At 32.6% G+C, this 72089-nt stretch overlaps 1 non-coding gene and 1 pseudogene across 1 annotated transcript; both read left to right on the top strand.

The window, feature by feature from the left end:
* Nucleotides 1-35707: 35707 nt before the first annotated feature.
* LOC141518100 (jupiter microtubule associated homolog 2 pseudogene) lies at nt 35708-36287 on the top strand (annotated as a pseudogene).
* Nucleotides 36288-66985: 30698 nt separating this feature from the next.
* On the top strand, nt 66986-67149 carry LOC141510521 (U1 spliceosomal RNA). The gene has a single exon (XR_012474995.1). It is a non-coding gene; the product is annotated as a U1 spliceosomal RNA (small nuclear RNA).
* Nucleotides 67150-72089: the final 4940 nt, after the last annotated feature.

Genomic DNA, 72089 nt, shown 5'->3' with positions numbered 1-72089 from the left:
GTAACCAGTTTTGCTTCTGATATTTATCTTGGAGATGTAAGTATAACTATTCTTATAAAACTAGTATCATATGTATCCCTAATAATTCAATTATATATTTCCTCATTATAAAAATAATTCAGAGATTCAGTTTTGGATATGAATTTTAAAATAATTATAGAGGAAAAGTGGAGCCTGATAGGGAAGACCATGTTCCTCTAATCTGCACTACTGGTAAGGCTGAAGCTGGCAGATCATTTTAATTTCAGGAGCTCTGAACTATAATAGCCACATATTTACTAAGTCTGGTACTAATATGTTGTGGGCCTAAAACTGAGAGTCATGAGGATTTGACCCTTTGATAGCTTATTGTACTTACATCACTATTGCATAATCATAAAATAAAAAAAATGTGTAGAATGGTATTGGAGAGGTAAGGTAGACAGGGAAAGAGAAAGAGAAGGGAAAAAAATGAAAAGAAAGGAATAAGGAAGGAAGAAAAAAACAGCATTTAAAGTTATGCTTTCCATTCAAATGTAGTAGTAGTAGCTTCTATCTTGAATTAATTAGCATCTTTTCAGCTGTCAATAGAAATAAATCCAAACCTGGTGATGCTGTACTCCATTTTGAAAGAGGGATAGGGAGGGAGCTAAGAAATATGACGAGGGAGAGAACAACAGGGAGAGTGACAGGGAGACAGAGAGAAAGAGACAGAAATAGAAAGACAGACATATATTGACCCACACCCTTCCTTCCTTCCTTCCTTCCTTCCTTCCTTCCTTCCTTCCTTCCTTCTTTTGCTCTTTCTTTCTTTCTTTCTTTCTTTCTTTCTTTCTTTCTTTCTTTCTTTCTTTCTCTCGGATATAGTGTATTTATTTTTTCAACTATGTGCAAAGATAGCTTTCAACAATCATTTTTTAGAAAGGTTTTGTGTTTCACATTATTCTGCCTCCCTTCCATCTCCACTCCCCTGATAGAAAGCAATCTTATATAGATTATACTAGTATAACTATGTTAAGCATAGATCTATATTAATAATGTAAAATTAGAATCAAATCAAAAGGGGAAAAACATGAGGAAAAATCGTAGTACACAAAACAAATTTTAAAACTGAAAATAATAAGTTTTGGTCTACATTCAGACTCCAAAGTTCCTTCTATATATTTGGATGATATTTTCCATCACAAATCTTTTAGAAATGTCTTTGAATATTCTTCTGCTAAGATGATCAAGTCCATCATGGCTGATCATTGAGTAATGTTAGTGTGTACAATGGTCTCCTAGTTCTGTTCACTTTACTCAGCATCAACTTTCTAGGCTTTTCAAATGTTCCATTCCTAATAATTTCTTACAGAAGAATACTATTTCATTATATTCACATACCCCAATTTGTTCAACCATTCCTCAATTTATGGACCTCCCTTTAATTTACAATTCCTTATAAATATGAAAAGACCTGCTAAAAATTTTCATCCATGTTAGTTTTTAATTAGTAGTGATATTGCTGGATCAAAGGGTATTCATGGTTTTATTCTTCTGCAGAAAAGTTGGATCAGTTCACAACTCCAATAATGCTTTAATTTCCCAAATGTCTTCCAACCTTGATCATTTTCCATATTTGTTGTTGATCAATCATATAGGTGTGAGGTAGTACCTCAGAATTATTTTAATTTGCATTTCTCTAATTGATAAGGATTTAGACCATTTTTTTTATATGGCTATAGGTAGTTTCAGTTTCTTCACATATAAAATAATTTTGGTAATTTGATTGGTATGACACTGAATAAGTAATTTAAATTGGATAGAAATGACTTTTTTATTCTAGTTCAGCCAACTAATGAGCAATTATATTTGCTCAATTATTTAAATGTGATTTTATTTGTGTGAAGTGTTTTATAATGTTTTCATATAGTTTCTGAGTTTGTCTTGACAGGTATAATCCAAAGTATTCTATGTTGTCCTTTATTTGCTTCTGGTCTCTGCTGGAAATGTTGAGATTTATATTAATTTTATATCCTGCAACTTTGCTAGATTTTCCAATTGTTTCAAATAGGTTTTTAGCTGATTTTCTAGGATTCTCTAAGTTTACCACATATCATCTTCAAAGGCTTCAGAGTTTTCTTTCTTCATTACCTATTCCATTTCCTTCAATTTCTTTTCCTTCTCTTATTGCTAAAAATAACATTGCTAATACAATATTTAATATTAGTGGTGATAACCAGCACCCATATTTCACCTGGATTATGTTGGTAATGGTTCCAGGTTATGCCCATAATGGTTATTGATGGCTTAAATAGATATTGCTTATCATTTTTTGATTTTATGAAGATTCATACTCTCCAGTGGGAACTGTATTTTGTCAAAAACTTTTTCAGCATTCATTGAAATAATCATATGATTTCTATGAGTTTTGTTATTGTTATGATCAATTACACTACAAGTTTCTATGAAATTGAACCACTCCTGCATTGCTGTTATAAATCCTACCTTGATCAATAGTAACTTGCTGTAATCACTTTGCTAATATTTTATTTAATCATTTTACATCCATATTCATTAGGCAAAAATGTGTATAATTTTCTTTTTTTTTCTGTTTTGACTTTGTTTAGGCATCAGCACCATAGTGGTGTCAAGAAGAAATTGTGCATAACTCCTTCCCCTATTTTTTTCAAAATGTTTGCACTGAATTGGAATTAATTTTTCACCGACGTTTGGTAGAATTCATTTGCAAATCCATCTTGTCCTGGAGATTTTTTCTTAAGGAGTTCAATTTATTTTTTCTGAACATTTTTAAGCATTTGATTTCCTCTTCTGTTATTGTGGATGATCTATATTTTTGTAAATATTTATCCATTTCATTTAGATTGACAAATTTATTGGCTTAAAATTTGGCAAAATAGCTCCAAATTATTATTTTAATTTCCTCCTCATTGGTGATGAATTCTCATTTTTCATTGTTGATACTGGTTATTTGGTTTTCTTCTTTCTTTTATTTTAAATCCAATTAGCCAAAGCTTTCTCTATTTTTTTTATAAAACTCAAACTTAATTTTGTTTATTAGGTTGATAGTTTTCTTAATTTCTATTTTCTAACTCTATTTACATTTTTAGATTTTCTAATTTGCTATTTAATTTGGAATTTTTAATTTGTTCTCTCTCTAGCTTTTTTAGTTGTATGCCTAGTTCAGTGAGCTCCTCTTTCTTAATTTAAGGTTTTAAAGGTTTTAAAGGTATAGGTTTTAAAGTAAGATTTTAAAGATGTAATATTTCCCTATATGATTGCTTTGACCATATCCCAAAAGTTTTAGTATGATGTCTCATCTTTTTTACTATATTGGATGAAAATATTAATTAATTCTATGATTCATTGTTTGATCACTTGTTCTTCAAAATTAGATTTTTTAGTTTCCAATTAATTTTTTGTCTTTCTTTCCATGACCCTTTATTACATGTAATTTTTATTGCATAATGATCTGTAAAAACATTTAATTTTTCTGCCTTTCTTCATTTGCTTGTGATTTTTTTAATGCCTTGATACATGATTGATTTTTGTGTAGGTGTCATGTGCCACTGGGAAAAATGATATATTTCTTTCTATCACCATTCAGTTTTCTCCAGAGCTCTATAATATCTAACTTTTCTAAAATTCTCTTCACCTCATTGACTTTCTTCTTGTTTGTTTTATTCTTAGATTTATCTATTTCTGAGAGAGCAAAGTTGAATTCCTCCATTACTATAATTTTGTTTTCTATGACTATCTGTAACACATATAGTTTCTCATCTTAAAATCTGGATACTATCCCTCTTGGTGCATACATGTTTAGTACTGACATTACTTCAATGTGTATGCTATCTTGTAGGAAGATGTGGTTAACTTCATTATCCCTTTTAATGAGATTTCTTTTTGCATTTTTACTTGAAATAAACATTGCTAGCCCTGAATTTTTCAGATAAAGTATAATATATTATGCTCCAATCTCTTTTCTTTAGTGTTTCTCTTTCTACTTCACATATGTAGGATTCTGTTTTTTTAATTCACTCTGCTATCTGCTTCCATTTTATTTGAGATTTCCTTCCATTCAGATTTACAGTTATAAATATTAAATTGTTTAATTACGCTTTATCCCATCTTCCCTCCATTTGTGCTTTTCTTTCTCCTTTCATTCTGTTCCTCCTCAACAATTTTCTTATGAATGTCACTTTCCTCAATCTAACCATGTTCTGTCAACCCCACTTCCTTTTACTTCCACTTTCATCTTTTGCTTTTTTCCTCCTTCTTTCCTTTCTCTAAGTCCTTCCTCCCAATTCCCTTCTTTCCCCTACTAATGCCTGAAAGGTAAGATCAATTTCGGAATCCAAATGAGTGTATGTGTTCTTTGCTTTGTGATCCAAATCCAATGAGAGAAAGACTCAAACAATTCTCATCCCCTCCCTTCTTTACTCTACTGTAATAGGTTACAATATCCCTTCACATTTTTATTTCACATATTCACATATTCAATGACTGTTTGGCCCTGTGGTTCTATGATGTTAGTGCAGTTCTCCTTGATGATTTCTTTTCTTTTCTTTTCTTTTCTTTTCTTTTCTTTTCTTTTCTTTTCTTTTCTTTTCTTTTCTTTTCTTTTTTTCTTTCTTCTTTCTTTCTTTCTTTCTTTCTTTCTTTCTTTCTTTCTTTCTTTCTTTCTTTCTTTCTTTCTTTCGTTCTTTCTTTCTGCAAGGCAATGGAGTTAAATAATTTTCCCAACATCACATAGCTAGGTAATTCTTAAATGTCTGAGATAAAATTTGAACTTATGTTCTCCTGACCTCAGGGCTGGTGCTCTAGAGATCCACTGTGACTTCTAGCTATCACCCTTTATGATTTCTTAAAGTTGATTTCCAAACTATTTGTTTTTGTTTGTTTGTTTTGTTTTGATTTTTTATCATGACTTTCAGTTTATCAAATGATTTTTAAAGTTATCTCTCCTATACTTATTTTCTAATTCAGTTGCCTTCAATGAGGTATTTTGTATGTTTTCCTTTTTTTTGTATTTTGATTTTCCTTGAATGATTCTTTATATCTTATGGAATCATTATTCCCCACACATTGCTGCCTATTCTTCAAAGATTTATTTTCTTCAGTTACCTTTTTTTTGGTCAAATTTTTAATGGGATTACATTCTTCTGCCATTTTTGTGTTTCCTTTTGCAAAATATTGAAATCCTTTTGCATTTCTTGCTCAATTTTTACACTTGGTTTTTAAATTTCTTTTTTATTCTTCCAAGAAATCTTTTTGGGCTCCAGACTAATGCACATTCTCCTCTGCAGCTTTTCACATAGTGCTTTTATCCTCCCAATCTCTTTGGATATACTGGTTTGACAATTCTTATCTCCAAGGTAACTTTCTACAGACTGTTTTTCTCTGACCTTTCTTACTCACTTTGAAAATTTTTACTGGATACTATCCCAAGGTCCTCTATTCAGAGCGGAGTCCATTCTCAGACCTACAGCTGAGAATCCTAGAGGTCAGTTCACTGGTCTGGGGGTCAACCACATTGGGCATCATTGTCTGCAGTGGGAATGCTAGTAACTTGCTCATAGGAATTTGTATCTTGTGAACTTCAATAGCTTATTACTGAGTTAGGTCTCCCAAGTTGGAAATGCTAGAGTCTTGCTGACTGGACTGAGACTTCCAGTTCAGTCAAACCAGCTGAATATGGCTCTGGTGTACCTTAGATAGAGATCTCTTAACTGACCTGTTGTACTTTTGACCTGTTGATCCTAGATGCCATAGACCTCTTCTGGCAATGTCTCTTGCAGTTGAGAATCTCTGGCTGGTCATTGCCTCCCTGTGTGGAATGGTTTTCCATTCTCTGCCTTGAACATAAACATGGTCTACCTGAGGCAGACCTTGCTAGAAATTCTCCAGGCTTTTCTTTTGTGGATTTTGTCTTCTTTCACCCTAAGAACCATTTAAAGAATTGAATATTATTCCTGAGAGGAACCTGAGAGAGCTTAAGAAAGTTTTGGGGGGCGGCTAGGTGGTGCAGTGGATAGAGCACTGGCCCTGCTGTCAGGAATACCTGAGTTCAAATCTGGCCTCAGACACTTAAAAATTACCTAGCTATCTGGCTTTTGGCAAGCCACCTAACCCCACTGCTTTGCAAAAATAAAAATAAAAATAAGTTTTTGGCTTCTCTTGGCCATCTTGATTCTACACCCAATCCACACACTTTCAATGGTATATGACTGAATCATATATTGAATTATTATAGAACTTCTAGGCACATTTTATAGATACAGACTGTCTTCTTCAAATTTAAATGCAATCTTTGCAATTGCATTCAATTTAACAATTTAAAAACACAGTTAATAGAACTGGCTCTGGAATCAGGAAATCATGAGCTCAAATCCAACTTCAGCAGCAGTGTGATATTAGTCAAGTCATTTAACCATGATTGCATCAAAAAAGTATTTAATACATTTTCTTGATATAAATTTTATAGAGTATGTTTCCTTCCTATGTTCTTTTCTAATCTTCCCTCAAGGATCATACTTTATACAAAAATATTGCTAAAAAGTAAAATAGAAAAAATTCAGGAAATGAGTCAATGCAAAAATAGAACAATTTAAAACAGATAATTAGGAAAACAACATTTTGTTAAAAGGGTCATAGAAAATAAAGCTATATCAAAAATTTTGCAACAAGTTTCTGAGATAAAGACCTCTGTTTTCAAATTTGTAGTGAAATGAAACTAATTTACCTCCATTCCTCAAATGACATATAGTCAAGTGATATAAACATTAGTTTTCAGGGGAAGAAATGACAGCTTATCTATAGTTATATGAAAGAATGATCTAAATTACTAATCATTAAACAAATTTATATGAAAATAACTAAAGAGTAATCTCACATTATCAGAAATTAGAAATTGTTTAGATATTTGAGAACATAGGTCCACTAAAGAAAGGTTAATGGAAATGTAAACTGGTCCAATCAATCTGGAAGATAAGTTGGATTCATATGCAAAGTATACCAAAGCTGTGCATGGTTTCTGACCCAATACCACAACTCTGTCCTTTATCTCAAAGAGAACAAAGAAAAATGTAATGGAACATATGGATAAAACTTATTCATAGAATCTCCTTTTTGTGATGTAAAACATTTGGAAACTGAGAGGATAACTATCAATTAGGAAATAACTGAAAAAGTAGAGGTTTGTGACTGTGATTTAAAAAATGATGAAAAGTATGGTTTCAGATGAAAAAAACTTGGAAAACTGCGTATGAACTGAAGTAAACTGAAATGAGCAGAAAAAGATCAATGTATATAGCAACAAACAAATTTTATCTTTTTAAAATTTTATTTTTAGTTTATGTAATAAATAAGCAATCCATAACATAATGCAGAAAAAATATGATTAAGTATAAAATTGCAAATCTTTTATGCAAAACTCTCAATTCTGTTCCAATAGACAATAAAATTGTCATATTAATTTCTTTTTTTCCTCCCTCAGTTCACCCCGGAGAAGGCTGCCATCAGACCAACTCAAATAGGTGTGTGTGTGTGTGTGTGTGTGTGTGTGTGTGTGTGTGTGTGTGTGTGTTTGGCGGTGGAGGTATAAAACTTTTCTACACATACTTCTATTTATCGCTTCTTTCTATGAATACAGGTAGCAATATTTTAATGATGATGAACTGTGAAATATTTATCTAATCTTAGTAATACAATGATCCTAGATAATTCCAAAGAACTCATGATGAAAAATGTTATTCACCATCTGATGAGCTCTGAGTGGAAATTGAATATAATTTTCTCTATTTTTCTTGCTGTTTTGCTAACAGAACTAAAATAGAACCATATTTAACATAATTATACATGTATAATGGGCATCATAATGTTTGCCTTCTCAGTAGAGGGTAGAGCATAAGGTAAAAGATAAAATTTGCAGTACAAGTTAAAAAAGAAAAAATATTAAATGAATTAATATATCAAAAGCATTTCTGCATAGGGATTCATTGGTATCATCATTGTTTTTAACATTAAGCTTGATAACAATTTACTAAAAGTATTTGATTAATATTCAAATGATGTGAGCTCCTTTATAGAACTTTACACATAGAAGGAATTTAAACTGCTAGGTAAGGCAATTATTGATCACTACCCTTCACTCACCCCATATCTAGAGTCATAACTCCCTAAAATAAATTTATTTTCTTATTTAATTTATATATATTTTGATCTTGTTTGTACATTTATTTTCAGTCCAATAGAAAATAATTTCTTTGAAGTCTGAAACTATTTTCTTTTTTTTTTCTTCTCAGAAAATAACAAGCACATGGTATAGAATTAGGTTAATGATTATTAGAAAAATGAATTGAAAATCTTTTTTATTCAGCCATTTTTGAAGTGTCTGACCCTTCATGGCCTCACTTGAGGTTTTCTTGATTAAGATAATGAAGTTGTTTGCTATTTCCTTCAGTTTCCTCATCTATAAAATGACCTGGAGATAGAAATAGTTTTCAACAGTCAAAAAGTTCATTCTTGAATGAAAATATTCTCTCATAATTGATGTTGGGGAAGAGATATTAAATTTGAAAATAATCTATTTTTCCAGTTAATTTTAAGGGCACATCAACTCCCAACAATTATCTGAAGAGTAATGCCTGAAAAGGAGAGTAATAATAAATTAATGTTGATAAGATCAAGAGTAGAACCAAGAGAATAATGTACACATCAACAACAATTTTATGAGATGAACAACCTTGATGGAAGCAGCTCCTCTCAGCAGACCAGTGAGCTAGCAAAAGTTTATTACAATGGTTATGGACTAATTATCTCCATCCAGAGGAAGAAAAACAAGACAAAACAAAATACATTTATATACACAAAAAACAACCCTTTCAGAATATGATGAACACTTTATAAAAATTATCTCTTATGTATCTCTTTCCCTTAATCCTACTTCCTCATACCAAAAATTACTAATCTGTAAACATATTTATCAAAATATGTATTTACAATGCTAACCTTACTGTTCCCTGCTGAGGGGAGGGGAATGGGAAGGGAGGGTAGAAGGAAATTTTGTAACTCAAAAATATACATGTGCATGTGGGGAGAATGACAGCTTCCTTAAATATTTTGTTATAAAATAAAAAATTTATTTTTTCAAGATAAAAATTGCAGCATTCCTTGTGAAAATTAAAAAGAAGCTCAAAGTATTGTTTTTCAATTCAAAAGGAATAATTTGCTCTAATTGAAGTTAGATTTTTTAAAAAAGGTGATTTTGCTTTTACTTAGAATATAATGAAACTTTATAGAAATGACAAGACTAGTATTAGAACGCAAGTATTTCTAAATTTTCTGTGTATAAAACTGATGGAATATCTTTGAAAATGTGTTATTCATTTCAATTTTTGCTTTTTATATCACTTTTTATTTGATATTCTGAATTTTCTTCTCTTGCATTCCTTTTTTTTCTTTTGTGACACCCTGTCATCAACTGACAGGGTAGGAGAATTTTACTCCTAAAGGAAGTTTTTTCCACTTTACGTTGTCAGAGAAAATATTTAGTAATCTCTCTCTCTCTCTAGAAAATCTAGCCACACACTTCTCTTACATGCTCAGTTTTCCTAATTGAAGACTTAGCCTAAATTGTAATATTTGACAAATTAGTATGTTACTTCCTTAATATTTTAATACAAACTTTAATCAGTATTGATGCTGATCAAGGTATAAAATTATAAATTTGTTCCTTTTGGTCATGCAAAATTATTTAGTTCTGAAAAATATAGAATGAGAAAAAGTGGTAACTCAATATATTGCCTTTTCAAAAACAAATAACAGAATGCTGGATAGCATGTCATAATTGAAATTAGTTGACTTCAAGTTATGATCTATTAAGGCTGCTAATTTCTTATGTAACACATTCTGGTTTTTATTTTGTGATCCTGTGTGTGTGTGTGTGTGTGTGTGTGTGTGTGTGTGTGAGAGAGAGAGAGAGAGAGAGAGAGAGAGAGAGAGAGAGAGAGAGAGAGTTTGTGTGTTTCTTAGATTGACTGACCATATTGTTATTTAGCATCTGACAGAGCATGGAAGAATATTGTGCATGAAACATTAATCAGGAAATTATGCATTGCTTTCACAACTGGACTTTACTTTGTAAAATTGTATTAGCTCTTAACATGCAAATTATTTTAGGTAATTACCTCATTTTTCAGTGGCTTATTGATGGATTGAAGTTTCATGCAGAATGTTCAATGTAATTTAAAATCTTGCAGTGATTTGTTTCCTTACTTGTTCATAAAAATTCCAATTGGAATCATTGTATGTTAGAAATATAGGACCTATAGTGTTGTAAAAATTCTACGTGTAAAGTTCATTTTCATAGTTTCTTTTAAACGTAAATGAAACTGACAAATTGATCAAATGCTATAAAAATGTATTCAGTTTTCACAGCCAAAAATGTTCTGGAGAACCTTATTTTTAGTTTCTGGTAGTCAGGGTACATTAGTTATTTTTTTCCTATGAATTTACCCCTAAAATTTAAGCAGTAGTTGAGATAGCTTCAGGAATAGTCTAAGGCATTCCATGAAAATAGATTCTAATATCTTTCTGAACAAATAAAATCAATTATCTTTTCTTTATGAAAGTTTATAAGTGCCAACTTATAAATATCAAATTTCAAAGTCCAGAGTTTATTCCTCAATAGCAATACAAATATTTCAATTATACTTACCCTAAATATCCTGCTAGTATTTTTATCTATATTGCCTATATTTATGATTATTTTTTCATAATTGTAATTCCAAGATCAAATACAGTTTTGTTGGGCTCTGACCCATCCAAAGAATTTTGATATGTATGTGAATAGGTCCGAATGTTTAGATAATATTTTCCCCATACTTTTTAATCCTAGGTGTCATATAATCATGAATATTTGTTGTGATCTTGTCTATTCAGAATACTTCTGCTATAAAATAGCTTACCCATAAATGTCAAGTTATGTAAAAATTGAATGCCTATGTTTAAATAAATTTTAACAGATAATAAAACTCTTGAGATTAAAATGACTTCATTCAGGGAGACAGACAATTCTTTCAGTAGTGTGCAATTTATATGTCACATTGTATAAAATAGAATTTTAAAAATACTTTACATTTTAAAATATCTTTTCAAATGGAAGAAAAAAGTTTGTTGTATTTTAATCCCATGTCTTGTAGGAAAATGAGAAATAATGAAGGGTTACAAAGCCCTATTTTCAAAACAATGTTCTCATTTCACTTTTTTTCTCATTCATGGGGGGTGAGGGGGAACGGAGGTATTTGTATATGTCTAAGGAATCCAAAAATTGAAGTTATAGAATGAAAACTTTCACCTGTAGATTAATCTTCCTCTATTTAATACAATGAAAAGGAATTAGAATTTTTGATTCTCTTGTACATTGGGTTTTCAATTGCTTTTTCAATAAATTGGGGTGCTGTTTGACCTCTTCACTGAATATCAAGATATATCACAGCATTCAATCACAAAGGATGTATCATGACTTTATTGATAATAGCTACTCACATCTAGTAACATATTGAAATATATATTTATTTATGTGGCATTTATTTCCTCTTATGCAAGTCTTCTAATATGAAATATATGGCTTATCAAAATCAATACAAATGAGTTTATAGTGAACTTGTCAAAAGCCCCACTACCCACTCCTGATTGCCCCAGTTTTGGTTGATCTCCTTTTCTAATGAAAATGTTCTTATAATGTGTAAATCACAATTCAGAGCTTCATTTTCATTCTGTTTTATTATTTTGAGCTTCATGAAGGATTCTTATGTTACTGCAACTGCAGATACTTAACGGCAGGTAAAAATAAAATTATTGCATTTGCATTTCCATTTTCCATAAAACTTGGATCAGGTAACAAGTACACAGATAGTTGATATTTTAAAAATGCTTCATGATATAATGGCTCTGCAATTTCATAGATATAAAAACCCTCTTCAATGGCAGAGATCCAAACCTATTCACCCTTTTCCACCTTGGATGACTTTTCTTTCAGTTTTATATTATCAATTTATTAATTATTTATTCACTTGACTGGAAACATTTCATTAGAATATTTAGTATTTCATGTTTATCAGACAACAGTCATGGTGTTCATTCTTAAACTCTCACTCTTGCTACATATCAGGACCATTTTTCTTCTAGTCCAAGATGGCAAAGATGTTATAGGATCATAAAGTTGGAGCTGGAGATACTACAGAGGCTTTGCATTCCAACACCAAATGATATAGAAAATGTCCAAATAAAAAGATAAAATTGATAGTTAAATACTGATTGAAATGATAATTTTAAAAGGCTAACAAAATCAACAAATCATCAGCTAATTTAATCAAAAAATCAAAACCTTTAAAATAAAAGAGTGATATGTTCTATGGTGCTCAGAAGTCCAGTCATCTAAACTTCTAAAGAAAGTTGAAGAGTCTAATTCTTGAACTGTATCTGAATCATTTTTCTAAAGCAGTCTGTAGGTTTCCCTTCTACCCTTGCTTTTTCCCCACAGAATATTAGATGACAAAGAGTGATGAAAGTGTATACCTAACTACTTCAGGAGGATGCTATCCTAAAAAGTAGTTCTGCTGATCTGCCAAGACCATTAAAAAGGTCAGAAAGTGTTTTGTGGCTAACCTTATTTCAACCTTTTGTACATAGCTGTGACATTGAGGTTGGGAAAGAATATTGTAATAAAAGGAAGATGTCTGGCAATATCACTTGGATTGCTGGATGACTTAGAACATACTGATCTTAGCATAAGAAGTTTTGCAAAAATGACCAACCAGAAATTAAAACTAATGTCTATAGAAACCTTAAAATAGTGTGAGATGACTATCTTTCCTGTATTTCTTAACTTTGAGTCCAAAAATATTCAATAGAGAACAGTCTTTGGGAAGCTTTAATGATAGAAAGAAGCTAGGAAGACCCAGAGTCTTTCCCTGTTCCCTCTGAAACAGCCTAAAAATGAACCCTCTAAACAGATCATAAAGTGACAGAACCCTCAAAAAAGATAGAGTAAAATAAGTCCATTCTACATATCCTGGAAGGTTGTTAGGAAAGGTCTGTCTCATATGACTAAAAAGGAAGTGCATCCCAGAGTAGGCAGGTGAACTAGGAAGCCTGAAGGAGGTTGTTAGCCACAATACAGTTCAATAAACAAAGACCCTGGGATCCCAGCTCAGCAGACCATCAGTAAAACAGGTCATTAGGGAGGGTCCCAACTCCAGCATGGAAGGCTTGTTAAGAACTCTGGAATACTGGCAAGTCACAAGCACCTGAGACCCCAGTACAGAAGACCAGAGACAGACTATTGAGGCCTCATCACAAAAAAAAAGTTGAAACTATAACCCCTCTGCCCTAAGAGCAGACCATGAATTTCATAATGAACAACAACATAAAAAGAGCACCAAGTATAACATGCTACTATGCTGACAGAGAAGAACAAAATGCCATCTCAGAAGAGGAAATGAAAAAATACATACATGTGAAGTCTCAAAGGAGATTGTGACTTAGTTACTAATTTGAAAATTCCACTTGGAAGAAACCAAAAAATATTTTAAAAGTTAAAGAAGAAGAATAAAAATTGAGAAAAGTTTTGAGAGTTGTGCAGGAGAACTATGAAAAATTGAAAAAGATATTACAAAAATTGACTGAAGAAAATAAATCCTTAAAATTAGAATTGGAAAAATAGAAGAGAATGTAAAGTACCTCAGTTAAAATGACTAATCTGAAAAATAGATCAAGAACTGATCATTTATTAATTATTTGCCTACCTGAAAGTCATGATAACAAGTCTAGATATTATATTTCAGAAAATTATCAAAACTATCAGAAGAAAAAGATCAAATAATCCTTGAAAGAATTCACTGATCACCTCCAGAAAGATATTCTCCCCCAAATTTCTGTGGAATATTATAGACAAAATTCTGAGCTTCAACTAAAGGATAAAATACTGCAATTATCCCCAAAAGGTCAATTCAAATATTGTGGAACCACAAACAGGATTGCTCAGATGTTCCCAACATCAAGATTAAAATATTGAGGAACATGGATGAAATTCTAAAGGGCAAAGGAACTTGCAATTACAAGCAAGAATCAATTACTTATCAAAATTGAGCATATTCTTTCAGGGGAAAGAAAAGGTGACATTTAACAAAATTACTTGATAAAAAGACCAGAATTAAACGGAAAATTTGACAAGACTCAAGAGATGCATAAAAAGGTAAATGGAAAGAAAAAATATTCCATGAGAATGAAATGTTTATATCCCTGCATAGAAAGATAAATATTTATAACTCCTTAAAATTATATATTTATTAGGACATTTGAAAAAGCATACTTAGACAGAGGGTGTGTTTATAAATTATGAAGTAACAATATTATAACTCTTGGAAATAGTATTTATGTTAGCACAGTTATAAGAGCATAATTAGATGGTGTGGGTATAAGTTAATTATGATACAATGACACATAATTGGGGAATTATATTTGTATAAGGGCAGTTGAAATGAATATACATAGGCAGAAAGTGTCAGTATAAGACAAAGATAAAACAATTATGACTTGATAAAAGGATTATACTAGGAGAAGAAGATGTCAAAAGAGGGTAAATAATATCACATAACGAGACACGAAAGAAATATTATAATAGAGGGAAAGGAAGGATGGTGTGAGTACTGAATAAATCTTAAAAAAGATTTCACTCAAAAAGGGAATAACATACATTCCCAATTAGTATTAATTTCTTTCCTAGCCTATAAGAAAGTAAGAGGGAAAAGTAAAATAAAAACAGGAAGGAGGTTTTGATATAATGAAAGGAGGAGGGGAGAATAAAAGTAAGAGGGGAAAGGTGGTGGGAAATGAGAACTGACAGAAGATTTGGCAGATTGAGGGATGGGGTAGGCAGAAGTAAAACACTGGTGAGGAGGGAAAAGGTAAAGGAGAGAGAAAAGTAGAAAGAGGGACAAGATGGGATGGAGGGTAATGTAGAGTCAGTATTTTAACTATGAATGCTAGGTAGGGCAGTGGATAGATAACTGTCCTTGGATTCAGGAGAACCTGAGTTCCAATCCAGCTTCAAGCACTGGATAATTACCTACCTGTGTAACCGTGTGCAAATCAGTTAACCCCATTGCTTTGCAAAATATAATAGCTGTGAATGTCAATAGGATGAAGTTCCCATAAAATCAAAGTAGAAAACACAGTGGATTGAAATCAATATCCTACAATATATTTTTTAATTTTTAAAATGAATTTATTTTTGAATTTAAAAATTTTTCCCCAAATCTCGCTTCCCTGCTCCCAATCCCAGAGAAGACAATTGGTTAGTCGTTACATTGTTTCCATATGATACATTGATCTAAACTGAATGTGTTGAGAGAGAAATCATATCCTTAAGAAAAAACATAAAATATAAGAGACAGAAAGATTACATATTAAGGATGACTTTTTTTTTTAAATTAAGAGTAATAAGCTTTGGTCTTTGTTCAAATTTCACAATTCTTTTTCTGGATACAGATAGTATTCTCCATGACAGATACACCAAAATTGTCCCTGATTGTTGCACTTATGAAATGAGCAAGTCCATTAAGGTTGTTCATCACCCCCATGTTACTGTTAGGCTGTACAATGTTCTTTTGGTTCTGCACCTCTTGTTCAGCATCAGTTCATGAAAATCCCTCCAGGCTTCTATGAGTTTCCAACCTTCCTGGTTTCTAATTGAGCAATACTATTCCATAACTTACATATACCACAATCTGTTCAGTCAATCCCCAAATGATGGATATTCACTCAATTTTCATCTTTGCTAACATAAATAGAACTTCTATGAATATTTTTGTACAAGTGGTGCTTTTACCCATTTTCATCATCTCTTCAGAGTATGGACCCAGTAGTGGTATTGCTGGATCGAAGGGTATGCACAATTTTATTGCCTTTTGGGTATAATTTCAAATTTATCTACAGAAAGGTAGGATGAGTTCACAGCTCCACCAACAATGTATTAATCTCCCAGATTTCTCACATCCCTCCCAACATTGTTCATTGTCCTTTTTGGTCATATTGGTCAGTCTGAGAGTGTGAGGTGGTACCTCATAGATACTTTATTTTACATTTCTATAATAAGTAGTGATTTAGATCAATTTTTCATATGACTATGGATCACTTTGATTTATTCATCTATAAATTGCCTCCGCATATCCTTTGAACATTTTTTAAATTTGAGTCATTTCTCTATATTTTTTAGAAAAGAGTACTTTGTCAGAAATGTTAGCTGTAAAAATTGTTTCCCAAATTATTACATTTCTTTTGATCTTGGTTACTGTGGTTTTGTCTGTGCAAAATCTTTTTTAATTTAATGTAATCAAAATTACCTAGTTTGTTTTTAATGATGTTTTCCATCTCTTCATTGGTCATAAACTGCTTTCCTTTCCATAAATCTGACAGGTAAACTATTCCTTGATCCCCTTGTTTGCTTATAATATTGTCTTTTATGTCTAAATCCTGTATCCATTTGTCCTTATCTTGGTATAAGTGGTGAGATGTTGGTCTTATCAGAGTTTCTGCCATACTAACTTCCAATTTTCCCAACAGTTTTTATCAAAGAGAGAGTTTTTATCCCAATAACTGTTCTCTTGCAATTTATCAAATCTCACATTTTTATAATCATTTCCTTCTATTGCATCTAGTCTATTCCACTGATCCACCACTCTATTTCTTAGTCAATACCAGATAGTTTTGATGCCTGATATTTATAATATAATTTCAGATCCGGTAGGGCTAGGCCATCTTCTTTTGCAATTTTTTCTTTAAATCCTTGGAAATTGTTGACTTTTTAGGTATAATTGTCATTTTTATTATATTAGCTTGGCTTATCCATGAACAGTTAACATTGCCCAATTTTTTAAATCTGATTTTATTTGTGAGAGAAGTGTTTTGTAGATTTTATCATAGAGTTTCTAAGTCTGCCTTGGCATGTAGACTCCCAAGTATTTTATATTGTCTGAAATTACTTTAAATAGGCAATTAAGTTTTTTAAGGCATTCTTCTCTTCATTGGTTTTTTTGGAACTTTTTTCCATTCATACATGTATTTATAAGAAACACATATAAAGCAGAGTTACAAAGAAAGTAAAGGCAAAAGCTTCAAAAAGAATACATTAGTTTTCAGAAGAAGTAAAATAAAAAAAAAGCATAGATTTCAAACTCAGAAAATGAAAAACTAAAAGTACATCCAATTTAAAGGACAAGGAAGTATACTGCATTTTCCTAATGAAGTAATAATATGAACACTAAACATACACACACACACACAAACACACAAACACACAAAAGTGATATATCATCCTAATTCTTAGAGCAAAAGCTAAAGCAAGTGCAGGAAGACAAAGCAAAACTATATTAGTGGGACCTCAACTTGCCTCTTTCATAAGAACCCTAATCAAAAAAATAAAAAAAAGGTGGATGATAAACAAGTGAATAGACTTTGAGAAAAATTAGATATGATAAACATTTGGAGGGGGGATGAAGGGAGTGAGAAGTGAATATATCAGTTTTTTCAGGGGTACATGACACCTTGTTTGATTGCTTGGTTGGTTCTTGAACTTAATTATCAAAGCAGGCCAAAATAACCTCACTATGTTTGAGACAAATTACTGTGTATCTGACTGTGGCTGATCAGACCAATACAAGCTCAGAATGCTCTACCATGAGTTGGTTACAAATAATCTATATGAATACCTTGAGTGGGTTCTCTATATATAGAAATGCCATGTTTCCTTTGAACTGCTTTGATTCTACCCCCCTCACAGAGTAGAGCATGCTCACTGATGAGGCCACACCATGCTGAGTGTCCTGTGCCAGTGTCACCCAAATCATATAATCAATTATGTTTTCTATTATATAAATATTTCATTTGTTTTCCAATTATATACAATAATACTTTCTACCTATCATTTCTGGTAAGGTTCTGAATTTTACATGCTCCCTTCCCTTCCCCCACCCCTTCACAGAAGACAGTCTGATAAGCTTTACAATGTGTTTCTACTCTGCATTAATAAAAATTGAATATGTTGAAACAAAAAAACATATCCTTGTTGAAAAAAGAAAATATTAGAAATAGCAAAATGATGTAGAACATAAGATTATTTTAAAAAATTGAGGGTAAAAGTCTTTGGTTTTTGGTTAACTCCTCAGTGTTTTTTTCTGGATATAGATGGTATTCTATGTTGAAGATATACTAAAATTGTCCCTGATTACTGCCTTGATGAAATGAACAAGTTCATTAAGGCTTTATTTTGCTGTTAGGGTGTATACTGTTCTGGTTCTGCTCATCTCCCTTGGCATCAATTCATGCAAGCCTTTTAAGGCTTCTCTGAAATATCATATCAGCTGCTTTCTAATAGAACAATGGTGTTTAGTAATACATATACTATAGTTTATTCAGCCATTTCCCAATTTTTGGTCAATACCTCAATGTCTAATTCTTTGCCACCACAAACAGAGCTGCTTTGAATATTTTTGCACAAGTGATATTTTTACCCTTTTTCATGATCTCTTCATGGTATAAACACAGTAGTGGTATTGCTGGATCAAAGGTTATGCACATTTTTATTGCTGTTTGGTCATAATTTCAAATTGCTCTCAAGAAAGATTAATCAGCTCAGAGCTCCACCAACAATGTATTAGTGTCCCAGATTTCCCATATCCCTTGCAACCTTGATCATTATCCTTTCTGGTCATATTGGCCAATCTGAGAGCGGTGGTATGGTACCTCAGGGATGCTTTAATTTGCATTTCTCTAATAAGTAATTATTTACAGCAATTTTTCATATGAATATGGTTGGCTTTGATTTCCTCATTTGCAAATTGTTTTTACATATCCTTTGAATATTTGTCAATTGCTTATTTTTTTATAAATTTGACTCATTTCTCTCTATATTATAGAAATGAGTCCTTCGTCAGAAATACTAGTTGTAAAAATTGTTTCCCAATTCACTACATTTCTTTTGATCTTTCTTACAGTGGTTTTGTTTTTACCAATGCTTTTTAATTTAGTGTAATCAAAGTTATCCAGTTTTTTTCAACAATTTTCTCTATCTCTTCCTTGGTCAAAACCTGCTTCCGTTTCCATAGATCTGATAGGCATACTATTCTTTATTCTCCTAATTTGTTTATAATATTGTCTTTTATGTCTAAATACTGCATTGATTTTGGTTTTTGTCTTGGTATAGGGTGTGAGATGTTGGTCTAATGCAAGTTTGTACCATACAAACTTCAATTTTCCTAAAAGATTTTTTCCAAAGAGAGTTCTGATCCCATAAGCTGGGCTCTTTGGGTTTCTGAAACAGCAGATTGCTATAATCATTTCCTGCTTTCTCTTTGGCACCTAGTCTACTCCAGTAATACACCAACTCTGCTTATTGGACAATACCAGACAGTTTTGATGACTAATGCTTCGATATTTTTTGATCTGGTAGGGCTAAGCCACCTTCTTTTATACTGTTCTCCATTTAAATCCCTGGATGTACTTGACATTTTGTTCCATCATATGAATTTAATTATAATTTTTTCCAGCTCATTAAAGTAATTTTTGGAACTTAGATTAGTAAGACACTAAATAAGTAGTTTCCTTTAGGTAGAATAGTCATTTTATTATATTAGCTCAGCCTAATCAAGAGCATTTGATATTTGCCCAATTATTTAAATCTTGATTTTATTTGGGTGAAAAGTATATAATAGTTATTTTCATAGAATTTCTGATTATGCTTAGGCAGGTAGACTCCAAAGGATTTTATATTGACTGAAATTATTTTAAATGGGATTTCTCACTTTCAAGCTCTTGTTGCTGTATCTTACTAGTAATATATAGAAATGCTGAGGATTTATGTGGGTTTATTTTATATTCTGCCACTTTGCTAAAGTTGCTAATTGTTTTTGAAGTTTTTAGATGCCTTTTAGAGTTCACTAGGTATACCATCAAGCATCTGCAAAGAGTCAAAGTTTAATTTCTTCCTTCCCAATTCTAATTCCTTCAATTTATTTTTCTTTTCTTTTTGCTGAAGCTAATATTTCTAATACAATATTAAATAGTAATGCTGATAATGGACATCTTTGTTTTATCCCTGATCTTATTGGGAATGCTTCTAGTTTAGCCCCATTACATATAATGCTTATTGATTGTTTCAGATAAATACTGCTTATCATTCTAAGAAATAATCCATTTATTCCTATACACTCTAGTGTTTTTAGTATGAATGAGTGCTGAATTTTGTCAAATAATTTTTCAGAATCTATTTAGATCATTATATAATTTCCATCAAGTTAATGACATAAATAATTATACTGACAACCCTGCATTCCTGGAATAAATCCTGCTGGGCCATAAAGTATTATCCTAGTGATAACTTTCTGTAAGTGCTTTGCTAATATTTTATTTAAGATAGTTACATCCATATTCATTAGGGACATTTTTAGGTAGCAGCACCATAATGGTGTCATAAAAGGAGTAAGACAGAATTCCATCATCATCTATTTTTTCCAGTGACTTTGTATAGAATTAGAGCCTATTGTTCCTTCAGTGTTTGATAGAATTCAATTGTGAATCCATCAGGCACTGGAGATTTTTTTCCCTTACGAAGTTCAATGATGGCGTGTTGAATGTCTTTTTCTGAGATAAAAATAATTAGCTATTTACATTCCTCTTCATTTAACCTGGGAAACTAATATTTTTGTTATTATTCAGCCCTTTCACTTATATTATCAAATTTATTACCATACAACTGGACCAAATAGTTCCAAATTATTACTTTAATTTCCACCTTATTGGTGATGAGTTCATCTTTTTTATTTATTATATTAGTACTTTGGTTTTCTCCTTTTTTAAATCAAATTAAACAAAGATTTATCAATTTTCTTGATTTTTTTCATTAAATCAAAGCTTGGTTTTAATCATTAGCTTCATAGTTTCCTTTCTTTCAACTTTATTAATTTCTTCAAATTTTAGAATTTCTAATTTGGTATTTATTTGGGGGGTTAATTTATTTTTTCTCTAATTTATTTTAGTTTAGTGCTTATTTCATTGATTTCCTCTTTCTTTGTTTTACTCATGTAAGTATTTAAAGATATCCTTAATATCCTAATAACTGCCTTAACTGTATCCCATAAATTTTTGTATGTTGTCTTGTTATTGTCATTGTCTACAGTGAAATCATTAACTTTATTTAGGATTTGTTATTTGATCCACTCATTTTTAATATGATGTAGTTTAGTTTTAGATCTCTCTCATAGCCCATTATTGCTCCTGATTTTTATTGCATTATAGTATGAGAAAAGGTATTCAGTATTTCTACATTTCTGTATTTGATTATGATATCTTTAATGCCCTAGTACATGGTCAGTTTTTGTGTAGCTGCCTGGCACTGTAGAAAAAATAGTATAATCCTTTTTATCCCATTCAATTTTCTCCAAAGGTCTATCATGTTTAGGTTTTCTAAAATTCTGTTTACTTCATTAACTTCCTTCTGGTTTATTTGATGGTTAGATTTATCTAATTCTGAGACCAGGAGCTTGAGATCTCCCAACTGTAGAGTTTTGCTGTTTTTATCTTCCTGTAACTCATTCAGCTTCTCCTCTAACTATCTGGATGCCATACCACTTGGTACATCCATATTTAGTATGGAAATTGCCTCATTGTCTATGGTACCTTTTAATCTAATATAGTTTCGGTCCTTATCACATTGAATGAGATCTATTTTTGCAGCTTCTTTATCTGAGATAAGGATTTCTACCTCTGCCTTTTTCACTTCAGCTGAAGTGTAATATATTCTGCTCCAAAATTTTGCCTTTACTCTCTAGGTATCTCTGCTTCAAAGGAGTTTCTTGTAAGCAGCAAATTGTAGGATTCTGGTTTTTAATCTGCTCTGCTATTCACTTATATTTTATGGGAGAGTTCTTTCTATTCACATTCAAAGTTATAATTACTAACTCTTTATTGCCTTCCATGCTATCTTCCCTCTATTTGTATTTCCCCTTTTTTCACCTTATGCACACTCCCCAGTATTTTGCTTCTGAATACCACCTTCTTCAGTGTGTTGGTCCTCTTATATCCAACCACTCCCCTTTATTTTGCCTTTCCCCTGGCCCCTTTTTCCTTCCATTCCTTCTCTCAGTTCCTCTTTTCCTCCCCCCCCTTTCTCTTTCCCCCTCTTAATACTTGGTATTATGGTAAGATAAATTTCTTAACTTAAATTAATTCTTTAAGCAAAATATGAAGAGAGTAAGATTCAGGTGGTCTCACCCCCTCCCTTCTTCCCCTCTATTCCAATAGGTCCTTTGTACCTCTTCATGCAATGTAATTTACCCCATTCAATCTCCTCCAAACCACCATCACTTTTCTGTCCTTCCTTTTTAAGAGATATTGTTTTTTCAACATTCTATCAGAATCAAGAACAATTCAAGAGTGTCCATTACTTTTGGCTAAGTATATTCTTTCTAATAGAAATACAATTCTCAAGAGTTATGAGAAGCTTTCTCCCAGGAGGGAATATAGTCAGTATCCTCTTTTTGAAAGACTTTTTTTTCTTTTCCCTTCTTTTCCCTTTTCATATATCTTAAGTCTCCTATTTGAAGTAAAATTTTCTCTTTAGCTCTGGTCTTTTCATCCAGAAAAACTGGAAGTCTCCTGTTTTGGTAAATGTCCATCTTTTCTCCTGGAAGAGAAGGCTCAGTTTTGTCAGATAATAAATTCTTGACTGCATTCCAAACTCCCTTGCTCTTTGGAATATCATAGTTCAGGCTCTTTGAACCCTTAATGTTGACGCAGCCAGATCCTGTATAGTCCTTTCTGTGATGCCTTGGTACCTAATTTGTTTCTTTCTGGCTACTTGCAGTATGTCCTTTTTTTCCCCTGGTAATTCTGGAATTTACCACAATATTCCTTGGTGTTTTTTGGGGGGGATCTCTTTTTGGAGGGGATCAATATAGTTTTTCAATAGCCATTTTGCCCCTTGGTTCCATTAAAACAGGGCAATCCTCCTCCACTATATCCTGAAGTATAGAACCCAGGCTATTTTTATCTTCAATTGTTTTCAGGATGTTCAATGATTCTTAAGTTGTCTCTTATGTATCTATTTTCTAGATCAATTATTTTGCAATGAGGTAGTTTACATTTTCTTCATTTTTTGTTTTTTTTTTTAAATTTTGCTTAACAGATTCTTGTCACATGAAGTCATTAGTTTTCACAGATTCTAATATATTTTAGAGAAGAATATACTTCATTTACATTTTGCAATTCCTTTGCCAATTGGTCAATTCTATTTTTGAAGGAGTTTTCCATTTGTCTAATTGTGGTTTTGAGAGAATTATTTTTTTTTCCGCACTTCTCCAATTGTATTTTCATTTTCTTGTTGCAAGTTGATATTTTTCTGTTGCAAAATGTTAATTTTTCTCTTGCAATTCTTTTCTCAATTTTTCCAATTTAAACTCTTTAATGATCTCTTTGAAGAAATCTTTCTTAGTTGGAGACCAATTTATATTTTCCTCAGAAGCTCTAGATCTCTCTGAGTTAGGATTTTGCCTTCAAGGTAGCTTCCATTGGACCACTCTTTCTGCTGACTTTTCTTCATTTTCCTAGGACCTTGTGTTGGGGGAGGGGCTAGTTCACAGATCCTTTGGTATCAAAGTACATAGACACTTTGCTCACTAGTTTTACTAACTCCAAATTGTGTGACCAGTAGAAGATCCTAGACAATTTCCCTGGAGTATCTGTGACCTTAATTTGTAGCCCATCCCCTAGGCCTGGAGGAGGTGGGAGTGGGGGGCAGCAGGAACTGGATTATCCTGGAGCAATTTGGGCTGTGCCCTCAGGGAATATGGTTAATCTCCTTATTCCTCACTCAAAATATTGAGGGTTATCTGCTGCACACATCTGAGTCTGAGGGTGTGGGGGGATGCAGTATGCACTGTGTTTGTTCTGGGAAGAGTCATTTTCTCCTACAGGGCTGGGGCATAAGGGATTCAAATGGAAATACAGAGGCTCCCCTGAAAATACCAGGCTTGTGTGTCTGGGCTTCCAGACCAACTGAGTTGATCATATCAAAGTTTAGCCATACTCCAGAACTCTTGCTCCAATCTCATTGGAATTCTCCTGCCTGCCTCTCACACAGCCAAAGCTTCTCTGTGTCTTCTCAGGTTGGTCGCTGGGACTTACCCTACTACCCCTGTACTGTGTGCCTGCTCTCTCTGCCTCTGGTTCACCCATATTCTCCTGAGACAGACCTTATTGGTAGATGTTCTCCTAGGTTTTTTTTCTGAATTGTCTAGATCAAACATCAATTAAGAGACTTGATTCATGTTAGTGAGGGAAAGCCAGGACAGCTTAGGACAGTGCTTGGTTTCTCTCTGCCATCTTAGCTAGACCTCTTTTATAATCATTTCTTATGTTCTTCAGTGAGACCTTCAGAGTGCCTCAGTATTCCTTCTTGGACCCCCCTCCTTGTAAACTCTAGCCTTGTATGAGTTCTCCATAAAATAGGTTTTCTTTTTTTTGGCAAGGATACATTTAGCATCACAACAACATGTTCAGGTTATCATATTCGCACTCTTTGTGGTAATGTTAGAATTCTAGGCAATTTAACTTGAGATAGAACCTCAGTATCTGGTATCTTCTCTTGATCTTCAGAATCTAAATCTAATTGGCACCTACACTAAATCTGGCCATGCAATAACCTTGTAATCAAATGCAGAAAGGCCAAATTATTAAATATATCTTTTCAAATCATGGTGCAATAAAATTTATGTGTAATAAAGGACCAAGAAAATAGAAATTGAAAATTAATTCAAAATTAAATAATTTAATCTTAATGATAAAATTAATGATTATTTTAATGATAAAATTATAAATAATAAATGATACAAATTAGCAGCAATGTCATCCAACACAATGACAATGATGGTGGTGACAACTAAACTCTTGGTATATAGCTAAAGCAATTATTAGGAGAAATTTTATATCTCTGAATGTTTACATAAATAAAATAGAGAAAGAAAAAGTCAATGAATTGGACAAGTAAATGAAAAGGTAAAAAAAGAACAAACTTAAAATCTGTAATGAAAAGTCAAATTTGAACATATGAAAATTAAGGGAAAAATTAATAAAACTTAAAGTAAGAAAATCATTTAACTAATAAATAAATCTAAGCTGGTTTTATGAAAACTATACATTAACTTTTGCTAATTTGACTAAAAAAAAGAAGAAAAAGAATAACCAACTACCAGTGTCAAACATGATAAGGTTGAATTTACCAACAATGAGGAGGAAATTAAAGAAGAATTTTGAGCTGTTTTTCCAATTTGTATACAAATAAATTTGACAATTAGAGTGAAATGGATTAATATCTCCAAAATAAATGTTTCTCATATAAACCGAGAAGAAATAAAATACATAAATAATTCCATTTCATAAAAAAGGAAATTGAACATACTATCAATGATCTCCATGGGAAAAAATCTCCAGGGTAAGTGGATTTAAAAGTGATTCTATAAAATATTTAAAAATAAATTAATTCTAATTCTATATAAATTCTTTTGAAAAATTATTAAAGGAGTTCTGTCAAATTTCTAGACCTATATTCTTAATATTGATGCAAAATTTTAAAGAAAATTTTAGCAAAGATAATACAGCAAGTTATTGCTTGGAGAATACACAATGATTAGCAAGAATTTATACCTGGAATGTAGGCTTTGTTCAATAAAAAACAAACAACAAGTAAATGTGTTCATATCAATAGCAAAATTGACAGAAATGCTGTAATTATCTCAATACATGCTGAAAAAGCTTTTTCTTTTCTTTTTTTCTTGAATTTATTTACTTATTTCTTTTGTCATCCATATGCACATGTATATTTTTAAGTTACAAAAATTTCCTTCCAACATCCCTTCCCATCCCCTCAGTGGTGAGCAATCAGATTAGCACAGTACAGATATATTTTTGATAAACATGATAACAGATAAGTCATTTTTGGTATGTGGAATTAAGATTAAGGGAAAAAAGATCCATAAGAGATAATTTTAATAAAGTATTCTTCATATTCTAAAGGGTTGTGTTTTTTTATTTGTTTTGTTTAATTTTGTTTTTCTTCCTCTGGATAGGGATAACTGTCCATAACTGATCTAATACAGTCTCTGAACTGCTGAAAGGGGCTGCTTCCATCATGATTGATTATCTCACAGTGTTGTTTTGAATGTGTATATTGTTCTCTTGGATCTCCTCCCTTCACTCATCATCAGATCTTGTAAGTTATTACAGCTTCTCTAGAGTTCAACCATTTATGGTTTCTTATAGAAAAATAATACCCCATAGTATTCATGTACTATAACTTGGTTAGCTATTCCCCAAATGATGGATATAGTTTTTTTCTTTTCTTATTCAAAATTCAATAGAGCCTAGCAATAACTGGAGTTTTCCTTCACCTGATAATCAGTATCATTAGGAAGCATTAAATGAAAAGGAAATAATTTTGAAACATTCCCTATAAGATCAGGGGTAAAATTAGAATGCACCCCTGTTATTCAATATTATATTACAAATGATACTTTTTGCACTGAGAAGAAAAAGAAATTAGAATAGGAAATGAGGAAACAAAGCGTTCACTCTTTGCAAATGAAATTATGGTATACTAAACAACCCTAAAAAACGAACTAAAAAAGTCCTTGAAGTAATTAAAAACCTTTAGCAAAGTTGCAAAATGTAAAATAAACCCATATAAGTGATTAACCTATCCTTGTTTAACCAACAAACCCCAGCAACAAAAGAAAGAGAAATTCTATTTTAAGAATTGTAGACAGCATAAGCTACTTAGGATTCTATCTGCCAAGAGAAACCCAGAACCATATGAACACAAATACAAAACAATTTTCACACAAATAAAGGCAGATCTGAACCAATGGGAAAATGTAGATTGCTCTTTAGTAAACTGAGAAGATCTGATTAAAATTACAGTTTTACCTAGATTAATTTATATATTCAGTGCAATACCAAACTACCAAAAATTATTTTTGTTGCTAGAAAAAGTAGTAAAATTTATCTATAAGATTAAAACAATCACAAGTGAATTGATAAAAAATATGTGTAAAGAATGTTTATCTAGTTGGAACAGATCTAAAACTATATTATAAAGCAGCAGTTATCTAACCTGTTTGGTACTGACTAAGAAATAGTGTTGGATCAGTGGAATAGACTAGGTACCAAAGAATAAATATAAAATAAGTATTGAAATCTTTTGTTTAAGCCCCTAAATTCCATCTTCTGGAATAAGAACTCACTGTTTGACAAACACTAGTTTGAAAAATAGTATGCCAGAAACTAGGTATACACCAAGATCTTATACCTGATACAAAGATAAAATCAAAATAAGAACATGATTTAGAAAATAAGTGCATGATTTAGCTCAAGTAGGGGAACAAAGTATAGTTATATGTCTGATTTATGTAAAAGTTTGAAATTAGAGACCAAACAAGGAATAGACCAACATTATAAAATGCAAAGTGGATAATTTTGATTATGATAAAAGAATTTTTACAAATAAAAGGAAAATTGGAAACATATGCAAGGCTGAGAAACTAGAGCTACTCATGAAGGTCTCATTTCTTACATATCTAGAGAAGTGAATAAAATTTATAAAAATACAAATCATTCTGCTATAGATACATTGTCAAAGCGTATTAATAGACAATTTTCGGAAGAATAAATGAAATTTATAGTCATATAAAAATAATCTAAATTGATTAAAGAAATGCAAATCAAATCAACTCTGTGGTACTTTCTTCTACCTAGCAGATTGACAAAAATGACAAAAGAGAAAAATAATCCATGGTGGAGGGGATATGGGAAAATTGGCGGAGTTGAGAACTGGTTCAACCACTCTGGAGAACAATTTGGAAATATGCCCAAAGGGCAAAAAAAATGTGCATATCCTTTGATTCAACATTGCCACTACTGGGTCTGTATCACAAAGAGATCATAAAAAGGTATAAAAAGTCCCACATGTAAAACAGTGTTTCTGGCAACTCTTTCCATAGAGGCAAAGAATTGGATATTGATTGGAAATCCAGCCATTGAGAAGTGATTGAACAACTGTACTATTATAATTTGATGGAATAGTATTGTCCTGTAAGAAATCATAAACAAATAGATTTCAGAAAAGATTTTCATCATCCAATGCTGAATAAAGTGAGAAGAACAGCAGTCTATTACATGCCTTAACAGCAGTATTGTATGATGATCAAGAAAAATTAAAAAAGACTTGTAACAGAAAATGTCATCCAGATGCCAGAAAAACTGTGGGAGTCTAAATGAAGAACAAGGCTCACTATTTGCACTTCTTTCTTATATTTTCCCCTATCATTCTGATTCTTCTTTCACAATATGTCTAACATAGAAAAATGTTAAACATGAATGCATATTAATAATCTTTATCAGATTACTCTGTGCCATGTGGAATAAGGAGGGAAATGAAAAATGGGAAAAATGTAGAATTTAAAAGCTTACAAAATGATAAATATTGAATACTATCTTTGTATATAATTGGAAAAACAAAATGATATTTAAAAAAGAAAACTGTCTATTTATATATCTATAATTCTGTGAAAATGCTCATTCAACATGCAGAAGATAGGATCAAAATGAAAATTCAATCTAACTAGAAATTTGTAACAGTTTGTCATTTAAATTGTTTTATTTAAAATTGTTTATTTATTTTAATCCACATGCAAATGTATATTTTTAAATTACAAAATTTCCTTCCACCCTCCCTTCCCACCCCATCCCCCCAGCAGCAAACAGTCAGGTTAATGTATTTTGACAAATATATTGATAGATAATTAGATTTCAGTATGAGGAATTATGATTAATGGAAAGAGATACATAAGAGATTCTGAAGGATTATTTTTGTGAGAGAGAGAGAGAGAGAGAGAGAGAGAGAGAGAGAGAGAGTGTGTGTGTGTGTGTGTGTGTGTGTGTTTGTGCATTTTGTTTTGTTTTTCTTCCATTGGATGGGAATAATATAGTTAATAGCCAGTCAAATACAGTTTTTCTTCCTCTCTGGTCTGCTGAGAAGAGCTTGATGGAAGCATCAATAGTATTCATGTATCATTATTTGTTTAGCCCTACTCGAATTGATTTGCCTCCCCTCAATTTCCACTTCTTTGCCACTAAAAAAAGAGCTGTTATGATATTTTAGAACATGTAGGTCTTTTCCCTTTTTAATATTTTTTTCTGGATATAGACCTAAAATTTGATATGCTGCATCAAAAGTTTCGAAGAATTTTATTGCTCTTTGGGCTTAGTTCTATATTGTTCTCCAGAAATGTTGGATTTGGTCTTCTGGGGAGGAGAAAAGATGGTGGCATGAAGCTAACAAGCTCCTGGAGCCTTTTCCTACCAAAGGTGAATGAAACCTCTACTCTGACACTCACACTACAGGTCCCACAAAGAAAAAGAGAAGATTCAAAGAAGTTTTCAAATGCAGACATCATGGAGGATCTTCATTGAAGGTCTGTCTCTTTTTGTGGAAAGGGGAAGAAAACTCCAGGCGGCAAGAGAGTGGGGGAAAGCAGGAACATTTTAGCCAGAGTGCAATCCAGGTCCCAACAGCTTAATAATAACACAGATCCCAGCATATAGATAGCAAGCCATTAGGGAGTATCCCAACCCCAAAGTCTGAGCCCTGAAAGCATAGGGTTAAACGATAGGACAGGGTTGGGAACAATCCTCTGTTAAGTCAGAACTTGGATGTAAAAAGGGGGGAAAAAAACTTTTGCAAAGGCAAGGCCTTCATAGGCAACATCTTGTCTAACGAGCCAGGGATCAGACCACAGCACAAGAAAAATAAAAGCTTGGATCTATACTCTACATATCCCAGGAGTAGAACTACAACAACAAAGATGAGCAAAAAAGCTAAAAGAGCACTCACTATCAAAAAGTACTTCACAGATAAAGATGACAGTGATGCTATGTCTGAAGAAGAAAGCAGTGAAAAGTCACTCAGAGGAGATGTATCAAAACAGTCTATAAATTGTACTCAAACACAAAAGTTTATCAAAGAGCTTAAAAAATAATGTAAAAACCAAAGAAGAGAGGAAAAAGAAAAAATGGAAAGAAGAAATGAAAGTCATGCAGAAAAATTATGACAAGTTGACTAGATAATTCAACACCTTTAAAAAGAAAAATCAAAAGGTAAAGAAAATAAAATTCAAAAAATTAGAATTGAATAGATACAAGACTATAGGATTCCATCAAACAAAATAAAAAGGCTGAAAACATTAAAGAACATGTAAGGTATCTTCTAGGAAAAATGAATGACCCGGAAAATAGATCCAAGAGAGACAATCTATGAATCATTGGACCACTAGAAAGTCTGTGGTCAAACAAAGTAACCTAGGGAAAAAAATCATGCAAGTAATTATAAGGGAAAACTGCCTCAATCAACTAGAACACAATGGAACAATTGAAAGAATCCACAGAACCCCTCCAAAAAGATACCCCAGGATAAAAATCTCCAAAGATTGTAATAGCCAAATTCCAGAACCCTCAAATATGAGAGAATATTGCAGGCAGCAAAAAGAAACCAATTCAAATACAATGGGAACACAATCAGACTAACAAAGGACCTATCAGCCTCAACATTGAAGGATCTGAACAACTGGAATAACATATTTTGGAGAGCTAAGGACCTGGGATTACAAACCAGAATATATTACCCTGCAAAATTCAACATATTTTGTCAGGAAAAAGATGGATGTTCAATGAAATGCAGGACCTCCAGAATTTCCTGACAAAAACTTTAGAACTGAAGCCATTAGGGAGTATCAATCACCAAATACAACACTGAAGAGCTACATATAAAAGGTAAATGAAAAAGGGGATTGAAAAAACAAAACTGTTTTTAACAAATGTTGGTCCTTAAAAGGTAAGATATAGCAATTCTAGTTCATTAGAATGTTTTTCTCTAAGGATAATTAGAGGATAGAATATAATTGAAGAGAATGAGCCTAAAGGGTATGAGTTTAATGAGGTCTTGTCTCTCAATTGAAGAGGTCCAAGATCCCATCACTGTGTCTGAGATAAACAGCCCTGACCAAAACAAACAGGAGTGTTAATTTATAATTATCTCTTTATACCTTTATTCCTTTAATCACAAAGTGCTAAGCAGCTCATTTAATGAGGGCTTCATAAACTGCAAGGACCTAGACAGTGTTTCTACAAGGTGTTAAGTTCCCTGGGTGAGGAGGGAGGACATAAAGTATGAAAGAAAATCGACCTGGGGGAGGGACACAAATAGTTCAAGAAATAATATGAGTTTGGATGGTACTTTGGCTTGTGAGGAAAATTGTATGTATTTGAAAAACACTTGAAAGGAGGGTAAGGTAAAAAATGATTGTAATGATACTTTGATACACTTTGAGTCAATGCTGCTTATCAAGTAAACAATCTGATATCTTGATAACAATAGGAATTTATCAAGCAATCAACAGAAGTGTTAATGATGATATTAATATTAATATTATTAGAGCACCAAGGAAAGAGGCACAGGAATTATTATTTTAAAGGGAAAGGAGATAGAATGTGAATATTGAGTAAATTCTATTAATAGATTTAGTCCAGTGATGAAATAAGTTACATTCCCACTTGTGTTTAAAAATATTACTTAATCTACAGGGAAGAGGGTGACTGGGAACAGGAAAGATAAGGGAAGAAGGGATTGATAAAAGGAAAGGGAAGGTATAAGTGAAAAAAACAAAGTTAAAATTTTAAAAGATAAATCAAAGGGGAAAGTTAGTAAAATTTTGATGAGGAGGAATAAGAGAAAAGAAAAGAGATAAATATAAATGGAGAAAGAAAGCATGGAGGGGAATACAGAATTAGTCATCTTAACTGTCCCACAAAATCGAAGCAGATGGCAGAATGGATTAAAAAACAGAATCCTACAATACGTTGTTTACAAGAAACACATTTGAAGCAGATACACATAGGGTAAAGGTAAAAGGTTGGAGCAAAATATATTATGACTCAGCAGAAGTAAAAATATCTGGGGTAGCCATCCTAATCTCAGTCAAAGTAAAAGCAAAATCAATCTCATTAAACAGGATAAGGAAGGAAACTACATCTTCTTAAAAGTCACCATTGGAAATGAATCTATATTGTTACTAAACATGTATGCACCTACTGGTACAGCATCCAGATTCCTAGAGGAAAAGTTGAGTGAATTACAAGGAGAAATAGACAGCAACACTTTAATAATGGAAGACCTCAATCTCCCTCTGTCAGAACTAGATGAATATAACAACAAATAAACAAGAAGGAAGTTAGGAAGGTGAATGAAATCTTAGAAAACTTAGATATGATTGACCTCTGGAGAAAACTTAATGGGGATAGAAAAGAATATACCTTTTTCTTGACAGTACATGGCATCTTCACCAAAATTGGTCTTGTCCTAAAGTTCAAAAACCTGAAAATCAAATGTAGAAAGCCAGAAAGAAGAAATATGCACTTCTTAGACCATGATGCAATAAAAATTACATGCAATAAAGGGTCATGGAAAGATAAACAAAGAAATAATTGAAAATTAAATAACAAAGAAAGGAGGATGAATAAACATACAAAAATATGAGCCATTCATGAAAATTATGAAAAATTGACCAAAGAAATCAACTCCTTTAAAAGTAAAAAATAACTAATGGGGAAAAAAGAATACGACTATTCAAAAAATTTATCAACCAACTGGAAAAGGAATGCAATTCAACTAAAATTAAAATTGACTAATTGGGGTGGCTATGTGACACAGTGGATAGAGCACCAGCCCTGGAGTCAGGAGTACCTGAGTTCAAATCTGACCTCAGACACTTAATAATTATGTAGCTGTGTGGCCTTGGGCAAGCCATTTAACCCCATTTGCCTTGCAAAAACCTAAAAAATTGACTAATTGGAAATGGAATACTACTTAGAAAAAAGTAAAATTTGTCATCTAGAAAAAGAAATACAAAAGTCAACTGAAGAAAACAAAATGCTAAAAATTAGAATTCAAAAAATACAAACTAATAAATCTAAGAGACACCAAGATTTTATCAAAAAAAATCAAAAGACTGAAAAATTTAAGAATTTGTAAAGCATCATTTAGGAAAAGCAAATGACCTGGAAAAAAATCCAGGATAGATAATTTCGAAATTATTGGTGTGCCAGAAAACCTAGATTAAAATAAAGCCTGGAAAATATCTTTCAGGAAATTGTCAAGGAAAACTTCCCCTATACACTAGATCAAGAAGACAAAATAGTCCTTAAACACATCCAGAAAGTGATCTAAGGTCAAAACCTCCAGGGACTATCATTGACAAATTCCAGAATTCTGAACTAATGGAGCAAATACTGCAAGCTTCCAAAAAGAAATAATTTAAAGGCAAAGAAAGTACAGTCAGAACTACAAAAGAATATGACATATCTGAGGGCACCTTAGATTACAAACAAGAATTTAATACATTGCAAAAATTCAGTATATTCTGATGGGAAACTATGGGTATTCAATGAAATAGAGGATCTCCAAAATTTTCTGATAAAAAGACCAGAAGTGAATGTTGAATTTAATCTTCAAATACAAGACGCAAGAAATGTATAAAAAGGTAAATGGAGAGGGGAAAAAAAGAAAACAAATGTTAGTGAAAAACATTAAATTTGATACAACCCTACAAGGGAAAATAGCATTTGTAACTCTTGAAAATCTTATTTCACTAAGAATAGTTAGTTTAATATAGTTGAAGATATTTATTTAAAGGTTATTGGTATGGTTGTTTCCTGTCCAACATTATCAAAGAAGACCAAAATAGCATCATGATGTTTGAGACAAATTACAGTACACACAGCTGTAGCTGATCAGACCAATTTGAAATCAGAATGCTCTACTACTAGGCAGGCACAAATACTCCTGGTGAACACCTGGGGTAGTTATTGTAAACTTGTGTATCTCACATTTCATTTGAGCTACTTTAATTCTGCCTTGCTCATAGAGCTCACTACTTTTTCTGATGAGAGCACCCTATACTGGGTGTTCTTGTACCAGTGTATCACATGCTTTACCACCAATTGTAAAGTTCTTAAGAGAGAACTATAGGGTATCCTATCACCTAGAGTACTTAGAGGCTCTTTACATGATGAAATCATAAATGGCTTAACAAGATATCTAGAGGTTTGTGGTATAATGGGGCAGAGTGTTGGGACATACTCAGAACGGTTTGACATAAAGAGATTAGGAAGTAATCATATCTTAGTCTATAGTTAATGAGGGTATTAGAACCAAAGCTGGGGTGCTAAAGGAAGAGTAGGAGAGAGTGAATGCTATACTTTCTTCGGGAAGGACTGTAGGTCCATAGTTGGAGTATCATAGAAATGGAGTGAGAGAGTAAACTTAGAGTTAATGGACATGAAAATGTCTTGAGGAGATTTTTGTCTGTTTTATGCTTTGGCTATAATTGAGGGAATATACTTGGGGGGAGGGTATAAATTGTTCTTGAAATGATTTAGCGTTGCACGATGCTTTGGCACATGTGTACCATGGAGGGTACTTGAAAAGGGGTAAGATAAAAAATGATTGTTATCTGATGGGATTTATGACTCTTGAGAAGTGTATTTCTAAAGAGATGGAAGAGGGGAAGGTATTTACTGACTATGAGGCAATGCTGCTTATCAATCAATCAAGCAATTCACCTCTGAGAATAGTATTTCTCTCAGGTAACAAAAAAGGAGTATATTTTGACAAAAGGGATATAAGTACCATACAGTTACAACAATAAAAACACAAAAGGAAGAACTATACTAGGCATTAATGGATAAATAATACCAGGTGAAGAGACACAAAGACCTATTATATTAGAGGGAAAGAAGGGAGAGTGTGAATACTGAGTAAATCCTACTGTATAGATGTGGCCCAGAGAGAGAGAATAACATAATTCCCAAATGTGATTCAAAGTCTATCTTAATCTACAGGGAAGTGTGGGTGGGGGGACGGAGAAGGGACTGACAAAAGGGAAGCCAAAAGTAGAAGTTAAAGTAGAAGTATAAACAGAATAGCAGGCAGGGAAAATCATAATTAGTAAAAATTTCTCTTAAGCTTTTCCTTCCTATCCCAAGGATATCTTTCTTTTCCCTTAGTCCTAGCTACTCATACAAAAATGACTATTTGTGTAATTATGTTAGACACAAATGTCAATGCATAAAATTCACTAGACTTTGACATGGAGGTGAGGGGTAAGAAGAGAGTGTGGAAGAATATTACATAACTTGCATATTTACATGTGGATGAATGCTGACATAAAATGTAATTGAAAAAATAAAAATTCATTAAGAAATAAAATAATATTATGGTTACTGTGTATCCTATTCACCTGGTCTTCCCACTTCAGTTAGCAGCAGTTTATATTGTTTTTAAAAGGATCCTACCCATCATTTCCTACAATCCAATAGTATTTCATTAGTATTATATATCTCCACTTGTCCAGACATTCAACAATTGATAGGTATCCCTTCAATTTCTAATTCTTTGTCATCAGTAAAAACAAAACAGTTTTAGTTCTGAAATCACTACAAAAATTTATTCATTGAAGGATGCCGCCGCCACTGCTCCTGCCACTCCAGCTGTGCAGCAGCTGCCAGCATGTTCCAGGAGCAGGAGACCAAGGGCAGCAAGCCGAGCTCCAGGGTAATGAACCCCCCCGGGGTGGAATCTCAAGCAATCTCTTTGGAACTCCAGAAGAAGTTACTCGTTCAAATAGAGCAAATTGAATGGCTTCTAATATCTTTGGAGCACCTGAGGAACCTCAGAATACACCCAAAAGGTCAAATCCTCCAGGAGGCAAAGGAAGTGGTATCTTTGAAGAAATTACTCCTGTACAGGCTTGATCTCATTTGAATCCCCCTGGTGGGAAGACCAGTGATATCTTTGGGTCTCCAGTCAACATTACTTCATACACCCTTAACACACCCAAACAAGCCCAAGGATCATATTGTTTTACGTGAAGGTGAAGACACAAAATTGCAACTTAGAGATACAGAAAATACACCATCTTTCCAAAGAACATGATGAGAAATGTGACCAAGGAAAAGAGGAACGAGCCAAGGAAACTGAGTCTAAACTCACGATTGACAACCATGAGCCCAGGTTGGGCCCCGGGCCTCATTCTCACAACAAAGTCCTCAACCTACCAGGTGGCAAATCCAGAATCTCTTTCTACTAAAGGAAACTAATACCATCATCTTCAGACTAGAAACTCTTAGGGTGTCAAGATTTATAGTTTCTAATTAGTACAAGCTGGGGTGGGGTGGGGTGGGGAGGGAAGGAATTGGTGATTTATGTGAAGACTTTCATGTAGCTCCCTGCTCAAACTTGTCTTTTAGAAACATCAAGGGCTACATAGGACCAGGGGTCACAGAGCCTTTCAGGAAATAGAGAAAACAAATGTTGTCAGAGCAAGGAACTCCCTGGCTTTGCATCCAAGAATTAGTTCCAGATATGAGAATCATTGATAGAATGAAAGAAAATGGGGAAAGAGTAAAATCTTCATAGGTACCAGGAACACCTGTGTTTTGGTGGGCAACTATTCATCTAAGGATGGTCCTGTAGCAGAAATCATTGACAGTGTCATTGGGGAACTAAAAACCCAGGTGAATGATGTGTTGAATAGCTTCCTGAGGGAATGTTCCCCTCCCTTGTCTGGTAAAGAGATACAACTTGTGTTTCAGAAGGGTAATTAATCATTTACTTCAGAATCCTTAAATTATAATTATACAGGACTTTTACCTTTTATGGGAGCACTACTAATATTTGAGAAAATGAGTGTTAAATCTATTTGAGTCCTTTTAAGTTTGCCTTCATGATGCATTCTTCTTCAGACATCCTATGAGGATTTTTGACCTCTTTCCCACAACAGTCTGGGAAAGACTCCCTAAGATGCATCTTGAAATGTTATTGCACTTGATTTGACCTCTGCAAGTGCTTATTAGTTAATTTTCGTTTTCTCTTGTTTATGCATCTATTCTCCATGGAAGATTTTTGCCACCAGATCATCCAGGGCATCTGTAGCTTCTGTCATTTGGAAGGCTCTTTGCCTGATTTTAAATCCAAAGGTCTGTCATATATATGAGAGAAAGTTGGATCCCTTATTAACTGATTTTTAAAGTTAATAATATCTCCCTGCCATTCTGTCTCATAAGCCTTAAATGCCTTTGACTGCCTGTGAAGTTCACTAATGGTGAACAAACTACTTTCACAAACCACAATACTTTTCTAACCCAGAGGAATGGGGCCTTATAGTCTTTTTTATAGGCCTTATTGATCTATTTCTTTTTGATAATTTGGTTATTCATATTTTTCTAAGACTTTTTTTTACTGTAATCAGTTGATGGGGAGGAGACCAAATCACTGAGAACCTTTAGTTCTTCAAAACAAACATTTTGGACAATATGTAAAAAGTCAATTTTAATACTGTTCAAATACCAGCTTGAGAAACTGCTGATGATTTTGAAATCATATATGAAACCTTAGTTATATAGGTACGCTGAAGAATAAACGGAGTCACAAATATCTACAATATTCTGCCTAGTGAAACTGGAATCATTAGATCTGGAAATCACCTAGATGGGTAGCATAATATCAAGTGGATAAATAGGATTTTTTTTGAAGTGGAAATCATGGACTACAATTTTCTTGAAATTTTCTACAGTATGACTAAATAACAACAAAATGTACAATTTCATACACCTCGAAAAAAATTATTCATAGATTTAGAGGTAATTATGTCTCCCTGATAATCTTTGGCTAACTGAGTGGCTGGGATATGCATTGCTATTTCTCATGAGTTCTCATCCAGTTAAATTCCTTCATATCATTTAACCAGGTGCATTTGCCAAATGAAAACTACTGATTGACATCAATTACCTTTGAGTTAAAAAGAAAAATTGAGAAAATGCTGCAGATGAGTCACAGAACATACCTCTGCAAAATAGGATTGAAGGGGAGAATTTTTCCCAAGGAGAGATGGTTCTAGCTTCATTTTTGTAGGCAGAAACAATAACGCTACCCCAAATTCGGAGATAGTCTCCATTCTTCACCCAGACACATGTAACCGATAGTGCCCACACATGAATCACAAGATGAAATAATTTAAAACCTGACCTCTATTGACTAACTGTTGTAAGTATTTTTTTTCTTGAGTAGCCTTAAGGGACAGACATATAATCTCTGAGATCATATGGAAAGTTGTTTGAATTGTGTAGGATCTATCAGAGTTTACACTCTGTTGGCATTGTCTTCAAAAAAATAATGTATGATTCTATTATGAGGTATTGTAATTGGATTTTTCTTGATAAACAGAGAAAACAAAGTAAAAATCTACAATTTTAGAAGGAAAAATTATTGTGATCTAATAAATATAATAAGATGTTTCATGTTAGGATCAGCTAAAGATAAAAAGTAAATATTCTAGATTTAAAAAAATTTTAATTTCATTTTTTTAAATAAAAAGATATTCTTTTGCTGGAATGTAAACTACCTAAAATCAGGGATAATTTTGCTTTTTCGGTATCTCCAGTGTTTATCCATTACAATGCAGGAATCATGGTAGGTGCTTAATAATTTCTTGCTTATTAATAAATTAATTGAAGAAATCGAGTTCTATATTCCTAAATACTTCATTGACATTCTTCAATCATATAGCTTTATCTCTTTGTCCATTACATTTTAGTGTCTACTTTTATGATATTTTTTAGTATTATCCATGTTTGAGTGAAGAACAATTCTGATTTTGTTTTGCATTTTGTGTTTCTTGAGATACAACATTTCTTTTAGGAAAAATATACAAAAATTGAAGTCTTTGGGTCAATTATTAATATTTCATATTTATTTCAATTTGCAGCTTCATTGCAATCTAGAGCCAGAGCTGGACACAATTTTTTCACTTGAGGTAGGAAAATGTTCATTTTCTTTGCTTCTATTTATTATTAAACCTATGCTCATAATTCACTGGAGTGAATCTTCCAATTATGGAGAAACTTAGAACAGTTTTCACTATAAATGTAGGCATCCTCTTGATTTCTCTACCCTCATTGTTCTCAACTTTTAGATGCACTTCAGTAGATTTTTAAAAAAGTTTTTGTTTTGCCATTCTGAATAGATTTAAGATTAATTTATTCTTTTTTAAAATGTATTAATTTATTTTCATTGATGTGTGCATGTATATTTTAAAGTTACAAAATTTCCTTCCATTCTCCCTTTGACCCCACACCACTTCAGTAGCACCCAGTCAGCTAAGCATTGTACATTGTTATTTTGATGAACATGTTTACAGATTAATAATTTTGAGTATGAGGAATTAGGATTAGGGGAATGAGCTGGATGGGGATAATACAGTCCATAGCCAGTATAATATAATTGTCCTAGCTCTCTAGACTGCTGAGAGAAGCAGCTTCCATCAAGGTTGTTCATTTCACAATGTTGTTGATGTTTATATTGTTCTCATGGTTCTATTCCCTTTGCTCAGCATCAGATCTCATGTCACTTCATGCTTCTCTAGAGTCCAACCATTTATTGAACAATAATATTCCATTGTATTCTTGTGCCATAACTTGTTTAGTCATTCCTAAATTAATGGGTATCCCCTCAATTTCCAGTTCTTTGGCACTAAATAAAAAGAAGTTCTAAGAATATTTTGGAACATGTAGGACTTTTCTTTTTTTTAATAATTTCTTCTAGATATAGACCTAGAAAAGGAATTGCTGAGTCAAATGGTATGAAGAGTTTTATTGCTTTTTGGATATAGTTCCACTTTGCTCTACAGAAAGTTTGGATCCTTTCAAAACTTTACCATCAATGTCCCAACATTAATTCTATTCTATGGATGTAACTGTCCAAGCTTACTGGATGTCAGGAGTAACAATCCTGGAAAGAAGGATATTCATAGTTCACAGTTTTATAGTAAGTCAGGCAGGGTCAGAGGTAAGGATGTTTTGGTAAACAGGCACAATGGTGGGTGTAACCCTGACACTAAGGAAATTTGAAATAGACTTGATATCCTTACCATGATTGTCCTTCAATCTGAGGTTTCATATTCATAGACTTCCAATATATGTCCTCCTTTCAGAGAGTGAAATACCCTGGTTCCCTCGCAACAAACAGATATAACACTGTATTGGGGTGACAGTATATTTTGTATTATGGTTGTGAAAAAATGTATTTTGAGTAAAGAAAAACTTTGAAAATTCTTGCTCTCAAATTTCAGTCACATTCACTATATAAATGTTTATCTTCTACTCTGTGGAGAGAGAAATTCATTAGGCATTGGAAAAGGGTGGATGGAAGCAAAAATTAAATAAAGCACAGCATTTGATCTTATGGAACCCATAAATTATTCCATATTAGTAGGGTATACCAAACACAAGTGTAGTACAACATTGCACATGATAAATTATACAAAAGATATAAAGGGCAAAAATGAATGTCATTTTTCTGAAAGGATCATGAGAAAGATGGCAACCCTACCTATCTTTGGTCTTCAGAAGAAATTGCATCCTATTGATAATTAATAAGATCATTGATAATCACCTTGTTCAGTGTTGATCATCAAGAAGATGATATTTGATCTGTAACATAAAGCTTAGGATTTCTTTTTTTAATTTATTTATTTATTTTCATCCATTTGTACATGCATATTTCCAAGTTACAAAATTTCCCTCCTCCTTCCCTTCCCACCCACCTCCCCTCAGCAGGGAGCAATCAGGTTCACTTTTTATATACATAGGTAGATAATTGGACATTATTTAATAAAATAATGTTTCAGCATAGAAAGTCCATGAATATATTTTTTTCTGATGAATATTGGTCTGTATTAAGTGTGACAAATAGAGAAAACTGGGAATAAAACATGAAAGCAATCAATCAATACAGTTGTTCAATTGAGTAATTACAAGTCATAATTTTAGTTTTTTTAGAAATAAACTTTTATTAATCATTGAAATCTGATAAAAGTTGCCCAGTTGATTATTAAATATTTCTTGAGTTTAGAATTGAAATATTGATTTTATTTAGTAGTCATAGAAATTCCTGCTTTTTTCTCTGAACTCAAATTGCCAACTACTCTGAGTATTGAGCTTGTAGTTAATAAGTCCTTGGTTCAACTTCTATCTGACACAGAATGGTTCTCTGATCATTGAAAAATGACTTAAGGTTCAAAAGAAACAGCAGTAAATGACTAAAGTAATCTAGACATTTAAATTGTTGGGAAAACAGGAAAACAGTATGGCAAAAACTAGCTAGAGACCCACTTCTCATATCCTATGCCAAAATAAGGTTAAAATGGGTTCAGAATTTAGAAAGAGCAACACCTTAAATAAATTAACAGATCAAGAAATAATTTATCTATCAGATCCATGGAAAGGGGACAAATTTATGACAAACAAGAATTAGAGTACATTATAAACTGAAAAATTAAAATTAATAAATTTATGCACTAATTAAAATCAATGCTGCCAAAAGTGGATGAAAAACAGACACCTGGGAAATAATCTTTGCAACTAGAAGTTCTGATAAAGTTCTCATTTCTAAAATACGTAGTTAACTGCATCAAATTTATAAGGTTACAAGTCATTCTCCAATTGATAAATCAAAAGATATGAGTAGGCAGTCTATAAAATAAGAAATTAAAGCTATTTATAATTATATGAAAAAATGCTCCAAATTTTTATTGAATAAAGAAATAAAAATTAAAACAATTAAGAGGTATCATCTTATACTGGTCAAATTGACTAAGATGGAAAAAAAAGGAAAATGATCAAAGTTGGAGAGGTTGTGGAAGGATTGGGACAATAATGCATTGCTGGTAGAGTTATGAACTGATTCAACTATTCTGTAGAGCAACATGTAATTATGCCAAAAGAACAATAATTCTGTTCATACACTTTTACCAAGCAATTCCAATTCTAGGCCTATATCAGAAGAAATCATAAAAAATGGAGAAGTTCACATGTGTTCCAAAATATTCATAGCAGCTCTTTTTGTAGTGACAAGCAATTGGAAATTGAGGGGATGCCCATCAATTGGGGAATGGTTAAACAAGTTAGGGTACATAAATATTATTGAATATTATTGTTCTATTAGAAACCATAACTCATACTCTAGAGAAGCATGGAATGAATTATCTGTCTGATGATAAGCAAAGGGAGCAGAACAAAGAGAACAAACTACAGATTAACAACATTGTGAAATGATCAACCATGATGGATGATGCTGTTCTCAGAAGTTCAGACAGCTAGGGCAACCCTTTTACACTGGCTATGGACATTGTTGTCCCCACACAGAGGAGGAAAAAAAAAAGCAAACAAAAACAAAACAAAACAAAAAATTTTTCAAAATCTGATGAACACTGCATTCACTTAAAAAAATCTCATATATTTCTTTTTTCTTAATCCTATTTCCTCATGTTGAAAATGACAAATCTGTAAACATGTTTAACACAAAAGTGTATTTACAGTATTAAATTGACTGTTCACTTCTGAGGGAAGGAGTCTGGGAAAGGAGGGTGAAAGGAAATTATGCAACTTAAAACTATACACATGAATATGGATGAATATTGAAAATTTTTCTTTACCTGTATTTGTATGAAATAAAATATCAATTAAAAATAAGAATGAAAGAAAAAGGATTTAATGTTTTCATACTCCCAATAAACTCTCTTAAACCATGAATTGACAAAGAATCTTACAAGATGTAAATTGAGGGAAAATCCAACTTTGAATTTTTCCATACCTAAAAAGCACTATAAAGAATCAAAAGGTCTTTTACCCTCCGTTCACTAAAAAAAGGAGAAGAAAGAAAAGAAAAAAAAAATGTGCAGGAGAATTTCCTGGCCCAAAATGAGGCAGGACAATAAGAAGCTGCCAAAATTGTTCTTAAAACAACATTGAGGGGCGGCTAAGTGGCATAGTAGATAAAGCACCAGCCTTGGAGTCAGGAGTACCTGTGTTCAAATCTGGCTTCAGACACTTAATATTTACCTAATTGTGTGGCCTTGGGCAAGCTACTTAACCCCATTTACCTTGCAAAAACCTAAAAAAAACCACTGAGGGGTGGTTAGGTGGTGCAGTGGGTAAAGCACCAGCCCTGGAGTCAAGAGTACCTGGGTTCAAATCCAGTCTCAGACACTTAATAATTACCTAGCTGTGTGGCCTTGAGCAAGCCACTTAACCCCATTTGCCTTGCAAAAAGCTAAAAAAAAAACATTGAAGGAAGCCTCTAAATAGACATTAAAGTGACAAAACGCCACAAAACAAAGTGTAAGAAATTTTCAGAAAAATTTCTTGGAGAAACTTATGGAAAAAGTCTGTCCCACATAAGTAAAAGGGAGATATCATCCATTGTTAATGGGGGATTTGAGAAGTGAGTTGGAAGCTCTTTGCTACAGTATAGCTCAATTACAACACAGTTCAGGTTCTAGCTCTGTAGACCAGCAATGAGGGTAATAACCCTATCTCAGAGAGCAAAGTTTGATCCTAAGAATACTGGTGCAGTATTGGACAACTCTGGCATATTGAGCAAACTTTGAGCACCAAAACATGGTAGAGTAGAAAGCCAGGGACAGAGCCCTTGTCCCCAGCATAAAATGTTTGGGATTATACACCTTATCATATAGGAGGAGAGCTTAGTTATCAAGTTGAGCAAAGAAAATGCTAAGCATTGACAGATATTTTTCTGATAGCACTGATAAAAATGCCATCTCAGAATCAGAAAGCAGTGACAAAATACCTATATTTAAAGTTGGTTTTATGAAATTGTTTCAAATCCAAAAAGACCTCTTGGAAGAGGTCAAATTTTAAAAAGAAGAGAAGAGAGGAAGAATAAAATTTGTGAAATGAATTAAAGTTATGCAAAATAATTATGAAATTTTAACTTAAGAATTTAAAATAAAAATGACTAAAAAGAAAAAGAAATCAATTACTCCAAAAGTAAAATTAACCAATAGGAAAGGCCACAAAAAAGATGACTGAAGAAAATAGAACTCTAAAAAGTAGGATTGGACAAATGCAAATGAATTATGCTATGGATTCCAAGATTCCATTAAACGAAACCAAAACATGGGAAAAAAAAAAGAAAAAGAAAGGAACCATATTAGGGGTAATGATCAATATGGGAAATAGATAAAGAAGAGATAATGTATGAATTATTGGTCTACCTGAAATCCATGATCAGAAACAGACAACATCTTACTGGAAAACTATTATACAATAAAGAGATAAACTCATCCAGGGAAGAATTCATCGATCACCCCAAGAAAGAAACAAATAGATCATTCCATAATGAAACTTTAAAGAATATTATAATCAAATTTCAGAATTTTCAGCTAAAGGAGAAAATACTGCAAGCAACCAAAAAAAGAAGCAATTTAAATATCATTGAGTCAAGATTACACAGGATTTAGCAGTTTCAATATTAAAGGAGCAAAAGAACAAATGAGATTGGATTAAAATCAAAACTCAACTACTCTGAAAAATTTAGCATATTCTTTCAGGGGAAAAGATTTTCTGTTTGGTTCTATTTTTTAATCAATGTAATAGGGACTTTCAGACTTACCTGATTAAAAAATAGAACCAAACAGAAAATTTGATCTTCAAATAAAAGATTCAAGAGATGAATAAAAAGGTAAATGGAAAGGGGCGAAAATGTTAGTTAATAAGACTAACCTCTCTACATTATGCCACATGAAAACAATATTTGTAATGTTTGATAATTCTATTTATTATAGGACAATTAAAAGTACCATATTAGAGGATTTGGAATTAAATTCACTGCAATGTGATAAAACTTTTAACTCCTAAAGGTGACATTTATACTGGGACAATTAGAAGGAGGGTACATAGAAAGGTTGTGTGGGTATAGGTTGACTGTGATATTATCAAACTATTAAATCCTAAAGGTTTTATTCATATTGAGACAGTTGGAGGGTTTGTAATCAGAAAGAACCTGTAGAGTATAGATTGATAATGATGTAAGGATTATAATGCCTCTTGAGAACTGCCCTTCTTTCAGGATGGTTAAATGAAGTATACTTTGATAGAAACAGTAGGTTCAAGAAAGAGTATTACATAATTGTAATAAAAAGAGAATGGGAAAAAGAGATTAGAGGATAATTAATACCACATGAAAAGGCACAATAGACCTAATATTTTAGAGGAAAAGAAGGTAGGCTTTGAACACTAAGTAAATATTCTCATCAGTTTGGGCTTAAAGAGCTAATGATATAAATTCCCAACAGGGTTTAGAAATTTATACTACCCTTTAGGGAAGTGGGGGGGGAGAAAGAAAATGTAATAAAGGGATGATAAAGTAGAGGAGAAAAGTAACAGTAAAAAAGAATAAAATGGAAAAGGGTGATAATAAGGGAAATGAGTTGATAAAAGATAGGGCAGATTGAGGGAAGAAGAAGTCAAAAATAAAACAATGGTGAGGAGTAATGGGGGAAAAATAATGGGATAAATAGGGAGAACATAGAGGGGATGGAAATACAGAGTTAGTAATCATAATGGTGAATGTGAAAGGGCTGAACTCTAGAAAAATGGAAGTTGATGGCAAAATTGATTAAAAGCCTAAATCCTACAATATGTTTTTAAAAGAAACACATTTGAAGCAGAAAGATGCACAAAAGTAAAGGTAAAAGATCAAAGCAGAATATATTATGAGATAACAAGTGAAACCAGTGATAATACACTTTATCTCAGACAAAGCAAAAACAAAAGTAGGTCAAATTAAAAGGGATAAGGAAAGAATCTATATCTTCTTCAAAGGTACCATAGGAAATCTCTGTGAAACCAGTAGCTCCCCAACACAAGGTCTTAGGATAATGAAGAAAGGCCAGCACAAATGACAGTCCATAGAAAAATTCTTGGAAGGAAAAGACACTAACTCAGAGATACCTAGAATCACTTGAGGAGAATATGATCTGCTCTCCAGCACAGAAAGACTTCCTTGAAGAAATAAGGAAGGAGTTTAAAAATCAATTGGAAAATTTGGGAGAGAAAATTAACCCCTTGCAACAAGAAAATGATTCTCTCAATACTTCAACTGATCAAATGAAAAACTCTTACAAAAATAGAATTGACAAATTGGAAAACGAGTTGCAAAAGGTAAAGAAACTCAAGAGAAAATTAACACCTTGTAAGAAGAAAACAAATCCTTGACTTGCTCATTCCATCAGTGCAACAATCCTGGACAATTTGTGGCTATCTACGACGGAGAGTACCATCTTTATCCAGAGAAATAATTGTGGAGTTTTAATAATGACCAAGGACTATTACCTTTAATTTAGGGGAAAAAACTGATATCTTATTATGTAATCTTTCTATCTCTTAAACTTTATTTTTCTTCCTTACGCATATGATTTCTCTCTCATCATATTCAACTTGGATCAATGTATACCATGGAAGCAATGTAAAGACTGGTAAAATGCCTTCTGTTAGGGTGGGGGTGGGGGGAGGGAAGCAAGATTAAGAGGGAAGTTGTAAAAACTCAAAATAAATAAAATCTTTCAAAGAAAAAAAAGAATGAAGGTGAAACATCATCATCATAGAATGTGGAAAGGTTATGACCAAGAAGGGACTGATAACATAAGAAATTGCAAATTGGAAGAATTTGACTACATTAAAACAAAAGATTTTTCAAACAAACAAAACCAGTGATTAGAAGGAATGCAGAAAGATGGGAAATCATTTTTAGGGTAATGTTTCTGATAAAGTCTTCATTTATGAATTACAAAATACTGATTCAAATTTATAAGTATATAAGGCATTCTGCAATTGATAAGTGATCAAAGGATATGAAGAGGTAGTTTTTATATGAAATTAAAATCTAGTCATATAAAAATGGTCCATATCATTAATGATTAGAGAAATGCAAATTAAAGCAATTCTGAAGTACACCTCACATTTATCAGGTTGGATAAGATGATTAAAATAGGAAATTGAACAATGCTGGATAGAATATAAGAAAATGGGACATTGCTGCACTGTTGGTATGACTCAACCATTCTTGAGAGCAATTTGAAACCATGTTATAAGAACGAGAAAACTATACATTCCCTTTGATCTATCAAATGCATTACATGGACCATATCCCAAAGATATCATAAAACGTGGAAAAGAACTACATGCACAAAAATATTTATAGAAACTCTTATCATAGTGGCAAAAATTGGTAACTGAAAGGGAATAACACCAATTGTGGAATGGCTAAACAAACTATGGTATCTAAATGGTATGGAGTACTATTCTTCTATATGAAATCATGAATCACCTGACTTCAAAAATGCCTGAAACTGATGCAGAGTGAAGTGAGAAGAACCAACAGACAATTGTAGATATTAACAACAACAATTTGAAATGATGGATACAACACCTCTCAGCAGTTCAGTGATCAAATGCAATCCTGAGAGACCTTTTAAGTAAAGCACCATCCACATCCAGAGGAAAACCTACAGTTGCTGAATGCAGAGCAAAGCATATTATGTTCACTTTTAAAACTTCATTATTTTTTCTTTCTTTCTCATGATTCCCCCCTAAGTTCTAATTATTCTTTCAAATTATGATTACTATGGAAATATGTAAAACACAATTATACATGTAAAAATATAACAGATTGTTTTCTACTGTCAGGAAGGATGAAGTAAAGAAGGATGATTGGAAAACATTGAAATCAAAAACTTGTAAAAAGATACATGTAGAAAACAACACATAAAATGTAGTTGGAAAATAAATAAATTATAAAAAATGAAAACGTAAAAAGTTAAATGTATAAAGGCAAATTTTCCTTTCCTAATAAACTGACAGAACATTTCCTGAATGTGTGGTGTATTTTTAACCTAGTAAATTAAATTCAGAGTCAATTAAGCCTAATGATCTTGGTTGTTTGGAAAATTTCAAAAATGGAGTTCTCAAAGCATTAAACTTGATATCCAGGAGGTATGGTAAGAGGTTGCTATGAAAATGCTTATTTAAATAGATGAAGAGAACTTTTCAATGCTGCACATACCCTCTAGTAAACTATACAGCTGATTATAACAAGGTATCACCAATCTGTGCAATATAGGTAAGTTAATTTTATGGGAACCATAACTTTTAAATTTTATTACACTTTTTATAAGTTAGCAAAATTCTCTTTGAATATCCCCTTGAATTAATGTATTAGGGAAAAACTAGAATAGAAGATGGAGATTTCAATCTAAATTATAATTATTTCCTACATCTGTTCTGATATATTTAGAATGTTTTGTGCTTGTAAATTAGGTGTTAATGAAATAAAAATGCTGTAACCATGTGGAACATCAGAACAGCAATTGAATGAAGACAATTCTATAAATTCTCCAAAGACTCTTTATGGTAGGAAAAGCTCTGGAGACTTAACCTGCTACATACACAGAATATGCCTTCCTACAGTGAATGTTAGTTTCAAAGTGGAGTCCTGAAAATAACCAAAGAGTGCATCTTGGTTGGGCAATTTCCTTTTAAAAAAAAGTAACCTATTTCACTGTTTGGTTTTTAATTTCTGAGGAACTTGGCTATACTTCATGAAAAAGACATCTTTTTAAAACAGCTTTTCCAAATATTTTTCTTGGAAGCATATGGCCAAAATGTGATTGTTTCTCCTTAGAAAATAACCTGGGAGTTTTAGATAATATGTATTTTCTTCTCTGCTAACTATTAATATATATTTCATAGTTTTGTGATAATATGATTCTATTCTTCAAATCTGTACAAAAATTATTCTGAAAGTTATATATGATTTTTGTACAAGGAATTTTTTTGCAAAAATGATTTTATGGGGAGATACATAAAGCTAGGAAACTGTAGGAGTAAAAATTAATGATTTTTAATGTCATATGTGAAAGTGCTTATTACTGTTTGAATACAATTAGGAATTTTTGGCATTTACTATAAAGTTTTCATTTGTTAGATTTAAAAAAAATTGTTTTATATCTTTTGTTGAAATTGATTTTTAAATCTCTCAGGATCTATTTTTGAAACTTTAAGTAGAAAGTTCTAAGATAAATAAGAAGTAATTCATTTTTTTTAGTTCAGTATCAACAAATTGCATAGAACTATTTCAGTGTTTCATTTAGTTATAATTATTGTAAATTTCTCTCTCTTTCCTATGTTTTTGCATAGATCTAGAAAGAATATTGAAAATCTCAATAATCTTTCTCAATTGTTGCATGAAGTCATGGTAGCATAGTAACAACTTACTGTTATAGAACCTATTTAAGATGCTACAGTTGAATTCTAATAAAGAAACATTTTTTAAAATGTTTTAAAGAGAAATCATTTTTTAAAATGATTTTAATTAAATGAGTAATTTTATTGGAAGTTAAAATTTACAGTTACATTGAAAATCTTCAAATAATTCCCATTTTGTATCTCAATACTTCTCAACATTAAAATCACTTTTTGCAAAAATATTTCATGTGACAGGTGCTAAAATTCATACCAACATTTCAAGAGACATTTTAGGGCAGAGAATTGATAACTTCGGCTGAGCAAATTCTTAAAGTATTCCTGTATAATTGTGTGATACTTCTTAAAATGTTGTATTTTACTGATTCAAATTATATTGTTGATCATTTTTCTTTATATTTTAGAGAGGGATCTTTGAAATATAAACTTGAAGATAAATTCCTACATATGAGAGAACAACTTCCATTATATTTTGAGCAGTGTTTTGGGGAAGTACTAGTATGAAAAAATTTCAAAGGTTTAGGATTATTAGTTTTGAATATTCATAGGCAAACATTAAAGCTAAAGGTAAAACATTAATGAGAGAATTCAAAAGGTTTTCATTTACAACCAAAAGAAGTTATCCAGAGACGTTGTTTCTCCTAAAAATCCAAATCAAATAAAGGAAAGAAATTGTGAACCTTTTGAGAAAAAAAAATTATCCCTAGCACTTCCTAGATAAAACCAATATGATGGAGAGATGTTAGGAGGCACCCAGATCATTTTTTAGTTTCCCCGTGAAACAACCTCAAATGGAAATCTCTGAACAGATACTTAAGTGACAGATGCAACAAAAATACATACCTGAAGCAACTTTTCAGCTCAGGTTATCTTGGAATAACTTTAGAAAAGGTGTCTTACGGGGGTATAAAGGGAATACAGCCTAACATAGGTGAAGAACTTGAAAACCTGTAGGAGGCTCTTAAACACAACTCAATTCATTAAACAAGGCCCTTGGCACAGTATAACAGGCCACCAATGAGGGCATCAGTCCCGGGTAGAAGGCATACTGTGAGCTGCAGAACATCAGATGAAATAGGCAAAACTAAGTAAAGATACTCCACAGTAGAGAAAGTCATAAGCACCTGAAAACCCATTATAAGATGTCAGGGAATAGACCCTTGGCCTTAGAACAAAAAGCTTTTTACTGTATATATATCTTGCACTTATGACATGAACAAAAAAATGTCAAAAGAATAGAAAACAACTGTGCTGATAGGGAAGATAAAAATGAAAAGTGAAAAAAAAAGTGCCAAAATGGCCTCAATGAGACTTCCTAGACTCAAAATGGATTATGAATTGATCTCAAATCTTAAAATCCTCTTGGAAGAGCTCGAAAAGTATTTTAAACAGTAAATAAAAGAGGAAAAAGAAAAATTGAAATAAATGAGTCATGAAGAATTATGAAAAACCTAGGAAAGGAAACACAAAAATTGACTAAAGAGAACAATAGCTTTAAAAGGAGAATTGACCAAATGGAAGAAAAAAGCTTCTTCAAAAGTAGAATTGAGGGTCAGCTAGGTGGCTCAGTGAATAGAGAAATGGCTCTGGAGTCAGGAGGATCTGAGTTCAAATCTGACCCCAGACACTTATTAATTACTTAGCTGTGTGACCTTGGGCAAGTCACTTAACCCCCATTTCCTTGGCAAAAAAAGTAGAATTGAAATGAAATACTAAAGCTAACAAGAAAATAAATCTTTCCATTTGAATTGGCAAGTTGAAACTATTGACCCTAAGAGAAATTAACAATCCTTTAGGCTGAACCAAATGACTGGAAGAAGAAAATGTAAGGTATCTCTCATTAAAAATGAACAGTCAGAAAAAATAGTAAAAGGAGAATTGGTCTTCCTGAATTACTGGACTATCTGAAAACCCTGTTCAATAAAAAGGGCCTGGACACAATATATTTCAGAAAATTATCAAGGAAAAAGTACATTAATATCCTAAAATAAAGGGTAAAATTTTCCTTGACAGAATACACTTATCACTTCCAGAAAGAGATCTCAAAATAAAAATTTCAAGGAATATTGAGGACAAATTCTAGAATCATCAGTTAAAAGAGAAAATACTTTAAGCAGTCTATTCAAATACCAAGTTTTAATTTTGGTAGGACTTCGTGGCTTCAACATTAATGATTCAGGGATTTAGAAATAAAATTCCAAAAGGCAAAGAAACTTGTATTACAAGCAAGAATCAATGACCCAGCAAAATTGAACATAGTCTTTCAGGGGGAGAGGATGAACATTCAACAAAATTGGGGATTTTCAAACTTACTAGATAAAATAAACATAACTGAACAGAAAACTTGATCTTGAAATATAAGACTCAAGAGATTCATAAAAAGATTAATGGAAAGAACAAAACAGCATGAATCAAAATAGAAGATAATACTTGAGATTTTAAAGACATATATCTTGACAAATAAAAGGAGTGAATGGTGACAGAGGGTTTGAGTAAAAAGTGACTATGATTTCATTCTACTTGTAATTTAAAAGTGTATTTGTTTTTTAGGTTATTTTTTGGCAAGGCAATGGGGTTGAGTAACTTGCCCAAGATCACACAGCTAGGTAATTATTAAATTTCTGAGGTTCAATTTCAACTCAGGTACTCCTGACTCCAGGACTGGTGCTCTATTCTCTGTGCCACCTAGCTTCCCTCTAAAAACTGTATTTATATCAGGAAACTTGAAAACAGTATACTTAGGCAGAAGGTATGGGTATAAGACAAGCATAAAGCAATTAAGACATGGAAAAAATGTACTATGTTGTTTGACGAATGGGCAGGCCAAGAGAGTAAATAGTAACACATAAAGATCCACAAATGACTTATTATAAAAGTGGGAAATGGGGAGTATGAGTATTGAGTGAATCTTGTGCTCAAGAGATCCAAGACAATGAAAATAATGAGTTATCATACCAAAAATTTTGTAATGCAGCAACGGCAATTATAAGGGGAAATTTTATATCTCTGAAAGCTTTCATGAATAAAAAAGAAAGAGAATTTCAATGAGTTGGAAATAGAATTTAAAAAGTTAGAAAAAGAACAAAAATTCCTAGTTAAATTATTAGAAATTCTAAACATCAGAAAGAGAATAGAAAGTATGAAAAATATTGAATTATTTTATAAAACTAAGAATTGGTTTTGCAAAAGATTAATGAAATAGAGAAAACTTTGGTTAATTTGTTTAAAAAAAAAGAAAATTAAATTACCAGTATCAAAAAAGTGTGAATTTATCACCAATGGAGAGGCAATGAAATTAATAATTTGGAGATGCATGTTGCCCAAATATATGACAGTAATTCTGACAATCGAAATGAAATAAATGAATATCATGGTGCTAATACCTAAATTGAGAACAAAGAAAACAGAAAGAAAATTATTGACCAATCTTGCTAATGAATATTAAGGCAAAAATTTTAAATAACATATTAGAAAATATATTAGAATAATTCATCACTAAGTTAATACTCTAAAATCAAGTCGTATTTATACCAGGATTGCAAGGATGATTCAACATTAAGAAATCAATCAATATATTGACCTTATCAATAACAATATTCTCATAAATCATGGGATTATACCATATTTCCCCTTATGTTAGAAATACCCTTTTTTGAAAAATTTGGGGTTTAAAACTGGGAGTGTATTATATAATGGTGATAGATTTTTCACTTGCATTTCCCGCTTTTTCACACTTGTTTTCTTTGAGTTCACTGTTTTGGATTTTTTTACTGGTATTTCAGACTACATTTTGCCACATCCTGCCCAGAAATGGCTCAGAAATAAAAAAATTCATGCAGTGCTGAATTCAAGTTCACAGTGATCCAGTTTGCAAAAGTGAATGGAAATTATGATGCTGAATGTCAGTTTGGTCCTCTTCGGAGAAAACAATCCAAGATTGGTTATGGGAAGAAGAAACCAGAGCAGAAAATGACCATGAGAGACAAGTCAAACAAATGGCCTGATTTGCAGAGGGAATTAAAAAGCAAATAGCAATTGAAATTCATGTGTCCACAAGGATGATTCAGTATGAGGCAAGAAAAATTGCTGATGGAAAAAGAAGTTACAGATTTCAGAAGACACAATAATCCAATCATGAAATGGAAAGGCCTAAGCATGCGTCTACATACCAGACTTGCCCAAAAGATGCCTGAAAGCTATGAGCAGGAGGTTCATGAATTTCATGATGGTGAAAACTTCAATTCAATAATTTTATGTAATTTTTTTTCAAATTTTGGTTCCCAAAATTAAAGTACATCTTATACATGGGGCCATATGGTATGTTGATGGATGTGGAAATTTCTTGGCAAGAAAAAATCATTCTTCTTAATAACACTAAAGAGCCTAAGAATAGATGGAGTTTTCTTTAAAATGATAAGTAGTATTCATCTAAAATCATCAGCCAGTATTATGTGCATTTCCAGTAAGAACACGGATGATACAAGGATGTCTATTATCATCACTATTCTCCAATATTATGTTAAAATGTTGCATTTAGCAAGAAGAGATGTAGAAGAGCTTGAACAAATTAGAATAAGCAATATGCAAAAACAAACTCTCATTCTTTACAGATTATTTCACAGAATAATTAAACAATCCTAGACAATCAACCGAGAAACTATTTGAAACAATTACCATTTTGGCAAAGATGTAGGGTCTAAATTAACATATATAAATCATCAGCACTTCTTTATATTGCCAACAAAACTCAACAGCAAGAAAATGAAAGAGAAATTCAATTTAAAGTAACTGTTGTCATATAAAACCCTTGGGAGTCTACTTGCCATGACAACTGCAGAAATATGAGCATAATTGCAAAACACATTTCACACATAGACATATCTAAAGAATTGGAAAAAATGTCAGTTGCTTAGGTAAGCTGAGCTATTATAATAAAAATTTTAATTCTACCTGAATTACATTACTTCTTCAGAGCCACAACATTTCATCTAAAAATTTGTTTTATACAACTATTAAAAATTTGTAACAAAATTCATATGGTAGAGCAATAGGTGAAGAATATCAAAAGAAGTATGAAAAATGCAAAAGAAAGATTGCCTAGGAATTCTGCGTCTAAAATTATATAAAAAACTGAAGTCATCAAAATTTTATTGCTCTGGTTTAAAAATAGAGTGGTGGATAATTATAAATATTATGTACAAAAGAAAAAGTAATGAAAGGCTATAGTAATCTACTGTTTGATAAACCCAAAGATTCTACATTCTGGGATAAGAATTCACTGTTTGATAGCAGCTAGTAGGAAAATTGAAAAATAACAAGGCATGATGAGGCATAGAATAAAATTTCACATCCCAAAGATGAGGTCGAAATAAGTACATTATTTAGATGTAAAGAGAGATACTGTAACTCAATTAGAACAATAAATAGTTTATATGTAAGATGTATCAAGAGTGGAAAAGTTTATTCCTAAACTAGATAGAAAAAAATCATAAAATGCAAAATTCTTACATTAAATTAAGAAGCTTTCACACACACAAAAAATAATGCAACCAAGACTGAAGAAAGCTGGGTAACAGTTTTCATAGCTAGTATTTCTGTGAAAGGACTCATTTCTAAAATGTATGGATAACTGAGTCAAATTTATAAAAACAAGGTTCATTTCCAATAAATAGTCAATGGCTATGAATGAGTAGTTGGCAGATAAAAAAATTAAAGTAACTGTAGTTGCATAAAATGATCTAAATCATAATTGATTAGAGAAATGCAAATTAAAAAAGGTCTGAGGTCCCATCTTGCTTATCAATTTGACTAAAGTGACATAAAAGGAAAATGACCAGTTTTGGAGGGCATGTGGGGAAATTGGGTCACTAATGCACCATTGAAATAATCCAACCATTCTAGAGAGTAATTTGTAACTATGCAATGAAACTGTGCATGCCCTTTGATCCATCAATAGCAATACTAGAACTACCTTCCCAAAGAGATTATAAAAAAGGGGAAAATACGCACATATACAAAATTATTTATAACAGCTTTTTTTTGTAGTGACAAAGAATTGAAAATTGCTGGGATGCCTAAAACTGGGGATTGATTAAAAGCATTGTATTTATATGAATGTGATGGAGTACTATTGTCCTGTAAGAAATCATGAGTGGGTAAAATTCAGAAAAGCCTGGAAATATTTACAAGAAATTATGTTGGGTGAAGTGAGGAAAAGTATATTAACATGAACATTATGTGATAATAAGCTTTGATCAACCTAGATCTTCTCAACAGTTCTATGATCAGGGACAATTCTAATAGATTTGTAATGGAAAATGTCATCCATATCCAGAGAACAGTCTATGGAGTTTGAACACAGACCAAAACACTCTTCATTTCTAAAAATATTTTCTTATTGTTTCTTTCTTTCTAGTGTTTTTTCCCATTAATTCTGCTTCTTTTTCACACTATGATGACTAATATGGAAATATGTTCAACATGATTGTCCATAAAAAACCTATATCAAATTGCTCCTTTCCATGAATGGGTTGAAGGGAAGGGAAAGTGATAAATACTTGTGCAACTAAAAAACTTTACAAAAGATAAATATTGAAAACTATCCTTACATGGGAAATCTTTAAAATAAAATAATATAATTCAACATATCAATATATAAAGTATAGCACAATATACAAATATATAATTAAAATATAACAAATTAACATAACATCCAAAAATTACCCCAATATATATTTTCAGAGGAGTTCTACCTGTATTTGTCACTTGTTAAATTTTTCATATTTGTCCTCAGTTTTTACTATATGTCTCCTCTCTCATATATGTTTCTTTGGCTTAAATGAATCTATTGGAGCTTAGTAATTCCCCCTTTTTTTAAAGGAAACAACTCATCAGATTTTGTCATGATATTGCATTCTTTTATTTGCCATGACTTAATCTCCAAAATTCAGACATTCCTAAACACACACACACACACACACACACACACACACACACACGCATGCACAAACACACACACATTTATATCTCAATCTTTAGTTTCCTCCTTTCAGTTCTTGAAAATGCTCTGTACGAGTAAGCCAAAGGATCATTAGACCCTTCTCCTCTACATTTTCAGCATATGTCTTCTCTCCCTTGAAGCATCCTTGAAAATATTTCTTCACAATCGTATTTTCTCAGTTTTGGATAAATAAATTTTCTCTTTCTACTTATTTAACTATATTGTTCATTTAAGAAAGGGGCATCTTCTGTGATTTCAAAGCTGATATATGTCACATGTTATATTCTGAACAAAACTGGTCTAATATGATAAATCTGTTTCTCCTAATGTATATTTAACTATTATTTGAAAATGTTTCCTTGTTCCTTTAATATATTAAATTGAGCATTAGTGTAAGAAATAATATCTTTTATCCTTCACCAGTTAACATAGCTATTTTTTTCTACACAAAATATCTTTTTCTACCATTTGTAGAATAATTATGCTAAATAAGGAAAGTATAGAGACTGAACTCTGAACACTTCAGGTGAGAGATGATGAGGTCCTTGGATTAAATGAGTCTCTTGAAACTTACTACAGTGGTTATGTGTGTATGGAGCAGGGAAGCAATTCAAGATATATTATGGAGGTGGAAAAAAAGAAGTAGAAAACTGATAGAATATATAGCAGGACAAAAGAGTTTCTTATATCCAGGGTGAACATTTGTGTGACTTGGATCATTTTGGTTCCCTTTACAGATACACAAAAATTCAGAATTAGATTTGGGAATGAGTTCTAGTTTAGACAAATTGTTTTTAAGATACCTTTGACCTAATTTTTTTTGGTAATTGCAAAATTATACTTCCCAAAAGAGATGAGAGCTCAAAATATTTGGAAATAATATTCTCACAGAACTCCCCATAGAGAGTTGATCAGCTTCAAAACTAAGAGAGTAGAAAAAGAGAAAGACTATTTAGGATGAAAATTTGAATCACATCTACATTTAGAGAATGTTCAAATGGATCAGATTAGAGCTACATGTGTGAGCAAGGAATGAAAAATCCAGAATGAAGCAGGCAACTGGGAGAAAAAATATGGTATATGCTGCAAAGAAAACAAAAATATCTAACCAGATAGGGAAACTAAGAAATCATTGGTAAATTGTCCTGAGAAATTTAAGATAAGAATTGGGACCCAAAATAAGAAATGATTGAAGAGGAGAGGAAGTGGAGACAATGAGGAAATAAAGTTTCCTAGGAGCTTAGCTAAGAAACAGAGCAGTATAAATAGGAAAATATCTTGAGAGGATGTTATATTCTAATGTGATAAAATTCGATTGACTTTTCAGGTTGGAAGAGATTTTGTCAAATTTGTAATAGAAATAAATGAAGATAGTATATATAAAGGGAATGAAAATTATAGATAGGACTAGTAAAACTAATCTGATGGTCAAGGTCTGAAAGAGTAAGTTCAACAGCATACATAGCAGAGTCTCCTTTTTTAGATATTATTGCCTAGGAATAAACTTTATTACACTCTGAATAAATTTAAATATCTAGATTCCAAAATAATTGACTAGTAATTTATTATTTTTAAATTATGTTTTAATAAACAAAGAGGCAGCATGGCATAGTAAATATAAGACCGAGCTTATTCAGAAAAAAAAATGGGATGTATTTCTTGCCTTTGCCATACATATGACCCTGAGTCAGTCACTTAATCTCTAAGTACCCCCAAAATTCTGTAAGTCTTGTATACGTCAGTACTTTCCCATCTGCCTCATTACAGGAAGAAAACATTATACTAAAGTAGATAGAGGCACCTTTTCTCTTTTTTGAGGAATTAAAGGTTAAGTAAAAAGAACAGGCATCTGAGGGAAGATTAAAGTTAGCTCTTCCGTTTTTTCTGGATCTTTTTCTTTATCCAATAATCCATACTTCTACTTAGTTCCATTGGTATATTCACACACACACACACACACACACACACACACACACACACACACACACATATATATACACACATGCATAAAATCTAGGCACGTGTGTGTGTGTGTGTGTGTATGTGTGTAAAACCTACATTATCTTTAAGTTCCTATCAGAAAATTGATTTTTACCTTCTTGACTTCAACATTATACCTCAGCTGGGATCTTAATTTAGTTCCCTTTTTAAAAGACCTAGGATTCCATAGCCATGAAATATTAATCCACCCTTGGGCCTTCTCACCCTACAACTTACCTTCCTCAGGCTAGTCCCATTCTCCCCTTGAGAAGGTTTCCTTTAAGAAACATTTGGGTTGGCCAACATTCTCCTGACTTTCTGGACTTCAATAATGTAACATTTGCCTACATTTGTGTTACCATATTTATGTTCCTTTTTGGATAGTAGATTTCTTTCTTTTATAAAGTAGAAGTTTCTTGAGGACAGAGATGATTTTCCTGTTTTAAGTGTGGTTTTTAAAGAAGAATCAAATTGCCCTTAAATTAGAAAATATTTGACCCTTGATTTACAAGCTGAAAATATGCTGTGCAAACAGATAATAGGTATTTCTGTAATCATTAACATCTCTTTCAGGAGACAGAATAACAGGAAGAAGGAAATAATTTAGTAGGACGACTTTTATCAATCATTCTTTGACTTATTTTCCCTTAGTTTGCCACAAATGATGATCATGAACTTAGTTATAACATCTTATACAAAGTATTTATTCTGAATGTTTTCATATCTTTGAAAGTTTCTTTGGATTATATATTGTTTATATGGCATCTATAGTATCATTACAACAAGTGCTGTGATTCATAATCAGAAAATTTGTCTTTAGTAAATTATAGGAAAATAACTTTATGCTTTAGTTTCTAAGGATTACTAAAACTGAACTGCATTTATTGGTCCTTGGAAGCATTAAATTTTTTCAATCTGAGAGATTATGACAATAGTTTTATCAGGTGATCAATCTGATATTGATTCATTATTTGACTAAATCATAAAATAGTTTTAAAAATATGATGCTATATAGCACATCAAAATCATGTCTAGGTTCTTCTGTCCAGGATGGTGTTAAGTACTCTTTGTGTTCCCCTCGAAAATAACATGAAAGAAACCTCTGAACAGAAATTCAATCGGCAAAACCCAGAAAAAGAAGCTAGGAGAACACTTACCAACAACGTCTGACTCAGGGGACCATGGCTGAACCAGGAGCGGAGATCAGAAGGCCAAGGCAGGGACAACAGTGAGGGGAAGCCAGAGGACCAGTGTTAGCCACAGAGACTTTGGTGAGAGGAGAGGCTGAGACTAACTTTAGTCTCAGAGTCTTTGGCAAGGGGGAAGGGAGCTCTGCACTCCTGGAAATCATCCAGCTCAGTGAGGGACCTGAGTTCCATACATTTAGTGGAGTATTCTTAGACGAACAAATGGTAGCCTTGAGCCCCCACCACCACCCCATCAGCCTTAGGTTTGGACTACATAGTGAACCCAGCTGAAAGGGAAATTGGATTCAAGCCCATTGTTAGGTCAGTTAAAACCCTTTTGCCCATCTTCATTCCCTCCTCACCCCCTCCTCATTCCCTCCAGGATTGGGAGAGGGCTTCAATCACTCCAGAGAAAGCAACCAGCACCACCTACTGACCAACCCTTTGAATTACTAAGCCAAGTGAGCCAAGCCTCTAGGGTATTCAAAAGTAAACCTATGAGAGTCAGCTCCTCACTCAACACGAGATTCTAGAAAAATGAAGAAATACCAGGGAAAAGGGAGACCCATGGAGAAATACTTAGAAGAAATAAATTCTAACACAGAGAGATCTAGCACTGCTGAAGAGAATATGAATTGGTCTCCAGCCCAGAAAGATTTCCTTGAAAAAAAAAACAGGAAGGAGTTTAAAAATCAATGGGAAAAGTTAGGAAAGGAAACTCAAGAGCAAATTAACATGTTGCAAAAGAAGGATAACAACTCACAACAAGAAAACCAATCCTTGCAAAATACAATCAAATAAATACAAAAATGAATATAACTCTCTCAGATACTCAATTGGGCAAAAGCAAATAGAAAATAATTCTCTCAGAACATCAATTGGGCAAAAGCAAAAAGAAAATGATTCTCTCAAAACTATACTTGGACAAATGGAAAACTCCATTAAAAATAGAATTGGCCCCCTGGAAAAGGAGTTGCAATAAGTAAATGAAGAAAATTCTTCTCTAAAAAAAGAATGCAATCTCTGGAAACTAATGACTTTATGAGACAAGATTCTGTTGAACAAAAATCAAAAGATCAAAAAATAGAAGAAAATATAAAATACGTCATCAGCAAAACCACTGACCTGGAGAATAGAATGAGATAGAATGAGAAGGGACACCCTGAGAATTATAGGACTTCATGAAATTTTGAAAAGAAAAAAATTCTGGATTTAATATTACAGGATTTAATGATGGAAAACTGTCTTTATGTCATGGAATCAGAGGGGAAAATAGTAATTAAAAGAATACATCCATCAACTCTGGAAAGAGATCCTAAAATAAAAATACCAAGAAATTTTGTGGCCAAATTCCAGAACTATCAGATTATTTGAAAGGTTTGAATATTAGTAAAAGGTAAAGTTAACTTATAAACACTCATTTAAGTTAAGAAACCTATATTATCTCTCAAGTATTCTGATAGTTCTTTAATTTGGCCACAAAATTTCTTGGTATTTTCATTTTAGGATCTCTTTCTGGAGGGGATCAATGTATTCTTTCAATAACTATTTTGCCTTCTGATATCAGGGCAGTTTTCCATCACTAAGTCCTGCAGGAAGTCAGAAAGAAACAATTTAGATACCAAGGAGCCACAGGAAGGATAACACAGGACCCAGCTGCCTTAACATTAAGGTATTGAAGGACCTGAAATGAGATATTACAAAGAGCAAGGGAGCTTGAAATGCAGCCAAGAATCCACTATCAGGTAAAGCTGAGCCTTCTCTTCCAGGTAAAATATGTACATTTAATGAAATGGAAAACTTACAACATTTCCTGATGAAAAGACCAGAGTTAAACAGAAAATTTGGATGTCAAATAGGAGGCTCAAGAAACAAATGAAAAGCCTACAAAAAAGGGTAAAGTAATAATTTGTAATTATTTTGCCCAACTCTAGGCCAATAAATTTGACAATCTGAGTGAAATGGATAGATGTTTATAAGAAATATAAGTTGCCCAGATTAAATGAAGAGAAAGTTAATTACCTAAATAATCCTACCTTTTAAAAATAAATTCAATAAGCCATTATTGAACTCCCTAATAAAAAATCTCCAGTGACAAATGGATTTACAAGTGAATTCTATCAAACATGTCAGGAACAATTGGTTCCAATTCTATATAAACTCTTTGGAAAATAGGTGAAGATGGAATTCTGCCTAACTCTTTCTTTGACACCAATATGGTGCTGATACCTAAACCAGGAAGAGTTAAAACAGAGAAAGAAAATTAGAGACCTTTCTGCCTGATGAATACAGATGGAAAAATCTTAAATAAAATCTTAGCAAAACAATTACAAGATATCACTAGGATAATGCATTATGATGAAGTAACATTTATCCCAGAATGCAGGGTTGGTTCGATATTAGGAAAATTGTTATTCTAATTAATTATATAAAAAAAACCTATCTGAAATCATATGATTATTATCAACAGACATGGAAAAAACGTTTGACAAAACATATTCCTACTAAAACACAAAGAGTGTAGGAATAAATGGTTTGTTGCTTAGAATAATAAGAAGTATCTATCTGAAACCATCAACAAGCATTATATGCAAAAGGGATAGGCTAGAGATATTCCCAATAAGATCAGGGGTGAAATAAGTATGCCCCTTATCACCACTACTATTTAATATTGGATTAGAAATGTTAGCTTCAGTGATAAGAGAAGAAAAAGAAATTGAAGGAATTAGAATTAGGAAGCAAGAGACAAAACTCTCACACTTTGTAGATGACATGATGGTATCTTAGAGAATTCCAAAAAATCATCTAAAAGACTGCTAGAAATAATTAACAACTTTAGCAAAGCTGCAGGATATAAAATTAACCCTCATAAACCCTCAATATTTCTATATCTGACTAGCAAGATACAGTACAAAAAGCTAGAAAGAGAAAGCCCATGAAAAGTAACTTCAGATAAGTTAAAATACCTGGGATTCTACCTGCCCAGGCAGACTCAAAAATTTTTTGCAAACAGTTTGAAAACACTTCTCAAACAAATAAAATCAGATTTTAAATACCTGAACAAACATCAAGTAATCATGAATAGGTCGAGCTAATATAATAAAAATGACAATTCTACCAAAACTAAACTACGTATTTAGTGTCCTACAAACAAAATTCCTAATAATTACTTTAATGAGTTAGAAAAAATTGTAAGTAAATTCATATGGAGAAATAAAACTCCAAGAATTTCCAGGGACTCAATGATAAAAATTTCAAAAGAAAGTGGTTTAACCCTACCAGATCTAAAATTATATTATAAAACATCAGCCATCAAAATTATCTGGTATTGGCTAAGCAAGAGAGTGGTGGATCAGTGGAATAGATGGGTGAAATAGCAGGAAATGATTATAGTAATCTGCTGTTTGGTGATACCAAAGAGCTCACCTCTCTCCTCAATAAAAACTGTTGGGGAAATTAGAAGTTTTATGGAAGAAACTTGGTTTAGACCAACACCTCTCACCCTATAAGATAAGGTCAAAATGGACATAAAAACAATATTATAAGCAAATTATATGATCTAGGAGTATTATACCTGTCAGATCTATGGAAAGGGAAGCAGTTTTTGACCACAGAACAGATAGAGACTATCATTTAAAAAACTAGATAATTTTGATTACATTAAATCAAAAAGCTTTTTGCATAGACAAAACCACTGTAAGCAAGATCTAAAGAAATGTAGTAGATTGGAAAACAATTTTTCAACTAGTACTTCTGACAAAGTAGTCATTTCTAGCAGAGAACTAAGTTTGCAAAAAAAAAGCAATTCCCTAATTAACTAATGGTCAACGGATATGCAAAAGCAATTTTTTTACAGCTGAGGAAAAGAAAGCAATCTATAGTCATATGATAAATTGATCCAAATCATTACTTATTAGGGAAAAACAAATTAAAGCATTTCTGAGATACCATCTCACACCTCTCAGACTGGTCAATATGACCAAAAAGGGCAGTGATCAATGTTGGAAGGGATGTGGGAAATCTGGGACACTAATACATTGTTAGTGGAGCTGTGAACTTATCTAGTCTTTCTAGAGAGCAATTTGGAATTATGTTCCTAAGGCAACAAAAAATGTGCATACCCTTTGATTCAGCAATACCACTACTGGGTCTATACCCTGAAGAGGTGATGAAAAAGGGTAAAAAACATCACTTGTACAAAAATATTTATAGCAGCCCTGTTTTTGGTGGCAAAAAAATGGAAATTAAGTGGATGTCCTTCTTTTGGTGAATGGAACATTACTGTTCTATTAGATAGATACCAGGAGGGGTGGGAATTCAGGGAAGCCTGGAAGGATTTTCATGAACTGATGCTGAATGAGATGAGCAGAACCAGAAAAACACTGTATACCCTAACAGCACCATAGGGGTGAGGATCAAACTTGATGGACTTGCTCATTACAGAAGTGAAAAAAAAAACAGGGATAATATTGGGGTATCTGCAATAGAGAATACCATCTGTTTCCAGAGAAAAATTAGGGACTTTGAACAAAGACCAAAGACTATTACCTTGAAATTAGAAAAATATTATGTAATAATCTTATTATGTAATTTTGCTAAAGCATACTTTATTTTTTCTTCCTTAAGGATATGATTTCTCTGTTATCACATTCAACTGAAATCAATGTATAACATATAAACCATGTAAAGACTAACAGAATGACTTCTGTGGGGGGTTTGGGAGGAGGGAAACAAGAATGGGTGAAAATTGTAAAAGTCAAAATAAATAAAATCTTTCTAAAAAAATCCTTACCAAAAATTGATAGATAGAAATGACTATTGTATATAACTGGAAAATAAATGAAATATTTATATAATAAAAAAATTTTGGTTTAACAATAAGTGTAGAAAAAGAAATTAAAGGAATTACAATAGAAATCTTTGCAGATGATATTATGGTGTGCTTAGTGAATCCTAAAAAAAGTTACTTAAAAATTCCATGAAAGAATTAACAACTCCAAGAAAGTTGCAAGAATTAAAATAAATTCACATAAATTATTAGTATTTCTATATGTATTGCCAACAATATCCAGGAGTAAGAGATAGAAAGAAAAAATTTCATTTGAAATAACTGTAGATTGTGGGTGGATCCAAGAAGATTGAGAAAAGATAGTAATTTCCTCAAACTCTCTCAGGTTCCCCTCAGAAAGTACATTAATCAAGCCTTTAAATAGAATCTGGAGCAACAGAACCCACAAAGAAAAGAAGATGAGCATTACCAGGAAAGTCTTTCTCAGTTTGAGTGGGAGTGTGCCCAGCAGAGAAAACTGAAACCCAACAAGGGTTGGCAAGGGCTGGACCATCTGGAGTTTCTCAGCTATAGTAAAGATCTCCAGCAGATACCCTTGGAGACCCAGGTCAGCAAACTAATTGTACACCAAGCCAGCTGAGAGGACGCCAACACAATTCCCCCAGATGCCCCATTCCACCTGGACAAATGGGCTGGAGAGACCAACCCAGTGAGCAAGTCACAAGTCACTGCCTTTATCAATGCAGACACTTCAGGTGTCAGCAAGATACTGATTTTCTAAAAAGAGATGACCCAGTCCAGTGAACAAGCTGATGGTGTACTCATCATGGAAAGTTTGTGATTGGGTCCTTCTCACAAAACAAGAACTTGGGACAAATCCCAGTAGCAAAACTCAGAAAAGCCTGTTCTATGGAAAGAGACATTGGGGGGCTGCTGGGTGGTGCAGAGAATGGAGCACCTGTCCTGGAGTTAGGAAGATGTGATTTCAAAACTGACCTCAGACACTTAATAAGTACCTAACTATGTGACCCTGGACATGTCACTTAATCCCATTGTCTTTCAAAAAACAAATTAAAAAGATATCTTGAAGATGTGGATGGTCACAACAGTATCTCAGATGAGCAGAATCTGAAAAACATTGTACACCCTAACAGCAACATGGGAGCGATGATCAACCCTGATGGACTTGCTCATCCTTTCAGTGCAACCACCAGGGACAATGTTGAGCTATCTGCAATGGAGAATACCATCTGTATCCAGAGAAAGAATTATGGATCTTAAACAAAGACCAAAGACTATTATCATCAAATGCCTTCTGTAGGGGGTGGGGGGAGGGAAGCAATAATGGGGGGAAAATTGTTAAACTCAAAATAAATAAAATCTTTCTTTAAAAAATCAAACCAGTATTTCAGATATGGCAGAAAAAACATTAAATGTAAATGGTCAGAGGAGAATATGAATTGGTTAGCATTTCAAAAAGATACTTTGGAAGAGCTCAAAAACAATTTTAAAATCAAATTTAAAAATTGGGAAAAGAAATGCAAGAGAAATTCAACATCTTGCAAAAAGAAGCACAAAATTGATTAAAAAATACCTGTTAAAATAAAATTGGCAGGTACAAAAATAAATGAAAGAAAAGAACAATTCCTTTATTAATAAAATTGACAAAATTGAAAAGGAGATGCAAAAACTAAGTGAAGGAAATAATTTCTTGAAAAATACATTATGGTTGGGGCAGCTAGGTGGTGAAGTGGATAAAGCAATGGCCCTGAAGTCAGGTGGACCTGAGTTCAAATCCAGCCTCAGACAATTAATCATTACCAATCTGCATGACATTAGGCAAGTCACTTAATCCCATTGCCTTGCAAAAACTAAAAAAAAAGAATACACTGGTACAATAAGTGTTTAAAGACTCTATGAGATATTAAGAATCAGTCAAGTCAAAGCAAAATAAAAAAAATAGAAGAATATATAAAATAGGAGTGGCTAGGTGGTGTAGTGGATAAAGCACAGGCCTTGGAGTCAGGAGCACCTGGGTTCAAATCCAGTATCAGACACTTAATAATTACCTAGCTGTGTGGCCTTGGGCAAGCCACTTAACCCCATTTGCCTTGCAAAAACCTAAAAAAAGCAAACAAACAATAAAGAATATATAAAATACTACATTCCAAAAGTAACTGACCTGGAAAAGAAATCCCGAAAAATTAATTTAACAATTATAGGTCTATATGAAAGCCAGGATCACAAAAATAACATTTTGTTGTTATCTTTGGTTAACATCACCCACGTTTTCTAATATATGCTTTCTCCTCGAGAGTCATTCTTTTTTTTTAAATAATTAAAAAGAAGAAAAATAATTCTTCTAATGTAAAAAAATCAAGAAAACAATCTGACAGCATGTGCATATTTTGTACACTGTAGTCTTCTATTTCTTTAAATAAAAAAGGAAAGTGATTTCTCATATCCTTTCTTTGTGGGCAGATTTGGTCATGACAATTTCTAGACACTCAATGTTGATTATTTTTTGTTTCTTTTCCCTTTTCTTTTATATATTTAAAAATATGCAGTCATTTTGTACATTTCTTTATTATTCTATTAACTTTGATCTACATGTGTTCTTTCCTATATTCATTATTTTGAGCCTATAAATCTGATTTGACTATATTGACTACAGAACAATGATTATATATATGTTAAGATTTAACTGATCTCATACTTACCTGGCAGGGGTGATTCTATGATCATGAAGGTGGTTTCCCCAGGGTGAGGCTTACCCATTGCACTCCGGATGGGCTGACCCCTGTGATTTCCCCAAATTCAGGAAACTTGACTGCATAATTTGTGGTAGTGGGGGACTGTGTTCGCGCTCTCCCCTATTTAAAAAAAAAAAAAAGATTTAACTGATCTCGAGTTTAGGTGCCCACTTAACTCTTCTGGCTGCCACTTATAAATTGAAGCACAGTTGGACTTAAATTTTCTGACTTCTAACTCTCATTTCTCATTCTTCATAAATTAATTCAGAATAGACCCTCATTTAATTGTTCACCATATCCTATAACCTAATCCCATTGATGATTAGTCACCCATTGGTATCATGCTATATTTTGTCCAAAACACTATATAAATTGAGGTTTGGGGCTTCAACTGATATGTGTAACCCACTAAAAGTCTGAGCCACTAATTGTATGCTATCCATGGAATTTGGGGGCAATGAGGTTATTAATCTACAATATCCCTGACTAGCATCTGTTTTTTTCCCTATTACTGTGGATCCATATGGCACTCTCACTATTTAAGAACAACATTCTGGACTTCCAGATGAGATGGCAGAGAGAAGACAGGCACTGTGCTAAGGTTTCCTGATCTTTACTCATATATAATAAGAAACAAATCTCTTAACAGAACTTCAATCAACAAAATCCAGAAAAAGAAGCTAGAAAAACATGTACGTCAAGGTTTGCCTTTGGGGTTCATGGGTGAGCTTGGCACAGAGAGCAGAGAGCCTGCCAGGTGGGGTAAGAGCCAGACTAGCCTGGGATCAGCTATGGAGGCATTGAATGTGGGAGTCATAGACTAAGAGTCAATTGGAGTGTGAAGGCTTTGGCTGTGGGAATGAAGTTCTGGGTGAGTCTGGCAGGGCTGGAGGGCAAGTTCCAGACTGGGGAGTTAGAGACATTTATCCACTGAGCTCATCTGGTCTGGCGAACCTCAGACTCCATAACTTCATTTCAGCTGAACCCACTCCCTGGCACAAACTAGTAACAGCACCCCCTACCATCATTCCAAGCAGAGCTCCCTCAGCTGTGAATACAGATGGTAATTACCTTGCCCCAGAGCATAGCACACATTGTTCAATAATAAAAGCATCCAGCAGCAACACACACCCCTTTCCAGAAAAAGGAAAGAGCCTCAAATCAAGGTCACAGATACTCCAAAGAAAGTAACCAGCACCCCTATTGGCAAGCCCACTTGAAGTTACTAAGCCAAGTGAGCAATGTCTCTAGGGATCCCAATACTTCACCTCTGTGAACCAGTCCATCCCCCAAAATAAGAACTTAGTAAAATGAAGAAAGGCTAACGGAAAGGGGTGTCCACAGAAAAATACCTAGAAGATGAAGAACTTAACTCACAGAGATCTAGAACCTCTAAGGAGAATATGATTTGTCTCCATCCCAGAAGTACTTCCTTGAAGAAATCAGAAAGGAATTTAAAAATGAACTGGAAAATTGAGAGAGAAAATTAACACCTTGCAACAATAAAATAAATCCTTGGAAAATGCAATTGGTCAAATGCAAAAAGAAAATAATTCTCTGAAAACTCCAATTGGTCAAATTTCAAAAATATAATTGAAGAATTGGAAAAGGAGTTGCAAGAGAAATAAAGAAAATTCTTCTCTTAAAAAAGAATAGAGTCTGTGGAAACTAATGACTTCACAAGACAACAAGAATCTGTTCATCAAAACCAAAAAATCAAAAATATTTGCTTCTATTTTTTGCTTCTATTTGAAGCAAAACTACTCACCTAGAGAATAGGAGAGACAACTTAAGAACCAGAATCATTGGTCTCCCTGAAAATATTGAAGAGAAACAAACTGGACTTAATAGTACAGTATTTAGTGCTGGAAAATTTTCCTGACATCATGGAAACAGAAGACAAAATAGTTATTGAAAGAAAATATTGATCCCCTCCAGATAGGGATACCAAAATAAAAACACCAAGTAATATTGTGACCAAATTACAGAACTAAAGAGAAAATCTTGCAAGCAGCCTGGAAGAAGCAATTTAGATTCCAAGGAACAACAGTAAATATTACACAGGAACTAGCTGCATCAACATAAAGGGATCAAAGGGCCTGGAATGCAATATTCTGAAAAGCCAAGGGACCTAGGAATGCAGCCCAGAATTCACTATCTGGCAAAACTGAGGCTTCTCTTCCAGGGGAAAAAATGGACATTTAATGAAATAGGAGACTTCCAATTTTTCCTCATGAAAAAATGAAAAATGTAGCATTCAAACAGGACATTCAAGAGACACATGGAAAGGTTAAAAATGGGGGTGGGGTAAAGAGGAAAAAAATACTAACCCATAAGATGAAACTGGCTATATCCCTACCTGGGAGAAAGACTTTAATAACTCTTGAGAACTATAACTCTATTAGAGAAATTATGTTTAGCCAGAAGTGACAGACACTCATGACTTTACTGTGACTCAGAAAGAATGATTTAAAAATAATATCTCCTTATAAAAAGGGGACAATAAAGAGATGGGAAGATGGACATGCCTGAATGGGGTAAATTACATTACATTAATATGTACAAAGGACCCTCCTAGAGGGGAAGAAGGGAGTAGATGAGAACTACCTGAATCTCACTCTCATCAGATTTGGCTCAAAGTTAACACACATACACTCAGTTAAGTTAAGAAATTTTTCTTACCTTTCAAGAATTAAAAGGGAAGAAGGGGAGGGAGGAGGACAATGGGAACTAACTGAAGAAATGGAAGGAAGAAGGGGAAAAAGGAAAAGGGAAAGAAAGAAAGGGAAGGGGTTTGATATAAGAGGGCAAACACACTGAAGGTGGTGGTATTCAGAAATATAATATTGGGATGAATTGATACAATGAAAAAAGAGGAAAATACAAACAAAGGGAAGATAGCATGGAGGGCAACAAAGAGTTAGTAATTATAAGTTTGAAAGTGAAGGAGATGAGCTCTCCCTTAAAATGTAAGAGAATAGCAGAGTGGATTATTGCTTACAAGAAACTCTTCTGATGTCTTTCCTAAAGGTAAAAGGTTGGAACAAAATATATTTTGCTTCTGCTGAAGTGAAATAATGGGGTAGTAAACCTTATCTCTGCAAAAATAGATATCATTAAAAGAGATAAAGAAAGAAATTATATCCTAAAAAAAGGTAGCATAGACAATAAAGTGATTTGCATATGAAATATGTATGTACCAAATGGCATGTCATCCAAATTATTAGAGGTGAAGTTGAAGGAGTTATATGAAGACATAGAGAGCAAAATTCTACTGGTGGGAGACCTCAACCTCCAGCTTTCAGATTTAGATAAATATTGCAATAAAATAAAAAGTAGGAAGCTAAGGATGTAAATAGAACTTTTAGAAAACATATACATGATCAAAATATGGAGCAAATTGATAGGATATAGATAGGAATATACATTTTTCTCTGACGTCCATGGCATTTACACAAAAACTGACCATATACTAGGGCATAAAAACCTAATAATTAGTTGTAGAAAGTTAGAAATAATGATTGCATCTTTCTCAGATTATAATGCAATAAAAATTTCATGCATTATTGGGCCGGGGAGATAGACACAAAACAAATTGGAAAATAAATAATCTCATTTTAAAGAATGTGTGGAACAAACAACAAATTAAAGAAAGAACTAATTATTTCATCCTAGATAAGGACAATAATGAAACAACATACCAAAACTTATGGGATGCAGCCAAGGCAGCTGTCAGAGGATATATGATATCCTTAAATGATTGCATGAATAAATTAGTGAAAGAGGAAATCAATGAACTAAACATGAAATTTAAAAAAAATAAAGAAATAACAAATTAAAAACCCACAATTAACTACCAAATTAGTAATTTTAAGTTTAAAGGAGAAATTAATGAAATCAAAAGTAAGAAAATTATTAGACTAATAAATAAAACCAAGAGTTGGATTTATGGAAGAATATACATAAACCTCTGATTCATTTTTCTTAATAAAATGAAAGAAGAAAGCCAAATTCTTAGTATCATGAATTAAAAAGGTGAATTCACCACCACTGAAGAGGAAATGATTCAGTATTTTTTTCATAAATTTGATAATATAAGTTAAATGAATGAATATTTACAAAAATAGAAGTTTCCCAGTTAAAATGAAGGGGAAATTAAATAACTAAATAACCCTATCTCAGAAAAAGAAAATCCACCAAAATCATCTAAAATGCTACTAGATATACTTCAGGAAAGTCACAGAATATAAAATACACCTTCATCATTCCTCTACATTGCTATATATGATTAGCAATGTGCAGCAGAAAGAGGGAGAAAGAAAAATCCCATTCAAAGTAACGTTATACAATGTAAAATACATGGGAGTCTATCTGTCAATATAGACTCAGAAATTTTTTGAAAACAATTACAAACCACTTCTCAGACAAATAACATCAGATTTAAATAATTGGACAAATATCAACTATTCATGGATAATTTGAGGTAATACAGTAAAAATGACAATTCTACCAAAACTAAACTACTTGTTTTGTTCCCAACCAATTAAAATTCCAAAACATTATGTTAATGAGTTAGAAAAAGTTGTAAGTAATTTCATATGGAGTAAAAAAGTCAAGAATTTCCAGGGATTTAAAGAAAAAAGTGAAAAAGGTGGCTTAGTCCTACCAGATCTAAAATTATATTATAAAGCTTCAGTCATCAAAACTGTCTGGTACTGTCTAAGAAATAGAGTGATGGATCAGTGGAATAGAATGGGTATAATAGCAGGAAATTATTATAGTAATTTGTAGTTTGGTAAACCCTAAGAGTCCAACTATTGGGATAAAAACTCTCTCTTTGATAAAAACTCTTGGGAAAATTGGAAGTTAGTGTGGCAGAAACTTAGATTGGACCAACACCTAACACCCTTTACCAAGATAAGATCCAAATGGATACAGGATTTAGACATAAAAACAATATTATAGGTAAACTAAGAAGTCAAGGAATTGTTTACCTGTCAGATCTATGGAAAGGGGAGTAGCTTATGACCAAGGAAGAGATGGAGAACATCATTAAAAACAAA

This window comes from Macrotis lagotis, chromosome 1 (assembly GCF_037893015.1).
Source record: "Macrotis lagotis isolate mMagLag1 chromosome 1, bilby.v1.9.chrom.fasta, whole genome shotgun sequence".
In the NCBI taxonomy this organism is placed as follows: Eukaryota; Metazoa; Chordata; class Mammalia; order Peramelemorphia; family Peramelidae; genus Macrotis; species Macrotis lagotis.
This window is presented reverse-complemented; position numbering and strand designations above follow the sequence as displayed.